This window comes from Oncorhynchus keta, chromosome 6 (assembly GCF_023373465.1).
Source record: "Oncorhynchus keta strain PuntledgeMale-10-30-2019 chromosome 6, Oket_V2, whole genome shotgun sequence".
NCBI lineage: Eukaryota > Metazoa > Chordata > Actinopteri > Salmoniformes > Salmonidae > Oncorhynchus > Oncorhynchus keta.
In genome coordinates this window covers 22,569,887-22,641,975 of record NC_068426.1, presented here as the reverse complement: position 1 = coordinate 22,641,975, position 72,089 = coordinate 22,569,887, and the positions used below count along the sequence as shown (strand labels likewise).

At 44.3% G+C, this 72,089-nt stretch overlaps 1 long non-coding RNA gene across 1 annotated transcript; it reads left to right on the top strand.

Moving 5' to 3' along the window:
- Nucleotides 1-24,245: 24,245 nt before the first annotated feature.
- LOC127930754 (uncharacterized) lies at nt 24,246-50,400 on the top strand. The gene is made up of 4 exons (XR_008139335.1): nt 24,246-26,153; nt 36,405-36,506; nt 46,660-46,833; nt 49,433-50,400. It is a non-coding gene; the product is annotated as an uncharacterized LOC127930754 (long non-coding RNA).
- Nucleotides 50,401-72,089: the final 21,689 nt, after the last annotated feature.

Here is a 72,089-nt window from a genome sequence, read left to right as displayed (position 1 = left end):
ACGCTACCTCTGGGTGTAATTACAGTGTAACAAGTATTGTAATTACTCATTGTAAACTTCTGACCCACTGGGAATGTGATGAAAGAAATAAAAGCTTAAATCAATCATTCTCTCTACTATTATTCTGACATTTCACATTCTTAAAATAAACTGGTGATCCTAACTGACTTAAGACAGGGCATTTTTACAAGGATTAAATGTCAGGAATTATGAAAAACTGGGTTTTTAAATGTATTTGGCTAAGTTGTATGTAAACCTCAGACTTCAACTGTAGTTAAGGCTGCATTTTTTTCTATATGAAAAACATTTGCATAGGCAACAAATTAGGTTAGTTCATTATGGTGATTATAAAGGGCATGCAATTCAGGCTTAAAATTGAATGCAGATTTCGTTTCTGCATTCTTATCAACAACTATACAGGTACATCTGCTAGCAGGCCCGTATACAGACCTTTCAGGGGGCAGGTGCTCAAAATAAAAAACATTCTAAGGTAAGCTGAGGAGAGGAATCACCTAAAAGCTACAGGTAAACAAACACAATATTTAGATCTAAAGGTGACACTCCAGAGGAATGAGGAAAATGTATATGTGTGGCTCAGAGTACTACCAGAGGTTTGAGGAAAATGTATATGTGTGGCTCAGAGTACTACCAGAGGAATGAGGAAAATGTATATGTGTGGCTCAGAGACTACCAGAGGTTTGAGGAAAATGTATATGTGTGGCTCAGAGTACTACCAGAGGTTTGAGGAAAATGTATATGTGTGGCTCAGAGACTACCAGAGGAATGAGGAAAATGTATATGTGTGGCTCAGAGACTACCAGAGGAATGAGGAAAATGTATATGTGTGGCTCAGAGTACTACCAGAGGAATGAGGAAAATGTATATGTGTGGCTCAGAGACTACCAGAGGTTTGAGGAAAATGTATACGTGTGGCTCAGAGTACTACCAGAGGAATGAGGAAAATGTATATGTGTGGCTCAGAGACTACCAGAGGAATGAGGAAAATGTATATGAGGAAAATGTATATGTGTGGCTCAGAGACTACCACAGGAATGAGGAAAATGTATATGTGTGGCTCAGAGACTACCAGAGGAATGAGGAAAATTAAAGTGTGTGGCTCAGAGACTACCAGAGGAAGTTGAGAAAGAATTTCAAGGGTCCTTTAAAAATTCGAAAGAAACTGTCAGACGTGCTATGAAGTAATAAAGTGTAATGGGCCTTATCATGCCATTGTAGACGACAACAGGCTCAAACCTTACTGTGAGGTTGTTTCAGAGCAAGAGGGCACTGGTACGGGACAAGAGACTGAGTTGAGCACTGACTCATTTGTGCCTAGTCAGAAATACAACTCCTCAAGGAAACAGGGTGCTCCGAGGAAAAGCAACCAGTGTTGCCTAGATTACCCTTCAGCAGAAGGGTGGACAGCGATGTGACACTGTGGGCGCCAACGGATGAAAGGGAATGCGACACTGTCACGACTAAATTCTCAGTCGAAGACACAGAGACTCATAACCAGTGTCTGATGTGAGATGGGTCAAGCACCTGAGTCAATTGCAGCAGAAGGTCACATGGGTCGTGGGGTAAGACCCCAAATAACTTAGGATGCCAATTTGCCAATAGGGTTTTGTGTTAAACACTCTCAATGCATTGTACATGTATATGTTACTGTACAACGTCTCAGAGGTTGTGTTTATCCAGGCTATGTAACAGAGTGTGTTTCAGTCTAAGAAGGGGGTCATGTAATGTGTGTGTATATTTCAATATCTCTCAGTCTATCACGCCTATCAAGCAAATTAGTTGCTGTATGTGATGATGCTGGGGCATGCTGGGTCAGTCCGTTTTGAGAGGATCTTTTGTACGTTGGATTGGTGCTGGTGTGCACTACCCTTACAAAAAAACATGAAAAAATGTATTGTGAAAAAAACATGTGGTTTTCGGACGCATCAAATCAAATGTTCTTTGTCACATGCTTCGTCAACAACAGGTGCTTACTTATCGGCCCTTCCCAACAATGCAAAGGGCAAACATTTAAATAATAGAACAATAATAACATGAGGAATAAATACACAATGAGTAACAATAACTTGGCTATATACAGTACATCACAAAAGTGAGTACACCCCTCACATTTTTGTAAATATTTGAGTATATCTTTTCATGTGACAACACTGAAGAAATGACACTTTGCTACAATGTAAAGTAGTGAGTGTACAGCTTGTAAAACAGTGTAAATTTGTTGTCCCCTCAAAATAACTCAACACACAGACATTAATGTCTAAACCGCTGGCAACAAAAGTGAGTACACCCCTAAGTGAACATGTCCAAATTGGGCCCAATTAGCCATTTTCCCTCCCCGGTGTCATGTTACTCGTTAGTGTTACAAGGTCTCAGGTGTGAATGGGGAACAGGTGTGTTAAATTTGGTGTCATCGCTCTCACACTCCCTCATACTGACTGGTCACTGGAAGTTCAACATGGCACCTCATGGCAAAGAACTCTCTGAGGTTCTGAAAAAAATAATTGTTGCTCTACATAAAGATGTCCTGGGCTATAAGAAGAGTACCAAGACCCTGAAACTGAGCTGCAGCACCGTGGCCAAGACCATAACAGCGGTTTAACTGGACAGGTTCCACTCAGAACAGGCCTTCCCATGGTCGACCAAAGAAGTTGAGTGCACGTGCTCAGCGTCATATCCAGAGGTTGTCTTGGGGAAATAGACGTATGAGTGCTGCCAGCATTGCTGCAGAGGTTGAAGGGGTGGGGGGTCAGCCTGTCAGTGCTCAGACCATACGCCGTACACTGCATCAAATTGATGATGCACAAGAAAGCCTGTAAACAGTTTGCTGAAGACAAGCAGACTAAGGACATGGATTACTGGAACCATGTCCTGTGGTCTGATGAGACCAAGGTAAACTTATTTGGTTCAGATGGTGTCAAGTGTGTGTGGCGGCAAGCAGGTGAGGAGTACAAAGACAAGTGTGTCTTGCCTACAGTCAAGCATGGTGGTGGGAGTGTCATGGTCTGGGGCTGCATGAGTGCTGCCGGCACTGGGGAGCTACAGTTCATTGAGGGAACCGTGAATTCCAACATGTACTGTGACATACTGAAGCAGAGCATGATCCCCTCCCTTCGGAGACTGGGCCGCAGGGCAGTATTCCAACATGATAACGACTCCAAACACACCTCCAAGACGACCACTGCCTTGTTAAAGAAGCTGAGGGTAAAGGTGATGGACTGGCCAAGCATGTCTCCAGACCTAAACCCTATTGAGCATCTGTGGGTCATCCTCAAACGGAAGGTGGAGCAGTGCAAGGTATCTAACACCCACCAGCTCCGTGATGTCGTCATGGAGGAGTGGAAGAGGACTCCAGTGGCAACCTGTGAAGCTCTGGTAAACTCCATGCCCAAGAGGGTTAAGGCAGTGCTGGAAAATGATGGTGGCCACACAAAATATTGACACTTTGGGCCCAATTTGGACATTTTCACTTAGGGGTGTACTCACTTTTGTTGCCAGCGGTTTAGACATTAATGGCTGTGTGTTGAGTTATTTTGAGGGGACAACAAATTTACACTGTTATACAAGCTGTACACTCACAACTTTACATAGTAGCAAAGTGTCATTTCTTCAGTGTTGTCACATGAAAAGATATACTCAAATATTTACAAAAATGTGAGGTACCAGTACTGAGTCGATATGTAGGGGTACGAGATAATTGAGGTAGATATGTACATATAGGTACTGTAGGGATACAGTGACTAGGCAACAGGATACATATTAAACAGTAGCCGCAGCGAATGTGATGAGTCAAAAGAGGTCAATGCAGACAGTCCGGGTAGCTATTGGTTAACTATTTAACTAACTATTTAGCAGTCTTATGGCTTGGGGATCAAATCAAATCAAAATCAAATCAAATTTTAATTGTCACATACACATGGTTAGCAGATGTTAATGCGAGTGTAGCGAAATGCTTGTGCTTCTAGTTCCGACAATGCAGTAATAACCAACAAGTAATCTATCTAACAATTCCAAAACTACTACCTTATAGACACAAATGTAAGGGGATAAAGAATATGTACATAAAGATATATGAATGAGTGATGGTACAGAGCGGCATGGGCAAGATACAGTAGATGGTATCGAGTACAGTATATACATATGAGATGAGTATGTAAACAAAGTGGCATAGTTAAAGTGGCTAGTGATACATGTATTACATAAAGATGCAGTAGATGATATAGAGTACAGTATATACGTATACATCTGAGATGAATAATATAGGGTATGTCAACATTATATTAGGTAGCATTGTTTAAAGTGGCTAGTGATATATTTTACTTCATTTCCCATCAATTCCCATTATTACGAAGAAGCTGTTCAGGGTCCTATCTGTACCGCTTGCCTTGCGGCAGCAGAGAGAACAATCTATGACTTCCTCTGACACCGCCTGGTATGGTAGAAAGCACGGCCCCAGTGATGTATTGGGTCGTATACGCACTACCCTATGTATGCAGCCAGTCAAGATGCTGTCAATGGTGCAGCTGTAGAACTTTTTTAGGATCTGAGGGCCCATTCTGAATCTTTTCAGCCTCCTGAGGTGCGAAGAGACTTTGTTGGGCCTGCTTCACGACTGTGTTGGTGTGTGGACCATGATAATTCCTTAGTGATGAGGAACATGAAGCTCTCGACCCGCATCACGACGGCCCCATCGATGTGGATGGGGGTGTGCTTGGCCCTCCGTTTCCTGTAGCCCACGATCAGCTCCTTTGTCTTGCTGACATTCAGGTAGAGGTTTTTGTCCTGGCACCACACCACCTCACTGACCTCCTCCCTATCGGCTGCCTCATTGTCGCCGGTGATCAGGCCAACCATTGTTGTGATGTCAGCAAACTTAATGATGGTGCTGTAGTTGTGTGCGGCCACACAGTCATGGGTGAACAGGAAGTACAGGAGGGGACTAAGCGTTGAGGGTCAGAGTGGTGGATGTGTTGTTGCCAACCTTCACCACCTGGGGGAGGCCCGTCAGGAAGTCCCGGATCCAGTTGCAGAGGGAGGTGTTCAGTCCCAGGGTCCTAAGCTTGGTGATGTACCATACCATTCAACCTCTGAATGGCACACATACACAAACCATGTTTCAATTGTCTCAAGACTTAAAAATCTTTCTTTAACCTGTCTCCTCCCCTTCATCTACACTGATTAAAGTGGATTTAACTGTCAATATACAGTCCATATATGGACAGTATGTGGACAATATATGGACAATATATGGACAGTATATGGACAGTATGTGGACAGTATGTGGACAATATATGGACAGTATATGGACAGTATGTGGACAATATGTGGACAATATATGGACAATATATGGATAGTATGTGGACAGTATGTGGACAGTATGTGGACAATATATGGACAATATATGGACAGTATATGGACAGTATGTGGACAGTATATGGACAGTATGTGGACAATATATGGACAGTATGTGGACAGTATATGGACAGTATATGGACAGTATATGGACAGTATGTGGACAGTATGTGGACAATATATGGACAATATATGGACAGTATGTGGACAGTATGTGGACAGTATATGGACAGTATATGGACAGTATGTGGACAGTATATGGACAGTATATGGACAGTATGTGGACAGTATGTGGACAGTATATGGACAGTATGTGGACAGTATGTGGACAGTATGTGGACAGTATATGGACAGTATATGGACAGTATGTGGACAGTATGTGGACAGTATGTGGACAGTATGTGGACAGTATATGGACAGTATATGGACAGTATGTGGACAGTATGTGGACAGTATGTGGACAGTATATGGACAGTATGTGGACAGTATATGGACAGTATATGGACAGTATGTGGACAGTATGTGGACAGTATGTGGACAGTATATGGACAGTATGTGGACAGTATGTGGACAGTATGTGGACAGTATGTGGACAGTATATGGACAGTATGTGGACAGTATGTGGACAGTATATGGACAGTATGTGGACAGTGTGGACATATGGACAGTATGTGGACAGCATATGGATAGAAAAGGTGTGAGCCAATATATACATAAGAAGTGAGTAAAACAGTATGTAAGCATTATTCAATTTAAAAATGTAAACATTATTTAAATATTATTAAAAGTGTTTAAATCAGTCGTCCTTAATTAAGGACTAGATTCAATCAGACCAAGCATTAACCGGTGACAGCAGACACCCACACAGCGGAAGTTTTGACTGTGTAGGAGGTTAGAGCCATCAAATCAGTGAGCAACTGTTCTTGAGATCATTGTCAGGAAGCCACACCCACCACAACTTGCATCAGAAGTTCTGATTGGGAAGGTACAGGCAATATAGAAATAATCACGCTCAAATTGAAAACTCATCAAACAAAATAATTAGTATTTATATTATACTAATCAAAGTGTAGATTACATCTCACATTCCAGTGTTCGAACTTGTAACAAGGCTGCATTTCTGTTCATGCGACTCCATGAAGCCAATGGAAATGTCTGCTTTATGATTGGCATCTTACATTCAAACAGTGAATCCTGAGCTAGGATAACTTTTTAAAACATGACATTATTTGGCTTGCTCTAAAAAGATTTCCCTAAAAGCAAAGCCACTTCTGGATTGGACAGCTCTAATGCAGTCCCAGATCAGACAACGCAAAACAACTGATATGTGAATGTCGGCTAAAGCGATCTGATTGAACAAAGGCCTAAAACATTAACATAGTGTTTTCCTCGCTACATTTTCAGTAAAAAGCTGAAGGATGGGGCTTGAGAAATGCAACTACTATCAAATCCATACACTATGCTATGGATGCAAAGACTGATCATCAATTATATACAAATTATAGTTTAATCTTTGTTTTTCGGCTATACATTGTTTGTTTACATTTACTTTGTTTACAAACATTGAAGTAGTACAAGCTTATATTTTGGGTTCTGATGTGGTATGACAGTTGAATTAAACTTATGAGGCATTTATACGTTATATTCTTCAAGAATTAATGGGTACATATCATTAATTTATAAGTCCAAAAATGGATGTAGCAGCTAAGGCGAGGGTTCACAAACCTTTTTGGCTCACGACCCCATTTTGATATCTGAAAATTCTCGTGACCCCAACCATGTGAAAAATATGTATGTAATAAACGGCCAATTGTAACTTTTTTTTATCAGGGCTATGGCAGTCAACTTCAAAACGTTCTAACAGTATTTTTGATTGTATTCTCAACTCACTATCACGTACGTTTAATGTGGGGCTATGACAGTCAATTGCAAATTGGTCTGAGATAATTAGTCTTTTCTCACCAACACTAATGAGATGTGTGCTGGATGCATGTCACGTCAGAGCTTCTCAAAGTCAGCGGGTGTGGTTGATAGTGCTCCCCTCATTTCTCCGGTTACATCCAACCTATATTTGTTTTTAATGCAGACGTGAAAGGTCGCAGTTGCAAATGAGAACTTGTTCTCAACTAGCCTACCTGGTGAACTAAAGGTGAAATACATTTTAAAAACTGAATCAGTGTACAATGAGTTTTAATGCTTGGAGGGAGGCAGCCCAGTATCCCCTTTGAGTCAGAAACCAAAACTCCTGCATAGTGACTCATGAATGCTTCGGTCGTGTGTCAGCTCAATCAGATCTTCGATTTCCGTTACCAGCATGTCAACCGAGACAGCCAGGATCACAGTCAAACGGATTTAACTGATTCGGTCACTCATCTGTAGAGTGTTCTTATATTTCCCCTGCATGCTTGCGTTCAGTTCGTTCGGTATCCCAAATACTGTATGTCTGTTACTTAAGGAGGCACATTTTCTTTTCATTACACAGAAAGTCAACAAAGTCTGTTTTTTAAATCCATTGTGAATGACAACAGTTCCTCTCTCAATTTGAAAAATCTTTCCAACACTCCCCCTCGATAACCACCAAGCCTTGGTATGTAATAGAACATTGTCATGCTCTGATCCCATATCTCTACATAGTTTTGCAAACAGGAGTGGGCAAAGTAGTTTACAATCAAAGTTACCTGCTGCATATCTCACAATTCTGGCTCAGCTCTTTTGCCACCAGATGCTCTCGGTGTATCCATTCTAGCTCAGTGGATGTAACATGAAATGCCTCCATATGGCAGAGGGAGACACATTCATAACTAGAGTGCAGAGGCCTCTGCCCGCAGTCCTGTGATGGATGGAGCCCCATCTGTGCAAAGGTCCACCATTCCATCCCTTGGAATCTGTTTATCGTCAATATAGCTGAACATCCCCTTTTCCGTTTCATGCTTGGGAATTGTGAGAGAGAACAACATGCCCTTGTGAATAACACCCCCCAACATGTAGCGAACAAAAGTCAATGCATCTCGGCCCTCACAGCTAACATCCATTTTGAGCCCATAAGGTGGGGAGTTTTTAAGTCGTTCAGTCAGAGTTTCCTCTTGATTTCTAACTATAGCATCAATTCTTAGTTGCACAGTTATCGGACAAAGGTATCGATGTGAGTTTGTTCTGTGCCTCTGCCTCCCCACACATTGTTTCAACATATTCATTGTTGCCGGTGATATCAATGTCTCTGCAAAAGTGTGTGGTTTCATAGCATGTGAAAAGGTAGTGTTAACATGCAAACTCTAAATGTAATAAATGTGAAATAGCTGTTTTCACGTGTGAAATTCAAGTTCAACATGTGAAAACAGCTATTTCACATTTGAAAATGTGATATTCACATGTGAAACTGCAAATTTGACATATATTTTTTTGCAAGGGTATGTTCATCCAAATAAATGACAACTTGATTATTTAAATGGGAAACAAGGCAACCGTAAACATACAAGGCAACCGTAAACATGTCGTCGCCCACAAATGATGCAGCGCCCCCCAGTGCTGTCTGAGATACCGCGTGTGACTAACAGGCTGACTACACCACTTGCGTCGCGTGCGCGAGCGTTGCAAAATACATTTTGAAATCTATATTATTCAATTATTGCACTCACACTGCTCGCGAGCGCCAATGAGCGTCTGCGTTGCCAAGGGCTAAAATAGAAGTCAGTTCTATTTGTGATGCAGATCGCGTTGCGAGTACTGCCTCTCCCATCTCCTCATTGGTTTTTAGAAGCAGGTACCCACGTGCCATTTCCTCATTGGTTATACACGTGGGTGACTGAAAGACGAACAAGGTCAGTGGCGGTAATGCACCTAATTAATGAAAGTTGACAATCGCAATATAAAGTCCAGAGAAGAAAAGGCCTGGAAGGAGGAGAGATGACCAGAAACGATTCGGTTGACCATTTTATGTGTGGATTAATTGGCGGAGTAGAGGACCTTGTGCATTTCAGGTAAAATAACAACTCAATGTTTATATCCCAGGACAAATTAGCTAGCAACAGCAAGCTATCTAAATGGGACAAATTAGCTAGCAAGTGCAAATGTTTAATGATTTTTGGCCTGTCCCCAAATTAATGTAATAGGTTCAGAGTTTGTTTTGATATTTTAACCTGCGTGTCGTGATCGCATTTGGTGTGGGGGGACAAAATAAATGTATGCACGATGGCGCACGCACGCAGCCAGTTTGGGTTCCGTGTAACGTACAAACAGATGGAGGCAGATCCACAGTCCCCTCCCCGATTTCATCTCGGGGGACAATAATCTTCATGCTGGACTGTTTATACTAGTTAAAGACATGCTCCGTAACTTTAGTGACTCCTAATTATTTTTGTAACATCCCGCTTTGGGCTGAATGTGTAAATGAGTAGCTCATACATTTTCCTCCATGTGGGCCAGCCCCCTAGCAATTTGAGTTCTAGCCAATGAGCTTCAGCCCCTCGCCATTTGATTGACAGCTAGCAAGATCCTCACACAGCAGAGCGAGAGGAGGAACACTCTTTTCGCGCCACTTCGATACAGCTAAGACCGGAAGTGGCTTTTTCGTGGCAGGTTAAGGGAATTTAAGCAGCAGGTTTGGATAATTAACATAGCAGATTAGGAGACTGAGGTTAAGGTTAGGAAAAGAGTTACAGTTAGCGAAAAATGCTGTCTTAACCTGCTACGAAAATCACTTCTGGCCGTAGCTGTATCAAAGTGCTGTGAAAAGAGTATGTCCCGAGCGAGAGCAATGATGTGGTGCACATATTTGACTGATGTAGTATTCACTTTTCTGGGACTACTTTCGGCTCGTGAGCTCTAGTTTCAAGCCTACTGGATAAAAAGCATACAAAAGTACAGAAGAATCTCCATAACAAACTAGCTGTAAGTGTGAGTTTCGGTGGCTGTACAGTCTCGTTACAATACCAAATGAATGTACCGGATTTCTGTAACAACACACTCACTCACTCATCATCACAAATGGTTAGCAAGCTAGTTACAGTGCCTCCTAAACATATTGACATCAGAAAAGACATTGTAAATACATTTGATTGATTGATTATGCTAGGGACAATAAAATGCCTCTTTACAGTATTGTCACACAACACAATGCTTCAGATATCTCAAGTTCTGAGGGAGCATGCAATTGGCATGCAGGCTGCAGGAATGTCCACCAGAGCTGTTGCCAGAGAATTGAATGTTCATTTTTCTACCATGAGCTGCCTCCAACAACGTTTTAGAACATTTAGCAGGACATTCAACCGGCCTCAAAACCACAGACTGCGTGTAACCACGCCAGCTCAGGACCTCCACATCCTGCTTCTTCACTCGGCGGTATCGTCTGAATAAAGCACTTTTTGTGGGAGAAGAACTCATTCTGATTGGCTGGGCCTGGCTCCCCAGTGGGTGGACCCCTGAATTTAGGACCTAATTTATTTATTTCAATTGACTGATATCCTTATATGAACTGTAACTCAGTAAGATATTTGAAAATGTTGCATGTCCCGTATATATTTATTTTGTTCAGTATATATGGGTAGCTACACACACTCGACCGATGACGCAGTCTAATCGGGTGCACGGAGGGCAAAAGGCGCAACAGGTGCATTTATTTTGGCATCGTCTAGATGTAAAACAACTATGGAATGATATTCACAGTTTTATAATAGTTAATATTCTTGATGACTTTAGTTTTTTTTTAATGGGAGAATGTGTTTCTCCCCCTAGCATATGTTATCATTGTCTATTTGTGTATTTCTTGTAAGTAAACAGACTATTCTACATTATTATTTTTTTTTTATAAAAAAAGGGGGACGCAACAGGATGTGAGGTCTGTAGCCTGCAGCGCAAATTAACAGAGGCAACCAACTGACCGGGTGGCGATTTGACGAAGTAACGACGATTTGCGGCAGAAAGTGGATTCCGAACAACAATTAATTTTATATATATATATGTAAAACATTTTTTTGGGGGGACCCAAAAGCCCACATCGTAAGGTAAGCAGAGCTCATATTTGCACGTGCCTGTTTTCTATAGGTGATAAGCATCATAAAGCGAAAGTGAAAATAGTGTTCTGTATGATATAGACAAGTTTGTAACTTTTGATGGCAAGACTAAGTTACCATTTCAGACAGATAAAGGTTGTATACACATTCTGAGAGAGGACGTCAACGAATGTTTGGGATATTCTTAAAATGTTTGTTCGGTGTTGCTTAGAGTGCGATATGAATTCGTTATGAATAGTCTATAATCACGCAAAAGTATTTTTCCGGCGCGTAAGCCATGCGCCATGATTAGTAATTAGTAATCAGTTCGTAATTTTAAATATAAAACACCTACAGTATGCCCCTCTATTCAAATACGTTTCTCTTCAACTGTCATTGTAAGATACCTGCCTTACGTGTAGCCTGGGTATCAGTCTGGGCTATCATTTCACTGCTTGCCATTCCTTGTAATGCCACATGTTTGGCATATGACACGGAGTACAAGGAGTGGAACCTAAGCATAAACATAAACAGACCTGGTTTGCAGGCTACCTTATATGTATATTTATGTGATTCTGCAACTACGGGCACTTATGTCCTTATATCATAATAATAAAAATAATACACAACTGTGAGGACTGACGCTGGAGATGAGAAGCAGGTACGGGGAGTCAACATTTCATTTGGAACAGACAAAGAACAGGGCAGGAACAGCGTCAGCGCCGGCAAACATAAGGACATAGGACAATTAATGCAGCAGCTGGAGCCCTCGAGCGGGAGCAGGCGTGACACATAACAAAAACAACAACAACAACACAATATTTTAGTTCAGTGTTTATTATGATTTTAGTGGCAAAGCAGAATATAAAAATGTAAACTCCAAGCAGAGCCTCAAGTCCAATGGGTATATGAATGTGTTGATGTTCTCTGTATCACTAGCCAGAATAATTTTGCAGTGCAAGGAAGGGTGAAGTCTGAATCCCCAAAATATTAATTATACAGATGATTAACAAAATATGCACACAACAGTATTCATAACTTGTTTTTTGTTGAGAATGAAAATAACTGTTTTCATACCGGTTTTCATACACATACCATGTCCATAATGTAGAGGCCTATGGGATATTCATTGAGATAAGGGAGGAGGATGGTACATGTGATCTGTAAAACACACCAATACCAATTGCCATATCTTTGTATGCCTCCTTGTCTGTATACCTGCAGACACAGACACAAAAGTCATCTGCACCCAATACAGCCAGCCTTCAACATATTCGTATAGCCTACATAGTCTCTTACCTCTTTGTTGATTGATATCCATTGAATTGTGTCCATTTTGTTTTAGAAAGATTTTCACAAAAATGAAAAGATAGATGGTATCATCATAAAACAATATAAATGTAGTTCATATAAGGGACAAATCTTACCTTAACTGATTTTTTTTTTAAAGATCTCCTCAATTTAAGTGCCTTACCTGCTGTCCTTTCAAATTCAAACCCAAGTGTTTCAGGTGGGCAACTAAGGAGGTTCCTCGATAAACCCCACCTATTATGGGGTTCTTGGAAGAACTGTTTGGGGGGCATTTTCAGTGCCAAGAACCCTCGTTGAACCCCAACTTTTTAGAGCGTATGTTTTTCTATGATAAAACATGAATAATTACTACTAGACAATTAAATGAAATCAATATTCATTGTGAGTATGCCCTTTGTATTGTTTTTACACAAAATATACCTGTCCTTTGGTAGTGGTGTCATTTCCACCACTGAGGGCAAATTCCTCATTAATATCCATTTTTTCAAGAGAATGTTATTTAGTTACCATGGAAACATGTTGTGACACTGAAGCATGTGGCTGCAGCAGACAGTTGTTCCAGATGTGATGTGCAGAAGCTATTAAGGTTGTCTTGTGTCGAAGGAGAGGAGGACCAAAATGCAGCGTGGTTATCTTCATACATCTTTAATAATGACGATACGTTTATTGTTTTGTATTGTAACGTGAAAAACCTAAACAGCCCTATCTGGTGCAAACAAACACAGAGACAGGAACAATCACCCACAAAACACTCAAAGAATATGGCTGCCTAAATATGGTTCCCAATCAGAGACAACGATAAACACCTGCCTCTGATTGAGAACCACTCTAGGCAACCATAGACTTACCTAGACAACTCTACTATACCACAATCACATAACCTACAAAAACCCCAAGACAAAACACACCACATAAATAACCCATGTCACACCTCTGGCCTGACCAAAATAAAGAAAACACAAAATACTAAGACCAGGGCCCCACTGGACAGAACCCCCTGAGGGTGCGGACCAGGGGTAGCTCGGGACAGGGGGTCAGGCAGGTGGGCGTCTGTCCACGGTGGCGGCTCTGGAGCGGGATCCTGGCGTGGACCCCACTCCAACAAAGTCTTAGTCCGCTTATTACGCATCCTTAGATATGCGACCCTCACCATGCCAACCTTGGCCTAGTAACCCTAACCAAGGGCCCCACTGGACTGAGAGGCAGCTCGGGACTGAGGGTAGCTCCATGCAGACTGAGGGTAGCTCCATGGGACTGGGGTAGTTCAGGCAGACTGGCGGATCCTGGCTGAATGGCTGCTCCATGCAGACTGGCGGCTCTGGCTGCTCCATGCAGACTGGCGGCTCTGGCTGCTCCATGCAGACTGGCGGGCTGCAGACTGGCAGCTCTGGCATGCAGACTGGCGGCTCTGGCAGCTCCATGCAGACTGGCGGCTCTGGCAGACTGGCGGCTCTGGCTCCATGCAGACTGGCGGCTCTGGCAGCTCCATGCAGACTGGCGGCTCTGGCAGCTCCATGCAGACTGGCGGCTCTGGCAGCTCCTGCAGACTGGCAGGACTGGCGGCTCTGGCAGCTCCTTGCAGACTGGCGGCTCCTTGCAGACTGGCAGCTCCTTTCAGACTGGCAGCTCTGGCAGCTCCTTGCAGACTGGCAGCTCTGGCAGCTCCTTGCAGACTGGCGGCTCTGGCAGCTCCTTGCAGACTGGCGGCTCTGGCAGCTCCTTGCAGACTGGCGGCTCTGGCAGCTCCTTGCAGACTGGCGGCTCCTTGCAGACTGGCAGCTCTGGCAGCTCCTTGCAGACTGGCAGCTCCTTGCAGACTGGCATCTCTGGCAGCTCCTTGCAGACTGGCAGCTCCTTGCAGACTGACAGCTCCTTGCAGACTGACAGCTCCTTGCAGACTGACAGCCTGGCAGCGCTGGACAGGCGGGAGACTCCGGCAGCGCTGATCAGGCGGGAGACTCCGGCAGCGCTGATCAGGAGGAAGGCTCTGGCAGCGCTGGACAGGCGAGGCGCACTGTAGGCCTGATGCGTGGTGCTGGCACTGGTGGTACTGGGCCGAGGACACGCACAGGAAGCCTGGTGCGGGGAGCTGCCACCGGAGGGCTGGAGGTGGTACTGGATAGACCGGACCGTGGAGGCGCACTGGAGCTCTTGAGCCCCGAGCCTGCCCAATCTTACCTGGTTGAATGCTCCCGGTCGCCCTGCCAGTGCGGCGAGGTGGAATAGCCCGCACTGGGCTATGCAGGCGAACCGGGGGACACCTTGCGCAAGGCTGGTGCCATGTAAGCCGGCCCAAGGAGACGCACTGGAGACCAGATGCGTAGAGCCGGCTTCATGACACTTGGCTCGATGCCCACTCTAGCCCGGCTGATACGAGGAGCTGGTATGTACCGCACCGGGCTATGCCCCCGCACTGGAGACACCGTGTGCTCCACAGCATAACACGGTGCCTGCCCGGTCTCTCTAGCCCCCCGGTAAGCACAGGAAGTTGGCGCAGGTCTCCTACCTGGCGTCGCCATACCCCCAAGAAATTGGGGGCTGACTCTCGGGCTTCCATCCGCGTCGCCGTGCTGCCTCCTCATATCAGCGCCTCTGCGCCTTCGCCGCCTCCAGCGGCGATATTCTCCTGGCTGAGCCCAGAGTCCTTTACCATCCAAGATTTCCTCCCATGTCCAGAAATCAGGATTTCGCTGCTCCTGCTCCCGCTGCCTGTCACCACGCCGCTTGGTCCTGTTGTGGTGGGTGATTCTGTTACGGTTTTCTTCCGTCAAAGGAGAGGACAAAAATGCAGCGTGGTTATCTTCATACATCTTTAATAAAGATGATACAATACAAAACAATAAACGTACTGTGAAAAACCTAAACAGCCTTATCTGGTGCAAACAAACACAGAGACAGGAACAATCACCCACGAAACACTCAAAGAATATGGCTGCCTAAATATGGTTCCCAATCAGAGACAACGATAAACACCTGCCTCTGATTGAGAACCACTCTAGGCAACCATAGACTTTCCTAGACTACTATACTATAAAACAATCCCATAACCTACAAAAACCCCAAGACAAAACACACCACATAAATAACCCATGTCACACCCTGGCCTGACCAAAATAATAAAGAAAACACGAAATACTAAGACCAGGGTGTGACAGAAGCTGAAGTAAAATCTTGGTAAATATTGCTTGTGTAGAGAATATTTTTATTGTCAGTCATTTCCAAACAGGCTATAATTTCTTTAATTTGTGGTAGAATAGAAAATAAATGTATATATTTTATGTTTTTAGTGTAAACTATATGCTAGATGTAATACTAGCCAAGGCATGCTAAGCAGCCTGTCATTTTTCTCCAAAACTTGTAGAAACATAATTTCCATCGCAGTCATTTTTATCACAAAGTTACCTGTGTTGAAAATGACAGAACGTGGTGGAAATGACAAAAATCCATGATATTATAATGCTATATTCTAATGCTCCAAGGTGTGCGTGCACAAGTTGCAAACTTAAGTATTATTTTTCTTTGTTTTTAGAAGATGTCACATAAGCAGCACAGAGGTCACAGACAGAAAGAAAATGAAATAAATGATCCTATACGATACCAGGAACATCTGCAAAAAGACAGGGAGAAATACTAGAAGAAAAAAGAGAAGGGAGAAGTGAAATCTATCTCTGAGCTTACAAAGCCAGAACAAAGAAACAAGAGAAGACAATGGAAATGCAACCAAAACAGACTTTAAATAGAACAGTTGCAATGGAGATCTACCTATCAGGCAACACACCACCTCAGTCACCAGATGACTTGCAGCCAGAACATGAGATCTACCTATCAGGCAACACACCACCTCAGTCACCAGATGACTTGCAGCCAGAACATGAGATCTACCTATCAGGCAACACACCACCTCAGTCACCAGATGACTTGCAGCCAGAACATGAGGCCACATACCTGCCCCTAACTCACCTGCCCCAGATGCACGCGTTGATACCCCTTCCTCATCATCTGCAACAGGAATGAGAGGTTTGGAAGAGGTCGCTCAAAAACATACAGAGATCTTTGCATGACAAATGTCAAACTTGATGAAACTTTACGGGAAGCTGAGAAATACCAAAAAAGGTATGATCAACTGATGAAGAAAATAGAGAGACAAGATTCCCAAAAGACAAAACAGCAAATGAAGGGAACTCTGAAGAACGTGACAAGGATTTTTATTCTTTCAAAATGCCATCATTGCAGAGTTAAAGCAAAAGTAATCAAAAAATGCTCAGTGCCAAGGACAAACAAATGGCTTCAAAAATGCTGAGGCAACATCCTGAGAAAGTATGGCCTGGTCAAAGCCGCAAACAGAGTATTAGGATTTTCAGGTAAAAGCAATGAGGGCAAATGAAAACAGGCCAACAAGTCTTCAATACTCCACAGGAAAAAGCAGTGGAACAGAGTTAGCACAGCCACAGAAGAGAAAATCTCTAGACTCTATGAACGTGATGACAACAGCAGAGCAACAACAGGGAAAGAGGACACACTAACAAAAAAAGCAGAAGAGCTCCTTGACAATTCAGAACCTTTATCAGAAGTTTAAGAGGGAATATTCGGAGATTAAAATGTCATACTTTTAATTCTGAAAAATATGTCCTTTTTGGGTTGTCAATCCAACAGTCCAGGATAGGGACACATGTCTCTGCAAAACCCACGCCAACCCCCAGTTCCTGGCGGACAAACTCCAGTATCACAAAGTGATCAGCTGCAGGTGCAATGAGAACCTTATTGAGTCTTTGTGCTGTGAGGACCTGAAGAAAGAGTGAATGCACAGAGCGTTCCCTTTGCCAAACAAAATAGCTGAAATATCTGACTCTGATGCTGGTGAGCAGACATGATGGTTTGAGTGGGGGGAAAAAAACTTGAGGCGAGAGAGGAAAAATAAAGAGGGAAACATGGAGAACTTCACTGTGCATTTGACAGCAAAAGAGAAGGTGTGTGTCACACTGCAGATTCTACTGGAGGTTTTCTCCAAAGGATTGAAAGAGAAGCTGGGGAAACACGTGTACAACATTTGACACCAATACTCCAAAACTGAGAGAATTAAAAGAGATTCTGCAGAAAGAGGAGATCATAGTGCATATTGATTTTGCAGAGAACAATCTGTGTAAATACCCCAGTGAAATCCAGGCAGCACACTTTGGTGATTCTCACAAACAGGTGACCCGTCACACCTGTGTTGGATGTACCACAAATGATACAGTTTCACTTTTGTTCCCTGAGCTCTTCTATGACCCCTCTGCTATCTGCGCCCATCTCTCAAAAACACTGGCCTACTTCCTTGAGCTCTGCCCATTGGCTACTTTTGGAATCTTACTTAGTCTTATATTGATTACATGTTGAACAATGGTTGCTGTTCAAAATATTTGCAATAAAAACACATTTTCCTGTGTTTTTTTTCTCACACAGATGTCATTTCCACCCTGCCCATTTTTTTGAGGTTAATTAGTATATTATGTGTAATTGACATTGATTGATTTGTTTTAGTTAGGGGAATCATATGGTTGTTATCATAATCTCACAAAAAGGTTGGGTGGAAATATAATATTTTTCATGATAAATGAATGTTTTCTGCTGTCACAAAGGCAAGTTTATACATTCAGGCGTCGTGTTGATTTATTAATATAGGAAAACATTCAAAATCACTTAAAATAATATTCAAATACAAGTTCATGTAATTAATTGTATTATATTTCATCTTCAACTCAAATTGATGTTTAATGACGTGATGTAAATTATATTTGTCTATGGCTGTCTGAGAAAAATGCTAAAAATATATACATTCCCTGAATAGGACAATTGCAGCCATTATCAGATATTATTTCTGGACAAATCAAAGATGTACTGGTAAAATGGTGTTTCAATAAGCTTTCATTTCTGAATGCTTGCAGGGCCAAAGAGCCCGAAGTTGCAGAATCACCCATTTACATTCTAAACCACATTGTGGACTGGAGCTCGAATAGCCAGCCCAAAATAGAGCACTTACACAATGTCCTGACCCACAATGTAATCTGTAGAGACAAATGCTATACCGTCTCTCTGGTTGTTGGTCATAATCAGTAAGATATATTATTTGTAGAGCAAATCAGATTTTCTTTCTGCTTGATAAGTGTCTCAAACTGTAAATGCTGTATCCCCGTCTGTATTCATTGATCATTTCCTTTTCCGCAATAAGTTACAATGTACTTACAAGAGTAACCCTAATCCTAACCTCAGCCCCAAACCTTAACCTTAACCCTCTTTTACAAAGGTCCACAGAGTAAGTACAGTGTAACTGTAAAGTTGCCTCCTCTTCTTCCGAAGAAGAGAGGCGAAACGGATCAGAGGACCAATACGCGGCGTGGTAATTTTCCATGGTACTTTTTTAATGCTTTAAGGTACACATGAACAAACTAACAAAACAGGAAATGTGAAAACTCAAATTACAGTCCTATCTGGCACACACGGAGACAGGAAACAATCACCCACAAACACACAGTGAAACCCAGGCTACTAAGTATGATTCTCAATCAGAGACAACTACTGACACCTGCCTCTGATTGAGAACCATACTAGGCCGAAACATAGAAATTCCCAAAACCTAGACAAACAAACATAGACTGCCCACCCAACTCACGCCCTGACCATACTAACTAAACACAAAACACAGAAAATAAAGGTCAGAACGTGACAGTACCCCCAAAGGTGCGGACTCCCGGCCGCAAAACCTTGACCTATAGGGGAGGGTCTGGGTGGGCGTCTGTCCGCGGTGGCGGTTCTGGCGCGGGACGCGGACCCCACTTCACCCTTGTCTTTGTCCGCCTCATTTTCCGCCTCCGTGGCTTTCTCACCATGGCAACCCCTCTAAATGACCCCACTGGACAGAGGGCAGCTCGGGACAGAGGGGCAGGGGCTCTGGACAGAGGGACAGGGGCTCTGGACAGAGGACAGGGGCTCTGGACAGAGGGACAGGGGCTCTGGCGCCTCTGGGCTGAGGGGCTCTGGCGCCTCTGGGCTGAGGGGCTCTGGCGCCTCTGGGCTGAGGGGCTCTGGCGCCTCTGGGCTGAGGGGCTCTGGCGCCTCTGGGCTGAGGGGCTCTGGCGCCTCTGGGCTGAGGGCTCCGGCAGCGGCGCCGGACAGGCGGGACGCTCCGGCAGCGGCGCCGGACAGGCGGGACGCTCCGGCAGCAGCGCCGGACAGGCGGGAGGCTCCGGCAGCGGCGCCGGACAGGCGGGAGGCTCCGGCAGCGCGCCGGACAGGCGGGAGGCTCCGGCAGCGGCGCTGACAGGCGGGAGGCTCCGGCAGCGGCGCCGGACAGGCGGGAGGCTCCCGGACAGGCGGGAGGCTCCCGGCAGCGGCGCCGGGACAGGCGGGAGGCTCCGGCAGCGGCGCCGGACATCCGGCAGCGGCGCCGGACAGGCGGGATGCTCCGGCAGCGGCGCCGGACAGGCGGGAGGCTCCGGCAGCAGCGCCGGACAGGCGGGAGGCTCCGGCAGCGGCGCCGGACAGGCGGGAGCACCTGCAGAGAGGAGACAGAGAGACAGCCTGGTGCGTGGAGCTGCTACAGGAGGCAGCGGCGCCGGACAGGCGGGACGCTCCAGCAGCGGCGCCGGACAGGCGGGAGGCTCCGGCAGCGCCGGACAGGCGGGAGGCTCCGGCAGCGGCGCCGGACAGGCGGGAGGCTCCGGCAGTGGCGCCGGACAGGCGGGAGGCTCCGGCAGCGGCGCCGGACAGGCGGGAGGCTCCGGACAGGCGGGAGGCTCCGGCAGCGGCGCCGGACAGGCGGGAGGCTCCGGCAGCAGCGCCGGACAGCGGGAGGCTCCGGCAGCGGCGCCGGACAGGCGAGAGGCTCCGGCAGCGGCGCCGGACAGGCGGGAGCACCTGCAGGGAGGAGACTGAGAGACAGCCTGGTGCGTGGGGCTGCCACAGGAACTACCAGGCTGGGGAGACTTTCAGGAGGCTTGGTGTTAGGAGGAGCCTGAAAGACCGGGCTGTGGGGGAGCACTGGAGCTCTGGTGCGCAACCTTGGCACCACTTCCCCAGGCTGGACAACTACTCGAGCCCGGACCCTCAAAAGTGCAGGCACAGGTTGAACCGGGCTGTGGGTAAGCACGGGAGATCTAGTGCTTACTACACGCACCTCTCCCCTAGGCTCCACTCCCACAGTTGCCCGGTACGAGCGGAGCGCAGGCAGAGGACGCACTGCACCTCCCAGCGCCCGGAGACACAGCACGCAGAGCCGGCGCAGGATAACCTGGACCCAGACTGCGTACCGGCGACCAGACCCGCTGAGCAGGCACCATACGCCCTGGCTCAATGCCCACACTCGCATGGCACTCTCGGGGCTGCCCTATAGCGCACCGGGCTATGGACACGCACTGGCGACACCGTGCGCTCAACCGCATAACACGGTGCCTGACCAGTAATGCGCTGCTCATAATAAGCACGAGGAGTGAGCTCAGGTCTGCTACCTGGCTTAGTACCACCCCTCGTGTGCCCCCAAAAAAAAATTTGGGGCTGCCTCTCGTACCTGTCGCACTGCCGTGCTGGCTCCTCATATTGCCGCCGATCAGCTTTCGCTGCCTCCAGCTCTGCTTTGGGGCTGCGATTTTCCCCAGCCCGTGCCCAGGGTCCCTCTTCGTTCCATATCTGCTCCCATGTCCAGGAGTCCTGTGATGGTGGCCTCTGTTGTTGATGCTGCTGCTGCTGTCGTCGCTGTCCTTTACCACGCCGCTTGGTCCGATTGTGGTGGGTGATTCTGTAACGAGTTGCCTCCTCTTCTTCCGAAGAAGAGAGGCGAAACGGATCAGAGGACCAATACGCGGCGTGGTAATTTTCCATGGTACTTTTTTAATGCTTTAAGGTACACATGAACAAACTAACAAAACAGGAAATGTGAAAACTCAAATTACAGTCCTATCTGGTGCACACACGGAGACAGGAAACAATCACCCACAAAACACACAGTGAAACCCAGGCCACCTAAGTATGATTCTCAATCAGAGACAACTAATGACACCTGCCTCTGATTGAGAACCATACTAGGCCGAAACATAGAAATTCCCAAAACCTAGACAAACAAACATAGACTGCCCACCCAACTCACGCCCTGACCATACTAACTAAACACAAAACACAGAAAATAAAGGTCAGAACGTGACAGTAACACTGAGTAGTTACAATAGTACCATTTATACCACACCGTCTGGAATACAGGAACAATTACACATTTTTCTCACCTATTCTAATATTCTGTGTCTAGTGATTGACCTACAATGGCATCTCGTTCAGAATCGGGTCTGCTGCTGAAAACTCTGAAGAAGCTGGGCAAATCTGATCTGAAGACTTTTCGTTGGCACCTGATCATGGGTGATGTGTTGGATGGCTTCTGCTCCATCCCAAAGGCCGAGTTGGAGTTTGCTGACAGGGAGGACACTGTGGATAAAATGGTGGACACTTACATGGCAAAGGGTGCTGTGGAGATCACACTGGCGATTCTGAAGGAGATGCGACAAGTACATCTTGCCATGGAGTTAAATGATGAGTACACAGGTAATACATCAGGTTTGAAGATATATGTATTCCCTGTCTAAAAACAGGTTCAAAGCTGTACATTATGATAGGAAGGGCATATCCATTGGATCTGATTCTAAAACTGCACTTATGTTCTTTTCTGGCAGAACAATGTAAACCATTATGAAGGAGAAATGCAGTTAAATGTTATTCTCTCTCTCTCTCTCTCTCTCTCTCTCTCTCTCTCTCTCTCTCTCTCTCTCTCTCTCTCTCTCTCTCTCTCTCTCTCTCTCTTTCTCTCTCTCTCTTTCTCTCTCTTCTCTCTCTCTCTCTCTCTCTCTCTCTCTCTCTCTCTCTCTCTCTCTCTCTCTCTCTCTCTCTCTCTCTCTCTCTCTCTTTCTCTCTCTCTCTCTCTCTCTCTCTCTCTCTCTTTCTCTCTTTCTTTCTTTCTCTCTCTCTCTCTCTCTCTTCTCTCTCTCTCTCTCTTCTCTCTCTCTAGCTCGAGGTCAAGGCCAAGTTGGGGAAGCAGGTGCAGGGAGGGGATCTTCTGCTGTCCAACCCATCACAATCTCAGCTCAGAATGGGGCCGTTGTCTTTTCTCCCATAATGACTGGTAACACTGTTGGTGGATCAATCCAGTTCCCTACAGGTAATGATGGGCAATATAAAATACACAATCATCACAAATGATTTCAAACAAAATAATCCACTGATAATTGCACACATATAAGATATGAATTCAAATAGTGTTCAATTAAAAATAAATAGATCTCACTCAATCATCTTAATCGCAGCAGCTGGCACATAGGAGAGCACAAATGATCTCCACTTAATTTATCTGCATGAATTGATATACCTTCTCTGTTCTTGCAGGCTCTGCAGCATTCCAAAATCCCAGGCCCTGAAAGAAGAAGAGCCATTTCTGATGTCAGACCTGGAGGGATTAACCACCTCCTAATACACTGCCATATCCATAATTGGCTACTTCATTCAGTTATAAATGTTTAATAAATCATGCAAATTATCATAGTTTTCTACATAATTGTATTAGATTTTTTTTTTAATATAATAATTTTACAACATGAATTAAAAAATACATTCCAATGAAATTGGCTTATGTGTCATATCATGTCTCTATTGAACAAGGTTTGTTTTTTTACCTTTACCTTTATGTTCTTGTTTGTGGCACTGAAGGGATGTAGAGGAAGTGTGGATTCAGTTCCGGCCATTAGTATGAGCCCGTCCTCCCCAAATTAAGGTGCCACTGGCCACCTGTGGTTTCCACAGAGGCAGGGCAACTCTCAGGTAAGAGACCTCTAACCCCTTTAAAGTTTGTGAGCAGGCCCTCTTATAAAATCTCAACCCTTTTTAAGAAGCAAATAAAGGATTATCTTTGGTGACATTACAATCCCACTCTGCATATAATTGACCCCCATTTCACATCACTGTCAGTGATTAAGAGCCAGTGCCCTGATTCAGCCACAAGATGGCAGTCTTGTCCGCAATGTTGAGCCTGGCAGTAGGAAGGGCTGCAGTATCAGCAAGTTCAGAGCTGGGAGGTTACTTGTTGAATATTGAGATGATTTACTTTGTGACCTTTGAGTGATGACCTCTCCTGGTCAATATAACTGGCCATATTGATTGCCATGGGGGACATTTAGGGCCCGTTCCATCATAGACGTGGGAGGAGCAGGCAGAGAGACTTGGCACCCCTTCAAAATGGGATGAAGACCCACGTACTCAATATCCGTTCACCACACCACATGCACATGGTGTAGTGAATGGTGTAGTGAATGGTGTAGTGACGTCCTAACCTGGCACTTTAGTGAACCCACTGTTCTACCATACCTGTCAACGACTACATGGAGATGACATTTCATGGGACAGGCTATTGAGAATAGTATAGCTGTTATCATCAATAGGCTACTGCAGGCGTGAGACTGTAGTCAGCTGTTTGCTCTCAACCTGATGATAACCTAGTGACAGACGGGCGACCTGCAGCTTCTGCTTTCTGCCTGTGTGGGAAGATGCAAGACTGTTTAATACGAGCGAGAGGGCAGGCAGGAGGGGGAAAAGGGAGGTAGGGAGTGAAAGAGAAGGGAGAAGGGGGGATGAGAGAAAGCGAGTCCTCATTAATGTTTTATTTATTTATGTTAGAGGCATAGAGAGGAGAGCGCTGATAGGCAGCTACTCCCCTGGCAGCAACAGGAGCAGAGAGGATCCTGGGAGACTTGCAACAATAATATAAATCTTATGGACATGTGGGGAAAGTATCAATGGAAATGTCTGTTATAAATTATGGTGATTGTCGGAAACTCTTCAAGCTTCCAAACTCTTCAAGCTTCCAAACTCTTCAAGCTATATTCCCGGTGAAGGCATAATGCTCTGGGGGCGGACGGTGAAGTCGCTTATCAGCCCGCTCATGGGTAATCACTTTAACGTGCGTGTCGCCTGCAAGTCACTCTCCACTTTCTGCCTGTTTATTAGCAAGTCTGTGGCGCCACACAACTGACAACTAAATGCTGCTTCAAAAATGGGTTTTGTGGACTAGGTAAAAATAAAATGGGATTTGAAATGGCTTTTCTGTGCTGTCATCCTCGTTATTTGTCAGATATCCTGTCTAATGATGGTTAATAATAGAGGCACAGCATGCTAGGAGTACTGCTCACCATCCACAGCCCCTGCAAACTACCTCCATTACTCTAATATGTGGAGGTACTATTTGTAGTGGTACACACACTGGACAGTTTCCACTCTCAGTCAATGTTGTGCTAGGTCAGCTCAGTACCCTCCAGTTCTATAGTCCCTCCATTTACATTGCCTTCACATGCAGTAGTGATTTTATAGATGTGATCTTAATATTGCATTCTGCGTGATGGATTTTCTGTCTGTGACAGGTAAACCAGTACTGTAAGGTCCCACTGGGTACAGACATCAGTTCAACGTCTTTTTTTGATTTACATTTGGTTGAAATGTCAACTAACCTAAATGTGAAATCAACAAAACATTTCACCATGACATTGGATATAGATTAAAGTGTGAAAAAAGACAGCATTCATTTACATTGATTACTTTTCGCAAATCCAATCAGTTTTCCACATTTTTTTGTTGTTGATGTTGAAGTGACGTGGAAACAACGTTGATTCAACCAGTTTTTGCCTAGTGGGGTGTGTGTGAGAGTGAAGCGTGACTGTGTGTGCGCTTATTTGTTCAACAGCGTGTGTGTTTCTGAGTAATGTACAGTACGTGGGAGTACGCCTGTGTGTGTATGATATAATGTGTGTGTGTGAGAGAGAGAGCGAGGGAGCACATGTGAATTCATGCCCCTCAACACTCACACAGTTGTTTCTTTCATTGTGCAAAGCTTGCGTCACAACCCATATACAAGCCTCTCACTTCTCTCTCTGCCATGGCCACAGGCTAGAGCAGAGTTACAGTTGAAGCCTTTTAATTATGCTCGTCAGTGTGTGCTAGCCGGGATCAGGCCTGCCTGCCTGTGGGTACATTAATCACATTGCTCTCAACTGACTCCAGACCAGTCCTATCTTGTGTAGAAAGATAGCTTTACATACGACAAGTGGGGAGACAGGTATATCTTCCATATCAAAATATTGCTTTTGGCACTTGGGTGCACAGAACACAACCTCTTTGTCTCTGTCCCAGACCTGGTATTCAGGTGTAAAGTGGTGTTTTTAGAGGTAATAATTATATAGTATCTGATTCTCTAAGAAGTTAAATAATATGTTAAGAGGAAGCTTGCCACTGATTAGAATTTCTTCCCAGCATGAATTTGTAATGTAGTTCATGTCTTTCCTTTCTATGTGATTGTTATGGAAAACCACTGGAGGGGAGCAACGGAGACCAATCTACCACAACATGTATGTCCTCATAGGTTCTCATACTGTGTTGCTGGGAGTCGACCCCGGGGGAAAGTCCGTCACACGACACCCATGTTTGACTTAGGTATGGAGTAGACCCACTCTCTTATGCCCTCTAGTCCCCCCTTTTCTCTCTCTTGCTCTCTCGCTAGCTCTCTCTCTCTCTCTGTCTATATATCGTTTTCTCTATCTTTCCTGTCTCTCTCTCTCTCTCTCTCTCTGTCTTTTACTCCCTCTATCTATCTCTATACATACAGTTGAAGTCTGAAGTTTACATACACCTTAGCCAAATACATTTAAACTCAGTTTTTCACAATTCCTGACATTTAATCCTTGTAAAAATGCCCTGTCTTAGGTCAGTTAGGATCACCACTTTATTTTAAGAATGTGAAATGTCAGAATAATAGTAGAGAGAATGATTTATTTCAGATTTTATTTGTTTCATCACATTCCCAGGAGTAAGATGTGTACATACACTCAATTAGTATTTGGTAGCATTGCCATTCAATTGTTTAACTTTGGTCAAATGTTTTGGGTAGCCTTCCACAAGCTTTCCACAATAAATTGAGTGAATTTTGCCCCATTCCTCCTGACAGAGCTGGTGTAACTGAGTCAGGTTTGTAGGCCTCCTTGCTCGCACACGCTTTTTCAGTTCACACATTTTCTATAGGACTGAGGTCAGGGCTTTGTGATGGCCACTCCAATACCTTGACTTTGTTGTCCTTATGCATTTTGCCACAATTTTGGAAGTATGCTTGGGATCATTGTCCATTTGGAAGACCCATTTGCGACCAAGCTTTAACTTCGTGACTGTTGTCTTGAGATGTTGCTACAATATAGCCACATAATTTTCCATCCTCATGATGACATCTATTTTGTGAAGTGCACCAGACCCTCCTGCAGCAAAGCACCCCCACAACATGAGGTTGCCACCCCCGTGCTTCACGGTTGAGATGGTGTTCTTCAGCTTGCAAGCCTCACCCTTTTTCCTCTAAACATAATGATGGTCATTATGGCCAAACAGTTCTATTTTTGTTTCATCCGACCAGAGGACATTTCTCCAACAAGTACAATCTTTGTCCCAATGTGCAGTTGCAAACCGTAGTCTGGCTTTTTTATGCCGGTTTTGGAGCAGTGACTTCTTCCTTGCTGAGCGGCCTTTCAGGTTATGTCGATATAGGACTTGTTTTACTGTGGATATAGATACTTTTGTACCTGTTTCCTCCAGCATCTTCATCTTGTTGTTCTGGGATTGATTTGCACTTTTCACACCAAAGTACGATCATCTCTGGGAGACAGAACGCGTCTCCTTCCTGAGCGGTATTTTTATTTTTATTTTTTTATTTTACCTTTATTTAACTAGGCAAGTCAGTTAAGAACAAATTCTTATTTTCAATGACGGCCTAGGAACAGTGGGTTAACTGCCTGTTCAGGGGCAGAACGACAGATTTGTACCTTGTCAGCTCAAGTGTTTGAACTTGCAACCTTCCGGTTGCTTCCGGTTGCTAGTCCAATGTTCTAACCATTAGGCTACCCTACCGCCACGTATGATGGCTGCCTGATCCCATGGTGTTTATACTTGCGTACTATTGTTTGTACAGATTAACGTGGTACCTTTGAGCGTTTGAAAATTGCTCTCAAGGATGAACCAGACTTGTGGAGGTCTACAATTCTTTTTCTGAGGTCTTGGTTAATTTCTTTTGATTTTCCCATGATGTCAAGGAAAGAGGCACTGAGTTTGAAGGTAGGCCTTGAAATACATCCACAGGTACACCTCCAATTGACTCAAATGATGTCATGGTTTCAGAAGCTTCTGAAACCATGACATAATTTTCTGGAATTTTCCAAGCTTTTTAAAGGCACAGTCAACTTCATGTATGTGAACTTCTGACCCACTGGAATTGAGATTAGAATGAATTATTCGTGAAATAATCTGTCTGTAAACATTTGTTGGAAAAATTGTGTCATGCACAAAGTAGATGTCCTAACCAACTTGCCAAAACAAGTTTTAATGACTCCAACTTAAGTGTATGTAAACTTCTGACTTCAACTGTATATTCTCTCTCACTCTCTCGATTCTATTCAGTTTCAATTCAAGGGGTTTTATTGGCATGGGAAACATATGTTTACATTGCCAAAGCAAGTGAAATGGATAAACAATAGTGACAACATAAATGCTCATATAAACAGTAAATATTACACTCACAAGTTCCAACAGAATAAAGACATTTCAAATGTCATATTATGTCTATATACTGTGTTGTAACGATGTGCAAATAGTACCAAAATGCACAATGGTGTTTGTTCTTCACTGGTTGCCCTTTTCTTGTGGCAACTCTCTGTCTTTCTCTCTCTCCCTCTCATGTATAGATGATATGTGCCTTGAGTGTATAGATGTCTGGGTCATTCAAGCGCTCCAGAATGTGTCCCCCTCACATGGCATTACTGTATATAGAGACTATACAGTCTGTGCAGTCTTCTGGGCTTTCCCCCGAGACTACCACTTTACTAAAATCCCTGGATTGCAAACCGTAGTCTGGCGCCGACAGAGATGGCCGCCTCGCTTCACGTTCCTAGGAAACTATGCAGTTTTTTGTTTTTTTACGTGTTATTTCTTACATTGGTACCCCAGGTCATCTTAGGTTTCATTACATACAGTCGAGAAGAACTACTGAATATAAGATCAGCGTCAACTCACCATCAGTACGACCAAGAATATGTTTTTCGCGACGCGGATCCTGTGTTCTGCCTTTCAAACAGGACAGCGGAATGGATCCCATGCTGCGACCCCAAAAAACGACTCTGAAAAAGAGGGAAACGAGGCGGTCTTCTGGTCAGACTCCGGAGACGGGAACACCGTGCACCACTCCCTAGCATTCTTCTTGCCAATGTCCAGTCTCTTGACAACAAGGTTGATGAAATCCGAGCAAGGGTAGCATTCCAGAGGGACATCAGAGACTGTAACGTTCTTTGCTTCACGGAAACATGGCTCACTGGAGAGACGCTATCCGAAGCGGTGCAGCCAACGGGTTTCTCCACGCATTGCGCCGACAGAAACAGACATCTTTCTGGTAAGAGAGGGGCGGGGGGCGTATGCCTTATGGCTAACGAGACATGGTGTGATGAAAGAAACATACAGGAACTCAAATCCTTCTGTTCACCTGATTTAGAATTCCTCACAATCAAATGTAGACCGCATTACCTACCAAGAGAATTCTCTTCGATTATAATCACAGCCGTATATACCCCCCCAAGCAGACACATCGATAGCTCTGAACGAACTTTATTTGACTCTTTGCAAACTGGAAACCATTTATCCGGAGGCTGCATTCATTGTTGCTGGGGATTTAAACAAGGCTAATCTGAAAACAAGACTCCCTAAATATTATCAGCATATCGATTGCGCAACCAGGGGTGGAAAAACCTTGGATCATTGTTACTCTAACTTCCGCGACACATATAGGACCTGCCCCGCCCCCCTTTTGGAAAAGCTGACCACGACTCCATTTTGCTGATCCCTGCCTACAGACAGAAACTAAAACAAGAGGCTCCCACGCCGAGGTCTGTCCAACGCTGGTCCGACCAAGCTGACTCCACACTCCAAGACTGCTTCCATCACGTGGACTGGGATATGGTTCGTATTGCGTCAGATAACAATATTGACGAATACGCTGATTCGGTGTGCGAGTTCATTAGAACGTGCGTTGAAGATGTCGTTCCCATAGCAACGATTAAAACATTCCCAAACCAGAAACCGTGCATTGATAACAGCATTTGCGTGAAACTAAAAGCGCGAACCACTGCTTTTAATCAGGGCAAGGTGTCTGGTAACATGACCGAATACAAACAGTGCAGCTATTCCCTCCGCAAGGCTATCAAACAAGCTAAGCGTCAGTACAGAGACAAAGTAGAATCTCAATTCAACGGCTCAGACACAAGAGGCATGTGGCAGGGTCTACAGTCAATCACGGACCACAAGAAGAAATCCAGCCCAGTCACGGATCAGGATGTCTTTCTCCCAGGCAGACTAAATAACTTTTTTGCCCGCTTCGAGGACAATACAGTGCCACTGACACGGCCTGCAACGAAAACATGCGGTCTCTCCTTCACTGCAGCCGAGGTGAGTAAGACATTTACACGTGTTAACCCTCGCAAGGCTGCAGGCCCAGACGGCATCCCCAGCCGCACCCTCAGAGCATGCGCAGACCAGCTGGCCGGTGTGTTTACGGACATATTCAATCAATCCCTATACCAGTCTGCTGTTCCCACATGCTTCAAGAGGGCCACCATTGTTCCTGTTCCCAAGAAAGCTAAGGTAACTGAGCTAAACGACTACCGCCCCGTAGCACTCACTTCCGTCATCATGAAGTGCTTTGAGAGACTAGTCAAGGACCATATCACCTCCACCCTACCTGACACCCTAGACCCACTCCAATTTGCTTACCGCCCAAATAGGTCCACAGACAATGCAATCTCAACCACACTGCACACTGCCCTAACCCATCTGGACAAGAGGAATACCTATGTGAGAATGCTGTTCATCGACTACAGCTCGGCATTTAACACCATAGTACCCTCCAAACTCGTCATCAAGCTCGAGACCCTGGGTCTCGACCCCGCCCTGTGCAACTGGGTACTGGACTTCCTGACGGGCCGCCCCCAGGTGGTGAGGGTAGGCAACAACATCTCCTCCCCGCTGATCCTCAACACTGAGGCCCCACAAGGGTGCGTTCTGAGCCCTCTCCTGTACTCCCTGTTCACCCACGACTGCATGGCCACGCACGCCTCCAACTCAATCATCAAGTTTGCGGACGACACAACAGTGGTAGGCTTGATTACCAACAACGACGAGACGGCCTACAAGGAGGAGGTAAGGGCCCTCGGAGTGTGGTGTCAGGAAAATAACCTCACACTCAACGTCAACAAAACTAAGGAGATGATTGTGAACTTCAGGAAACAGCAGAGGGAACACCCCCCTATCCACATCGATGGAACAGTAGTGGAGAGGGTAGCAAGTTTTAAGTTCCTCGGCATACACATCACAGACAAACTGAATTGGTCCACTCACACAGACAGCATCGTGAAGAAGGCGCAGCAGCGCCTCTTCAACCTCAGGAGGCTGAAGAAATTTGGCTTGTCACCAAAAGCACTCACAAACTTCTACAGATGCACAATCGAGAGCATCCTGGCGGGCTGTATCACCGCCTGGTACGGCAACTGCTCCGCCCTCAACCGTAAGGCTCTCCAGAGGGTAGTGAGGTCTGCACAACGCATCACCGGGGGCAAACTACCTGCCCTCCAGGACACCTACACCACCCAATGTTACAGGAAGGCCATAAAGATCATCAAGGACAACAACCACCCGAGCCACTGCCTGTTCACCCCGCTATCATCCAGAAGGCGAGGTCAGTACAGGTGCATCAAAGCTGAGACCGAGAGACTGAAAAACAGCTTCTATCTCAAGGCCATCAGACTGTTAAACAGCCCCCACTAACATTGAGTGGCTGCTGCCAACACACTGACACTGACACTGACTCAACTCCAGCCACTTTAATAATGGGAATTGATGGGAAATTATGTAAATATATCACTAGCCACTTTAAACAATGCTACCTTATATAATGTTACTTACCCTACATTATTCATCTCATATGCATACGTATATACTGTACTCTATATCATCGACTGCATCCTTATGTAATACATGTATCACTAGCCACTTTAACTATGCCACTTTGTTTACATACTCATCTCATATGTATATACTGTACTCGATACCATCTACTGTATCTTGCCTATGGTGCTCTGTACCATCACTCATTCATATATCCTTATGTACATATTCTTTATCCCCTTACACTGACAGTAGTTTTGGAATTGTTAGTTAGATTACTTGTTGGTTATTACTGCATTGTCGGAACTAGAAGCACAAGCATTTCGCTACACTCGCATTAACATCTGCTAACCATGTGTATGTGACAAATAACATTGGATTTGACTTGATTTGATTTGATTTGGACCTGCTCAAAGAGACAAACATCATTTGAAGAGCTAAAACGTTTTTTTACATACAGCTCCTCGGGGAAAAAAACAAAATGAAAAAACAAATACTATTTCAAATACATTTAAACACCTGAACATGCAAGCACAACTGCTATTATATTTAACAACTTTAGATACCTTTCAATAAATAAACCCATTTGATGTGTTGATAAGCGCACGTTCATTTATTGCTTTCAATCATGTGTCTTCATCAATGGTCATCATGGTAAATAGTTTGAGAGATTTCCTCTCCATACTTAGCAGCACCATCATGGGCATTCATATCCAGCATAACCTTTACATAACAAAACACTATCTGTCAGTTTGTTGCCAGGTCCACGAATCAATTGGATATGTTTGTGAATGAGGAGTTTACACAGAATGGAAGCCATTGTGTGTTAGCATGCCGCAAGTATGGCAGCATCCCTCTCTGTATCATTTTCTGTGTCTGGCTCTATCTTCCTCTATCTTCCTCTATCTTCTGATTGATGCTCCAGTGGAAAAAGGTCAGTGAGAATACTACTCTAATTGGCATTCCACTTTTTAAGGATAGCTATGGAAAACACATGTTGGGTGTCTATCACCAATCCCTTGGTCTCCAGGACCTGTGTGGTGACACACTGCTTGCAAGCCTGGCAGGTCCCATGGCTGAAGGTTGTGTTTACTGCTGCACTCAGTCCAGATTTAGTTAGCGCTTTTTCACCTCTGCCATATCAACAACGGAGCCTGACGTGTGAGAAAATAAAATAAAGACTTGGCATCTGTGTTACAATTTCAGCCACAGATGAAAGGAGAATGCATTGTACTGAATCAAATGTGTTTTATTTTAACGTCTAATCACACAATACGAGTTTTAACATGAAGCAGGGATAGGATGTTTTTCAGTATCTATGCAATACTATCAATGGTATGTCAGGGACTTGTGTGTTTGAGAGACATACTAATGCTGTAACATAATGCAAATACCAGACATATACTTGAGGCAGGCAGGCAGGCTCCCTCCCCAAAGTCAACTCCTGCATGTTGACTTTTCTGTGAAGCCCAGAACATGAATATGCTCTATAACATTTATAGCATTAAGTATGCCGTTATAAATTATGAAAATGTAAGGAAATGTACATGTCCTAGACATCTATGAAGTCCCTTTTCAAAAGTGCCGTTGATACAATCTCTGCGATAAACAGTCTTGTGCACCCCTCCCACCCCTGCCCCAACTGTTGATGAATGGGCCGCTGACAGGTGGTTACATGACTCAGCGCAGCCTCTCCCACAGTGTTATCTGCACCAGTGGAACTGGTTGTCATCCATCATCCCTCTGGTTGAATGGCAAGACCCGGTCCTTACTAGGCTGGGAGGCCCATCATCACTGCTCCTGGAGTAAGGACAGTCCAATAGCACCAAGACCGAGAACCAGCAGCTCTGCAGTAAGACGGGACACGGTCCCCCAAGAACAATAACGGAGATCAGCCTGTTGATCTGTTATTATGGGTGGTTGTCGCCTTCTTCCTCACAGATATTCTCATAGAGCTTATGAAGTGTGTTAGCATCTTATGGTCCTTGCTGCTCTCTCATGGTGATCACAGGGAGCACTGACAAAACCCTCTCTCTGGAATAGGGAATATGTTTACAGATGTAGACTTGTTACAAGGTCTTGATTTTCTCTTCTTTATTCCTTGACACACTGGTCCTCAATGATTTCTCAACACGTGTGAGAAGAAGAAACAGGACTCAGCAATACGGCGTATTCCTTGTTTGTATTGAGTACCAGGGAACTCTGAGTTCACATTGACTGGCAACAGAAAACAGACTCGGAGGAGCTCAAATCAATGACATTACTACAAACGCAGAAGAGAATTGGCTTTTGTGCTCAGCGGCTAGGCAGTCAGTCCCAAACCCACAGTTCCATTTGAATTGTTCGAATGAAATGGAATCCGTTCAAACCAGTCCTTTGTGATTATTCCCAGTCCGTCAGTGAGTTTTTCTGCTCTGTTTGCCCATGCGACAGCCAAGAAATCTAGGATGGATAGATAGCCTCTTTTCTCCTGCTGGCTCCATGGCTTTTGGAGAAAATGCATAAGTCTTTGTATGTTTGAATGTTCCAGTTTCAAAGGACATTTTTTAGGACTTCTCTCAGCTTGGCTCCCAGATCACAGGCTGGATGAAATATGTATGTTTGATAGAATAATAATCAAATGCGATATTGATTATGTTTTGCAAGCCCTGATTCAATACTTGTGTTTTGTTTATCTGGTCCTGAAAAATGACCCGATGGTTGCTCAATTCAACGACTGTATTTGATGAGAAGCATGTTTAACTGCGAGTCCCACCAGCTGGTCTCCTTACACAATGTTTATTTTATGAAAAAAATCAATGTATGGTTTCCTAGGTTACGGAGAGTGGTTGCATCGACACTGGTTGCATTACTTCATTTGGTAACATAAAGGCTGGCTTATGTAAAAGCTCTGGGTCCAGCAAGGCCACAGCTCTCCTTAGTGCCCCCCCCCCCCCACCTTATCCAAGCCCCTCTGGTACAATCCGACTGCTTAGATGTCATGCTGTGGATACATTTCTGGTAATATTCCTTTAGCAGTGCATGCAGTATAGTCACAGTATAGTCATTTGAATCACTCTCAGTGATCATGATTTAATCCCTCCTCTGTTGCTCGGAAGTTGACACACGACACTGCCAGTCACACTTAAGACCTGTCACACTTAGTCAAAACTTTGTCAAAGGGGCTGTCCTCTCTCTCAGCCTAACCCAACCACTGCTCTCTCTCTCTTTCAACCTAACCCACCCGCTGCTCTCTCTCTCTCAGCCTAACCCACCCGCTGCTCTCTCTCTCTCAGCCTAACCCAACCGCTGCTCTCTCTCTCTCTCTCTCTCTCAGCCTAACCCAACCGCTGCTCTCTCTCTCTCTCTCTCAGCCTAACCCACCCTCTGCTCACTCTCTCTCTCAGCCTAACCCAACCGCTGCTCTCTCTCTCTCTCAGCCAAACCCAACCGCTGCTCTCTCTCAGCCTAACCCACCCGCTGCTCTCTCTCTCTTAGCCTAACCCATCCGCTGCTCTCTCTCTCTCTCTCAGCCTAACCCACCCGTTGCTCTCTCTCTCTCTCAGCCTAACCCAACCGCTGCTCTCTCTCTCTCTCTCTCTCTCTCTCAGCCTAACCCACCCTCTGCTCACTCTCTCTCTCAGCCTAACCCAACCGCTGCTCTCTCTCTCTCAGCCTAACCCACCCGCTGCTCTCTCTCTCTCAGCCTAACCCACCCGCTGCTCTCTCTCTCTCTCAGCCTAACCCACCCGTTGCTCTCTCTCTCTCTCTCTCTCTCTCTCTCTCTCTCTCTCTCTCTCTCTCTCTCTCTCTCTCTCTCTCTCTCTCTCTCAGCATAACCCACCCGCTGCTCTCTCTCGCTCTCTCTCGCTCTCTCTCTCCCTCTCTCTCTCAGCCTAACCCACCCGCTGCTCTCTCTCTCTCTCTCTCTCTCTCTCTCTCTCTCTCTCTCTCTCTCTCTCTCTCTCTCAGCCTAACCCACCCGCTGCTCTGTCTGTCTGTCTGTCTGTCTGTCTGTCTGTCTGTCTGTCTGTCTGTCTGTCTGTCTGTCTGTCTGTCTGTCTGTCTGTCTGTCTGTCTGTCTGTCTGTCTGTCAGTTGCTATATATATATATGTCTGTCTGTCTGCCTCTCTTTCTATATTTATCTATCTATATATCTGTCTGTCTGTCTGCCTCTCGCACTACATTTATCTATCTATATATCTGTCTGTCTGTCTGCCTCTCTCTCTCTCTCTCTCTCTCTCTCTCTCTCTCTCTCTCTCTCTCTCTCTCTCTCTCACACACACACACACACACACACACACACACACACACACACACACACACACACACACACACACACACACACACACACACACACACACACACACACACACACACACGCACGCACACACACACACACACACCAACCTTTTCTTTCCTCTCATACTGCCTCTCTACCCCATTTTCTTTTCTGTGTTTAAGAAGAAAACAATTGGCTCTATAATGATAGATGTAATCACATTGTAAAAACTGTCTTTCAGAATTATGTACCTTAATCATTGGTAATAGCATGAAACTGTTGCATTGTTTCCCTAAGCCTTGCACACTTAGCTTCGTGGTGACCTTTCTATTCCAGTTTCTCCTTGAGTACATGAACAAGGTATTCTTCACAACACCAGAGGAGGTGAGAGAGCTCAGATCAAAGATGAGTAAGGAGCAGTGTTTCAGTATGATAATCTAGCCTTGTGCTCCTGTGGCAGGGAGATCAAAGGAAGACGAATGAAGCCGTGCAATAGCCCCAGACTGATTCTGCACTAGATGGAGTCGACCGCAATGAACAGCATTCAGCCTTAAGACTGCAAGTGAGAAACCCATTGATTACACCACTAGAATACTACTATTGACTACTTGAATGAATAAATAAATGATGTACTGACTGCAAACAGAATTTGTACCTATAATACACACTGGCACATACATGCACACACACTGAAACAAGGCACATACACACTGATGTATTGATTAATATGCGCACATACACACTAATGTATTGATTAATATGCGCACATACACACGGATGTATTGATTAATATGCAAACATACACACGGATGTTTTGATTAATATGCGCACATACACACGGATGTATTGATTAATATGTGCACATACACACTGATGTATTGATTAATATGCGCACATACACACTGATGTATTGATTAATATGCGCACATACACACTGATACATTTATTAACATGCACACATACACACTGATACATTTATTTATATGCACACATACACACTGATACATTTATTTATATGCACACATACACACTGATACATTTATTAACATGCACACATACACACTGATACATTTATTTATATGCACACATACACACTGATACATTTATTTATATGCACACATACACACTGATACATTTATTAACATGCACACATACACACTGATACATTTATTTATATGCACACATACACACTGATACATTTATTTATATGCACACATACACACTGATACATTTATTAACATGCACACATACACACTGATACATTTATTAATATACACACATACACACTGATACATTTATTAACATGCACACATACACACTGATACATTTATTTATATGCACACATACACACTGATACATTTATTTATATGCACACATACACACTGATACATTTATTAACATGCACACATACACACTGATACATTTATTAACATGCACACATACACACTGATACATTTATTAACATGCACACATACACACTGATACATTTATTTATATGCACACATACACACTGATACATTTATTTATATGCACACATACACACTGATACATTTATTAACATGCACACATACACACTGATACATTTATTAACATGCACACATACACACTGATACATTTATTTATATGCACACATACACACTGATACATTTATTTATATGCACACATACACACTGATACATTTATTAACATGCACACATACACACTGATACATTTATTTATATGCACACATACACACTGATACATTTATTTATATGCACACATACACACTGATACATTTATTAACATGCACACATACACACTGATACATTTATTTATATGCACACATACACACTGATACATTTATTTATATGCACACATACACACTGATACATTTATTAACATGCACACATACACACTGATACATTTATTAATATACACACATACACACTGATACATTTATTAACATGCACACATACACACTGATACATTTATTTATATGCACACATACACACTGATACATTTATTTATATGCACACATACACACTGATACATTTATTAACATGCACACATACACACTGATACATTTATTAATATACACACATACACACTGATACATTTATTAACATGCACACATACACACTGATACATGTATTTATATGCACACATACACACTGATACATTTATTAACATGCACACATACACACTGATACATTTATTTATATGCACACATACACACTGATACATTTATTAACATGCACACATACACACTGATACATTTATTTATATGCACACATACACACTGATACATTTATTTATATGCACACATACACACTGATACATTTATTAACATGCACACATACACACTGATACATTTATTTATATGCACACATACACACTGATACATTTATTAACATGCACACATACACACTGATACATTTATTTATATGCACACATACACACTGATACATTTATTTATATGCACACATACACACTGATACATTTATTTATATGCACACATACACACTGATACATTTATTAATATGCACACATACACACTGATACATTTATTAATATGCACACATACACACTGATACATTTATTTATATGCACACATACACACTGATACATTTATTTATATGCACACATACACACTGATACATTTATTAATATGCACACATACACACTGATACATTTATTTATATGCACACATACACACTGATACATTTATTAACATGCACACATACACACTGATACATTTATTTATATGCACACATACACACTGATACATTTATTAATATACACACATGCACAATGATACATTTATTAATATGCACACATACACACTGATACATTTATGAATATACACACATGCACAATGATACATTTATTAATATACACACATGCACAATGATACATTTATTAATATGCACACATGCACAATGATACATTTATTAATATGCACACATACACACTGATACTGTCATGCCCTGACCATAGAGAGCCATTGTTTCTCTATGGTATAGTAGGTCAGGGCGTGAATAGGGGGTGATCTAGTATTTCTATGTCTATGTTGTGTTCTAGTTTCTTTTCTATGTTGGTGTTTTGTATGATTGCCAATTAGAGGCAGCTGGTAATCGTTCTCTCTAATTGGGGATCATATTTAAGTCGTTATTTTCCCACCTGTTTTTGTGGGATCTTGTTTATGTTTAGTTGCCTGTTAGCACTTCATTGACTTCACGTTTCGTTCTTTCTTTATAATTTTTTGTGCGTTTCATTAAATAAATATGCGGAGCCAACTCCTCGTGCTTACCGAGGGGAGCGTGTAACTGGTCAGGCACCTTGTTATGCAGAGATGTGCAAGGTGTCTCCAGTGCGCATCCAGCCAGGACGGGTTGTGTCAGCTTTACACTCCAGGCCACCAGTGCGCCTCCAGGGTCCAGTACTCTGTACCCTGTTCCTGCTCCTCACACTCGCCCTGAGGTGCATGTCCCCAGCCCGGTACCACCAGTGCCGGCATCACGCACCAGGCCTATAGTGCGCCTCGCCAGTCCAGAGCGTCCGGCAACAGTACCCAGTCCAGAAAGTCTGACTACAGTACCCAGCCCAGAGCGTCCGGCTACAGTACCCAGTCCAGACCGTCCGGCAACAGTACCCAGTCCAGAGCGTCCGGCTACAGTACCCAGTCCAGAGCGTCCGGCAACAGTACCCAGTCCAGAGCGTCCGGCAACAGTACCCAGTCCAGAGCGTCCGGCAACAGTACCCAGTCCAGAGCGTCCGGCTACAGTACCCAGTCCAGAGCGTCCGGCAACAGTACCCAGTCCAGAGCGTCCGGCAACAGTACCCAGTCCAGAGCATCCGGCTACAGTACCCAGTCCAGAGCGTCCGGCAACAGTACCCAGTCCAGAGTGTCCGGCTACAGTACCCAGTCCAGAGCGTCCGGCAACAGTCTACAGACCGGAACCTCCTACGACGGGCCGCAGACTGGAACCTCCGGTAACGGGTCACAGTCCGGAACCTACCAGGACGGGTCACAGTCCGGAACCTACCACGACGGGTCACAATCCGGAACCTACAACGACGGGTCACAGTCCGGAACCTACCACGACGGGTCACATTCCGGAACCTACCACGACGGGTCACAGTCCGGAACCTACCACGACGGGTCACAGTCCGGAACCTACCACGACGGGTCACAGTCCGGAACCTACAACGACGGGTCACAGTCCGGAACCTACCACGACGGGTCACAGTCCGGAACCTACCACGACGGGTCACAGTCCGGAACCTACAACGACGGGTCACAGTCCGGAACCTACCACGACGGGTCACAGTCCGGAACCTACCACGACGGGTCACAGTCCGGAACCTACCACGACGTGTCACAGTCCGGAACCTACCACGACGGGTCACATTCCGGAACCTACAACGACGGATCACAGTCCAGATCCTCCAGAGTCTCCCTCCAGTCCGGATCCGCCAGAGTCTCCCTCCAGTCCGGATCCGCCAGAGTCTCCTTCCAGTCTGGATCACATACACACTGATGCATGTATGTAAGCATGTGTAATGGATGTCACGCTGCTTGCTAAGCAAGTACCACTTCCTCCTTCCTCGGCTCAAACTGAGGCTTGAACCCAGGACCTCTGCCTTGCAAGTACACCTGACCACCCTCCCGAAGCATCTCACAAATGTACAATTTGGCGGCATAAGTAGTTACACTTCAGGCAGAGGAGTAAGTTTAGCACATTCATCCCCTAAACCTACTACACAATGACCCCAGCATTGAGCTGACCACAACTGCAGATCCGAGTCACTAATGTAAACGCTGTGAAATGGCTAGCTAGTTAGCATTTCAATCAGTGACATCACTCGCTCTGAGACCTTGAGGTAGTTGTTTCCCGTGTTCTGCAAGAGCTGTGGCATTTGTGGAGCAATGGGTAACGTTGCTTCGAGAGTGATTTTTGGCGATGTGTTCAAGCCCAGGTTGAGGCATCAGATTAATATTGTTAATACTGACAAGCACCACTATAACGGAAATAGCACTGCTTGCTTAGGGGGATAGGCGTAAATAATCATAACAATTATGGATATTAAACATTTAGGTACATACAAGTGTCTTATATCAGTTGAAAGCTTAAATTATAGTTAATGTAACTGCACTTTCCGATTTACAGTAGGTATTACAGTGAAAACATGCCATTTGTGATTGTTTGAGGACGGCTCCCCACATCAAAATATTTTTTCCACCGGCACAGGTTTCATAAATTCACAAATAGCGATTAAATATTAACTTACTTTTTGAAAATCTTCCTCTGATTTCTCATCCAAAGAGTCCCAGCTTGTAGTGTCATTTTGTTAGTTAAAATCCTTCTTTATATCCCCAAAATTCTGTTTAGTTGGCGCCATCGATTTGAGTAATCCATTCGTTCAACATGCAGAGAAAGGAATTTTAGCAGTTGCGTCTTGTCTTCATGGGGCGAGCAAACACAAATGTCCAGTCCCTGTACTAAAACTGTTATTTCTTATTTGTCTTTCAAGTTACAAACCTGAAACCTTGAACAAAGACTGCTGCCACCCAGTGGACGCCATGGGAATTGCAACCTGGGAACTAGAATTGAGTATGCCCCTATACTTTACATTGTAAGAGCATGGGCTCTCTCTCCCGTTGTTTTTTATTTGGATTTTCTCCTACCATATCTATTGTGTTATAGTCTCCTACATTATTTGAACATTTCACAAACTTCAAAGTGTTTTCTTTTCAATGGTACCAATTATATGCATATCCTGGCTTCAGGGCCTGAACTACAGGCAGTTTACTTTGGGCACGTCAGTCAGGCGGAAATTGATAATAAAGGACCCTAGCCCTAAGAAGTTAGCAAGTACCACTTCCTCCTGCGTCAGCTCTACCTGAGGCTCGAACCAAAGACCTCTGCCTTGCTAGCACACGTGCCTTGCTAGCACACCAAAAAGTCAACAATTTAGCAGCGTAAGTGGTGATACTTCAGGCTGAGCAGTAAGTTTCACACATCCCCATGTGCTACACATTCACATTCACATTATGTAATCATAATGCACTACCCTACTTTTTTATGTTACCTTATCATACCATATGGCACAATTATGATCTGTCATTTTACTATAATCTTGTTCAGTTATTTTATTTCACTGTGTTTGTGTGGTGACAGTTTTTTTTAATCCACTCTTATCTGATGAAACTAGAACTTACTGGAGAACGGGCCTTGTCAGAAGTGCAAACTCATAGCTCGTTATTCATCTGACGATACTGTATTTCATTAGACGTGCTCTATATGAGAGCAGCAGAAATTGATCATTTACTGGGCTGAAGGGGGATAAATCCTGTTACTGATAAGTAAGAGTAAGATCTACGAATGTTTATTCAATAATGTAAATTCGGCAAAAAAAGAAACGTCCTCTCACTGTCAACTGCGTTTATTTTCAGCAAACTTAACATGTGTAAATATTTGTATGAACATAACAAGATTCAACAACTGAGACATAAATTGAACAAGTTCCACAGATATGTGACGAACAGAAATGGAATAATGTGTACCTGAACAAAGAGGGGGTCAAAAAAAGTAACAGTCAGTTTCTGGTGTGGCCACCAGCTGCATTAAGTACTGCAGTGCATCTCCTCCTCATGGACTGCACCAGATTTGCCCGTTCTTGCTGTGAGATGTCACCCCACTCTTCCACCAAGGCACCTGCAAGTTTCCAGACATTTCTGGGGGGACTGGCCCTATCCCTCACCCTCCGATCCAACAGGTCCCAGACGTGCTCAATGGGATTGAGATCCGGGCTCTTCGCTGGCCATGGCAGAACACTGGCATTCCTGTCTTGCAGGAAATTACGCACAGAACGAGCAGTATGGCTGGTGGCATTGTCATGGTGGAGGGTCATGTCAGGATGAGCCTGCAGGAAGGGTACCACATGAGGGAGGAGGATGTCTTCCCTGTAACGCACAGCGTTGAGATTGCCTGCAATGACAACAAGCTCAGTCCGATGATGCTGTGACACACCGCCTCAGACCATGACGGACCCTTCACCTCCAAATCGATCCCGCTCCAGAGTACAGGCCTTGGTGTAACACTCATTCCTTCGACGATAAACGCGAATCCGACCATCACCCCTGATGAGACTAAACCGCGACTCGTCAGTGAAGAGCACTTTTTGCCAGTCCTGTCTGTTGCAGCGACGGTGGGTTTGTGCCCATAGGCAACGTAGTTGCCTGGTGAGGACCCGCCTTACAACAGTCCTTACAAGCCCTCAGTCCAGCCTCTCTCAGCCTATTGCGGACAGTCTGAGCACTGATGGAGCGATTGTATGTTCTTGGTGTAACTGGGGCAGTTGTTGTTGCCATCCTGTACCTGTCCCGCAGGTGTGATGTTCGGATGTACCAATCCTGTGCAGGTGTTGTTACACAGGGTCTGCCGCTGCGAGGACAATCAGCTGTCCATCCTGTCTCCCTATAGCGTCTCATGGTATGGACATTGCAATTTATTGCCCTGGCCACATCTGCAGTCCTCATGCCTCCTTGCAGCATGCATAAGGCACATTCACACAGATAAGGAGGGATCCTGGGCATATTTATTGTGGTATTTGTCAGAGTCAGTAGACAGGCCTCTTTAGTGTCCTAAGTTTTCATAACTGTGACCTTAATTGCCTACCGTCTGTAAGCTGTTAGTGTCTTAAGGACCGTTCCACAGGTGCATGTTCATTAATTGTTTGTGGTTCATTGAACAAGCATGGGAAACCGTGTTTAAACCCTTTACAATGAAGATCTGTGAAGTTATTTGGATTTTTATGAATTATCATTGAAAGACAGGGTCCTGAAAAAGGGATGTTTCTTTTTTTGCTGAGTATATGGTCTTGGAGAGGATACACTGGCCATTGTTCAACTAAACAGTTCCATATGTCTGGAAAAATAGCAAAGGGGATTCATTGTTCTGTTCATGTATGACTTGTATTGCAGATGGCTGAGGGCCTTGAACATTCATATGGCACTGGTGCTGCTGACGTTTATTTGCGTTAGGCTCAGTTAACACCACATCTTGAATTTAAGAGGCACTTATGTCTTACACACACCTGAAGGATTCTTTGTTAGTTCAGTTTGGATGAAAAATGTGCTTGTAGGAGGGAAGGACACTTTTATGGACAGGGTCATTTGTATCTGCCTTTTGATTCATTTGGGAACTGAACAACCTTCTTTGAAACATTCACTTCAATACACTGTTCAATAAACAGTGTATTCACCATAGATCAGTTACAGTTATCAGTTACAGATGTATTCGACAAAGCTGATCTCACACATGCACAAGACTTTGTTGAGACTTTTGTGGAAGTAGTACGCAAGCAGCCTGGGTAATAACAGTGTATTACATCAATGTAAGAGGCACATGAAGCAGACTTCATTTTTAAAAGCGGCCATTTTGTCCACCCAGTGATGTTACATATTGTAGCCCACAAGGCAGCTTAATGGAGCTGGAGCTGAACACCATCTGTTCCTTCAGGCCCCTTGCCCACTCCTTCACTCAGCCAAGCCTGGAGTAAACAAGCCATGAAGCTCTTCAAAACGTCTTGAGGTGTCAGTGGGGATTTGGCTTTTCATCTTGTTTCATCTTCACAGACACTGCTCAGACGAACACTGTTCCGTTTCACGAGGCCACTAACTGACCTTGTTACCTAGACTGCACACTAATATGCACACTAATATTGACGATCAAAAACGCTGGATGTCCATCATCTCCGTGTTCCCTAGCCCAAAGTCATAACTTGAGAGAGGAAAATACAATAGCTTTTGATAGACCGATGGTCATTTTGACCTGCCACATCTAATTGGGATTGTAGGATACAAGACGGAGACTGTTTCAATATGGAGGCGGACATCACCACAACACTGAGACTGTTGTTCAATAGGGTATTCAGTTTGTCTGGATAATAACAATCTGTCCCATCATAGAGCCAAGCCTCTCTCATTGTCCTCCGTGCCTGGAGCAGAGCAGACATAGAGGGGAGGCAGGAGGAGGCAGGACCCAGCAGCTGGGTCTGGTTTGGCTCTGGCTCACTCCACTCTACTATGGGTCTGAGTCTACGCTCAGGCAGGGTTCCTCGGCAGCCTGTGGGGTTAAACAGAGGTGGCAGGCGTCCAACCGCTTTGGAGGGGGGAGGGTTCAAGTTTAGGTTCCATGACCCCAGAATGATAAGGTGAGGGGTCGTAGAGATGTCAGGAAGCCATTGTTTTCAGAAATGCAGATTATTTGGTTATTTAAGCTGACCGGGCTGTGCAGGCAGGGCCCCCCTTACTGCACTGAAAGGCCTGTAGACCATCATCCTATTAACCACATCTGTGCTGGCCAGAAGTGCACATCTACTGCGAGAGAGGGGGAGAGCAATGTGGGGGGGTGTGAGGGGAAGTGCTATTGAGAAAGGGTGTTAAGGCGATTCAATGCCAGCGGGAGCGGAAAATATTTTGGGTATGTCAGATTGTTATGGCAATTCTCACATAGAAACGTCATTGGTAGGAAGGGTGTTTGAAATGCTTTTATCAGTTGTATCACACTTTTTTTGTTTGTTATCCTGATAGTGGCCATTTTAGGTGCTTTTTAGACCTATGCATGCCGCGATCACACCGACAGCATCATAGCATTTTGGTACACCAGAAGTACATTATTTTCCAATAGAACGCTGTGTTTGCCTTGCAGCATTGCGTTGCAGAGACAGTTGCGGTGCATTCGTTAGATTTATCGAACATATGCATCAAACTGTGTCTGTAGACTGCTTGACGGAAGGTGAATGTAAACTTTTGTTGCACACATGTCCAGATGATGCTGTGTACCATTTTGCCCAATGATGCTGTCGGTGTGATCAAAGCGTAAGACCCTATGATCCGTGAACCGTACATGAAACAGACAACATATCGATGTCATTATACTCCTTATAGTGTGCTCTAACAAAAGGATTATGTCTAGATTCTAAAAAAATAACGTTTACATTAAGTTAATTAACATTTTAAACATATTACTATGAATATCTCAAAACTTCAATTTTTATTTACTGCATTATTAGACATACTGTTAGGAACAATATACTCTTAAGCCATATACATTTCCCAGAGTGGCTCTCTGATACTTTTAATGATATGACACATTTTATGCCTAGAAATTGACATTATTGGTCATTAACCAATCACAGCCCTTTTGGATTGCGCAGCCCTTTAGGATTCCCTTGAATCCATTTACCATTCACCCCTATTACAGGGGCTGAGTCACTGGCTTACTGGTGCTCTTTCATGCCGTCCCTAGGAGGGGTGCGTCATTTGAGTGGGTTGAGTCACTGATTGTCCTGTCTGGGTTGGCGCCCCCCCCCTTGGGTTGTGCCGTGGCGGAGATCTTTGTGGGCTATACTCGGCCTTGTCTCAGGATGGTATGTTGGTGGTTGAAGATATCCCTCTAGTGGTGTGGGGGCTGTGCTTTGGCAAAGTGGGTGGGGTTATATCCTTCCTGTTTGGCCCTGTCCGGGGGTTTCATCGGATGGGGCCACAGTGTCTCTTGACCCCTTCTGTCTCAACCTCCAGTATTTATGCTGCAGTAGTTTATGTGTCGGGGGGATAGGGTCAGTTTGTTATATCTGGATTACTTCTCCTGTCTTATCCGGTGTCCTGTGTGAATTTAAGTATGCTCTCTCTAATTCTCTCTTTCTCTCTTTCTTTCTCTCTCTCGGAGGACCTGAGCCATAGGACCATGCCCCAGGACTACCTGGCATGATGACTTCTTGCTGTCCCCAGTCCACCTGGCTGTGCTGCTGCTCCAGTTTCAACTGTTCTGCCTGCGGCTATGGAATCCTGACCTGTTCACTGGACGTGCTACCTGTCCCAGACCTATTATTTGACCATGCTGGTAATTTATGAACATTTGAACATCTTGGCCATGTTCTGTTATCATTTCCACCCGGCACAGCCAGAAGAGGACTGGCCACCCCTCATAGCTTGGTTCCTCTCTAGGCTTCTTCCTAGGTTTTGGCCTTTCTAGGGAGTTTTTCCTAGCCAACGTGCTTCAACACCTGCATTGCTTGCTGTTTGGGGTTTTAGACTGGGTTTCTGTACAGCACTTTGAGATATCAGCTGATGTAAGAAGGGCTATATAAATACATTTGATTTGATTTGTGTTGGTAAACGTAAAATTCTACTTCAGAATTAGCAGAGAGCCCACGCTGGAAATGTGATGTATCTGTAGTGTATATTGTTCCACACAATACGCCTTAAAATTAACCAAATAAAAAAGGTAAAAAGCATGTCAAACATTCTTCCTCACAATTAAGTTTCTATGTGAGAATTGCCATAACAATCCGAGATACAAAAAAGATGTTTCCTCTCCCGCTGCCGTGGAATTAAATTAAATGAATTTGTATTGGTAACATACACATATTTAGCAGATGTTATTGTGGGTTTTGCGAAATGCTTGTTTTCCTAGCTCCAACAGTGCAGTAGTATCTAACAGTGCAGTAGCATCTAAAAACGATTCACAACAATACACACAAATCTAAAAGTAAAATAATGGAATTAAGAAATATAAAAATATTACATTGAGCAATGTCAGAGTGGCATTGACGAAAATACAGTAGAATAGAATACAGTATATACAGTACATATGGGATGAGTAAAGCAGTATTTAAACATTATTTAAACATGATTAAAGTGACTAAAGTGTTCCATTATTAAAGTGGCTAGTAATTGCAAGTTACTGGAATCACCTGTAACCAACACTCAGAGAAATCGCCGTTTTTGTGAATTATAAATAGGCGACGACAGGGCTGTTCTGACAACCAAGATTTTTCCTTTATTATCTCATTTTTTCGGACAAAATATATTTAGCTGTTTTGTAAACCAAGACAAACTGAAGTTTGCTGCTTTCTTCTCCATTAGTTTGGTGCTGGGTTTGACCATGTAAACAGACTCCTGACGAGGGAGCGCGGTGTAAATGAAACTCGTACAGTGAGCTTTAAAACGACACCAGAGAAAACTGCATGTGTTGTTTCAGTTTATAATATGCTGCTTCCTGTTATGAAAGAAGCGATTCAGGGTATTTCTTCCAGGCGTGAGGCACTAATAGGAATCCATTATCTCCACTAATGAGCAGTTTAAGAGGCTCTAGCCTCTCCCTGACCTCATGTCTCAAGTTCACATCTATCCATTGGCCAGGAATGTGACTAGTTGTCTTCTTATAGTAAAACAAGACTTTTACATGATCTGCTCTAAAGGCTGAAGTAATGGTTGGTGTTCATTGGATGCCAGATGTACATTCATTTACACTTCGCTTCATTTTTATCAGATGTATTTTTATCGTGGTGTATTCTTATGGTTGAACTATTATTATCAATCTGCACATGCCTAAATCAAATTTTAAAAAGATGATCCACTAACTCCACATCTCCCCATTCTCAAACGTACCTGTCTGCCCAAACCTTGGGACACACCAACAGTCAGTGTCTAATCAACATAATGATCTCTGCGTGATTTACCTGCGACGGCTCACCTTCCTCTGTTTGATCTTGCAGTGGAAACAGACTCATTAGCACCACAAAGTGCCAACATCTAAAAATCCAACCCAGAATAAAAGATGAAGTGCTTTTTAAAAAAATAAATATTTAAAATGGCTTCAAATCAAACATGGAGCTGGTGGAAATGAAAGGCAGAGCAGACAGGGGGGTCTGATGAAACCAATTTGAAAGCTGTGATGCCACACCGTCGAACTAGAACAAACAACGTGAATAAACACATCTACAAAAGCTCCCAGTTATCAAAGAGTGGAGGGCTCCCTGAGGATCCATCAGCAGCCCCTCTGGATGGTGGACCAACTGCCAACCCAACCTCTACCTGCCACCCTTCCTTTCAGGCAGTGGTGTAAAGTACTTCAGTAAAAAAATAATGTACCTGTACTTTACTTTACAATTGATGTTTTTGGCAACTTTTCCTTTTCCTTCACTACATTCCTACAGAAAAGAATGTACTTTTACTCCATACTCCATACATTTTCCCTGACACCCAAAAGTACTCGTTACTCTTTGAATGCTTAGCGGGACAGGAAATGGTCCAATTCACACACTTATCAAGAGAACATCCGTGGTCATCCCTACCTCCTTTGATCTGGCGGACTTGCTAAACACAAATGCTTCATTCGTAAATGATGTCTGTGTGTTGGAGAGTGCCCCTGGCTATCCGTAAATAAATCAATGAAACAAGAAAATGGTGCCGTTTGGTTTTCTTAATATAAGGATTTTTTCATTATTTTGAAAAAATGTATACTTTTACTTTTGATACTTAAGTATATTTCAGCAATTACATTTCATTTTCATACTTAAGTAAATTTAAATCCAGATACTTTTAGTATTTTACACAATTATTATTTTACTGGGTGACTTTCACTTTTACTTGAGTCATTTTCTATTAAGGCATCTTTACTTTTGACAATTGTGTACTTTTTCCACCTCTGCTTTCAGGCAGCAGTGTGCTGGGCTTTGCAACAACGACGACCACTACTGGTCCAGACGCCACACACAGAACTGAATGACAGGGACTCATTTGCACATAACAGGCAAGAAGTGGAAATACGTTCGGTATACAGCACATTTGACTTCTGTTATTTTTCTCCAAGTGTTACAAATTGTTATAACTTTTTCCCTTATTGTGATGAGACAGGTATCTTGTTGGAAACATTTGTAATGCTATATAATATACCTTTATTTAACTAGGCAAGTCACTAAGGAACACATTTTTATTTTCAAAGACGGCCTAGGAACAGTGGGTTAACTGCCTGTTCAGGGGCAGAACGACAGATTTGTACCTTGTCAGCTCAGGGATGTGAACTTGAAACCTTTCGGTTACTAGTCCACTAGGCTACCCTGCCACCAATTATATAATGCTATATAATGATATGTAATGCTATATAATGCTATAGAATGATATGTCCTCTCAAGTATATAATATCGCACATTTATGTACTATGAGACAAAAAAAACACTTGTGTAAGAACTGTGTATATGAGATGAAACCTAAATGAAAGTGGACTTGGAAAAACTTCTTGTACATAGGAAAGACCAGCGTCCTTTTCTTGAGCTTCTAACCTTTTGAATAGTTGATTGGTCAAACCTGACCAGTGGGAGAGATGTGTTTTTATTTATTTTATTAACCAATACTGAATTTGAAAAGCAGTTTATATTAAAAGGAAGTGCCATTTATGTAATGCTATATAATGCTATATAATGATATGTAATGCTATATAATGATATGTAATGCTATATAATGCTATATAATGCTATATAATGCTATATAATGATATGTAATGCTATATAATGATATGTAATGCCATATAATGATATGTAATGCTATATAATGATATGTAATGCTATATAATGATATGTAATGCTATATAATGATATGTAATGCTATATAATGCTATATAATGATATGTAATAATAATAATAATAATAATATATGCCATTTAGCAGACGCTTTTATCCAAAGCGACTTACAGTCATGTGTGCATACATTCTACGTATGGGTGGTCCCGGGATCGAACCCACTACCCTGGCGTTACAAGCGCCATGCTCTACCAACTGAGCTACAGGACCATATAATGCTATTTAATGCTATATAATATTTATAAACACCCATGTCTAAAGTGTTGGCCAAGCACTTAAATAACTTTGAACAAAAGAGAAGATTTTTGTCATACTCATCGATCTTTCTCTACAACACTCGTTTTCTCATAACTATTATGAACATGAAATGATATCCAAATGCTTACATAAATAAATCAAATAAATAAATAATAAAAGCATTTCTCTTTCTCTTCTGATATGACTGGAGGTCTGTAGGACCCTTGAGAGGTGCTTGCCATAGCCTTTTCCCCTCTACCAATGTGATCCATTACAGTGTGTGGCATTACCCTCACCCTCACCCTTACCCTCACACTCATGTATGAAGTGTCTAAGTGCTTAACGTGGTCTCAGGGCAATTATTTTGTACGTAAATCTGTGACACTCCATTTAGTATGATATGTTAGGTTGCATTATGAATGGAATAGCAGTCAAACAATAGCATACGAATTAAAGAACATATAGTATCATATGTCTTATCTGGTCTTACAGTAGCATACGCGTGGCGATGCGGTCTGAGGTACTGCAACTCTGTGCTTGAGGTGTCACTACAGACATCCTGGTTCAATTCTAGGCTGTATCACAACCGGATGTGATTGGTTGTCCCATAGCGTGGCACACAATTGGCCCAGCGTCATCTGTCTTTGGCCGGTGTAGGCCATCATTGTAAATAAGAATTTGTTCTTAACTGACTTGCCTAGTTAGATAAAGGTTACATTTAAAAAAGTCAGTTATTATGCATCTTGGAGGACGTATAGTATCATACGTCTTTCTCCGAGACCAGATTTCTTGTTGCGTAGTAACAACGAAGGAGAATTACGGGGAGAATTTACTTTGCTGGTCAGGTGAACTAACGACAAAAGTTAGGATCATTTATGTGAAAGGTTAGGGGAACTAAAACAACAAAGTTTAGGGGAATTTACATATAGGGTTAGGTGAAGAATTGGGTTAAGTTTAAAATAAGGGTTAGCTAAAATGCTACAGTTGTCCCTGACGCAACTCGAACACGCAACCTTTGGGTTGCTAGACGCCCACGAATCCTCCTGGACCAACCTGCCTACTTTCGTGTCTGTCTAAAGTAATTAGACCATTAGTAGGTATCATACATCCTCTTGGAGGTGCTCAGAAATAAGTAAAGTATGTTTCGTATGTCTCAGAGGCCAGGCTGAAGTGCTATGAGCCAATGTCATCCTTCACAAAAATATATATATTTTAGTCCACTGGAAAATTCTGCAGATAAAGGGTCAACAACGTGTCAGAGAGGATGACAGATAATATAAATAATACTCTATTCATAGGAAATGTAAGAAACAATATCCAGCGCACTGTTTTTTGTAGCAGGGTGTTCCTACATGCCTACTCTCTGTCAGAGGAGTAATTGATGAGGTGTTGCGAAACTTCTGCCTGTGAGAGCTTCTTCCTAAAGAGTTGGGGCAAGAGGACAGAGCAGAGGTCAATTACTGCAGTTCTGAATGTAGAATTCAGCTAAGATCCACATGCATACTCTGTCGCATGCACGCACATACACGTAGAGAGTTCACTTTATAGAGATCATCATGCAGCATTGCAGTTCCAGCTTTGTAGTGTTGTTTATACTCTCCAGCTTCTGTATACGCTGTTGACAGAGCTCTTTTATCTGTTTAGACTACATTCTTCCCACTGGGCACAGACACCAATTCAATCTCTATTCCACGTTGGTTCCACGTCATTTCATGACGTCGATTCAACCAGTGTGTGCCCAGTGGGTTGGGCCCTGCTCTGCCGGCACTATTGAAAATGACATCTTCGCATTTGAAGAGGATTATAAATATAAAAAGAAACATGCTTTGTCTCCACAATACACAGGCCAATTGTAAACGGCTCCGTTACCGAAACAAGACATTCCTTCATCTGACTTCACAGCATGACTGATGAGATCAGCGGGCTAGCTAGTGTTAGAGTCTCAACTGTGGCACATGTAGGTGGATGCAGACATAAACCCAGGCTCTGTGGTGTTGCATGCTCCTTCTAATTATCCAATCTCTCTCTCTCTCTCTCTCTCTCTTTCTCTCTCTCTCTTTCTCCCCCCTCTCTCTCTAGCACACCTGCTGTATCGACAACTGACATTTACTCCTGAGGTGCTGACCTGTTACACCCTCTACAACCACTGTGATTGTTATTTCACCCCGTTGGTCATCTATGAACGTTTGAACATCCTGAAGAACGATCTGGCCTTAACTGCCATGTACTCTTGTAATCCACCTGGCACTGCCAGAAGAGGACTGATCACCCCTCAGAGCCTGGTTCCTAGGTTCTTCCTAGGTTCCTGCCTTTCTAGAGAGTTTTTCCTAGCCACCCTGCTTCTACATCTGCATTGCTTGCTGTTTGGGGTTTTAGGCTGGGTTTCTGTATAAGCACATTGTGACATCTGCTGATGTAGAAAGGGCTTTATAAATACATTTAATTGAATTTGATTTGATACCCTGCTTGTGATTTCATCTCCTCAAGGGCACTCGTTATGCTGAGTGAGGGGCCAATGTCACCTCCATCCTCAGCACAGAAAAGGCAACATTTAGAGAGAGGGCTGTGCCTGTATTTTTATGTGGTTGTTGGGGTTGCATGAGGTGGGGGGGTGGTTGAAAAGAAATGACAAAATAACTTCATCAAAGCCAGATGGGTCGATCGCTGTAGCAAGAGGGTGTGTGTGTTTTCAGGGGAGGTTGGCTGAGTAGGCAGCCGCTGTTGTGCTGTTGTGTTCTTGTACTCCTTAGGACCCAGGGGAATCTCTGTCTTTCTGACATCTCTCTCTCTCTCTCTCTCTCTCTCTCTCTCTCTCTCTCTCTCTCTCTCTCTCTCTCTCTCTCTCTCTCTCTCTCTCTTTCTCTCTCTCTCTCTCTCTCCTTATTACTCTCTCTCCCTCTCTCTCTCTCTCTCTCTCTCTCTCTCTCTCTCTCTCTCTCCCTCTCTCTCTCTCTCTCTCTCTCTCTCCCTCTCTCTCTCTCTCTCCCTCTCTCTCTCTCTCTCTCTCTCTCTCCCTCTCTCTCTCTCTCTCTCTCTCTCTCTCTCTCTCTCTCTCTCTCTCTCTCTCCCTCTCTCTCTCTCTCTCTCTCTCTCTCTCTCTCTCTCTCTCTCTCTCTCTCTCTCTCTCTCTCTCTCTCTCTCTCTCTCTCTCTCTCTCTCTCTCTCTCTCTCTCTCTCTCTCTCTCTCTCTCTCTCTCTCTCTCTCTCTCTCTCTCTCTCTCTCTCTCTCTCTCTCTCTCTCTCTCTCTCTCTCTCTCTCTCTCTCTCTCTCTCTCTCTCTCTCTCTCTCTCTCTCTCCCTCTCTCTCTCTCTCTCTCTCTCTCTCTCTCTCCCTCTCTCTCTCTCTCTCTCTCTCTCTCTCTCTCTCTCTCTCTCTCTCTCTCTCTCTCTCTCCCTCTCTCTCTCTCTCTCTCTCTCTCTCTCTCTCTCTCTCTCTCCCTCTCTCTCTCTCTCTCTCTCTCTCTCCCTCTCTCTCTCTCTCTCTCTCTCTCTCTCTCTCTCTCTCTCTCTCTCTCCTCTCTCTCTCTCTCTCTCTCTCTCTCTCTCTCTCTCTCTCTCTCCTTATTACTCTCCTATGTTCTTTGATCTGCTCTGCTCCTCTGTTTGGCACCAGCTGTTTGCCTCCTCCTGTGAGAAGATCCCTGCGCATGCTGGAAAAATTACAGAATTAAGGCTGCAGGATAAACACAGCAACAAAGACCAAACAGGCTGGCGGTCCATGAGATAGTTCTTCATCTGTTTTGAAAAAAGATAAACAGTCGGCAGAATAGAAAAAAGGAAGAGGTCTGTTCAAGGAAATTAAACATTGGGACATTAAATCCAGAAAGACTTTAAATCCAGTTGATGTATCTTTTATTAAAGCATCACAATAGGGCTTAAATACACCTTGCATATATTCCTGTGGTATATATTCTGTATTATTGCTCCATGTTTCTGCATGCCCTATTCAATCAAAATCAGTTAACTTAAAACACCATTGTCACACACACACCTACACACATGCACATGACAGACGTGTGGCTCAGTTGGTAGAGCATGGCGCTTGCCACGCCAGGGTAATGGGTTTGATTCCCACAGGGGAGCAGCACGGGAAAGAGTACAGAAATGTATCAACTCACTACTGTAAGACGCTCTGGATAAGAACGTCTGCTAAATTGAAAATATCCATTTTTATGTGAGATCACATACAGTGGAAGAGGAGACGAGGAGAGATTTGGCACCTGTGTGATTTGTTAGCTCCTGAGGTGTTTTTCTCCCTCTATCTATCCCTCACCCTCTCTTCTTCTCCTGAGCACTCAGCTTCTCATAGCAGCACCATGACAGGAAGGAGGTTTTTCTTGGCAGCGTCTCCTCGTCTCTCTCAGCAAAACAGGCTTCAGTCCTCTGCACTGGCCAGCTAGCACAAGCCTGTCAGAGGCCCAACTCTCTCCCTCTCTCCCTCTGTCCCCCTTCTCATTCTCTCTCAATATCACTGTCAATATGTCTCTCTTGTCAACTTTTATACTTCCTCTTTGCTCACACTTTCATTACCGTTCGTTCAGCTTCACTCAATTCTCATTCCGTCTATCCAGGTCCGTGTTCCTCCCCATCATCATACTGTAGCATCAGAATCGCTACACGGTCACTTTCTGTGGGAGCGTTCTGCACTTTAAAAAAAAAATTGCAAGTCACCAGATTCACAAAGAAGCTACTCTTTCATTTCCTGTTTTCCTTCTCTTACTCTGTCTCTCTATCTGTGACTGTAGTGGTGTGTCCTCTCTCTCTCCCCCCCCACTGCTCTGCTCTGTGCTGGAGTGGACCTAAGCCTTCAGAGAGGCTCCTGTCCTGCCTGACTCACAGAGAGATGGCTGGGAGGGTGTTTGGAAAACAGCTAACTGGTGACAGATTAAGAGATTTGGGAGGTAAGCGTCCCACAGAGGAAGTGCCCCCAGTCATGGATATGCTGTCATTGCCGTTATTCATAAATATATAAGGGATTGAATCAGCTAAATTAGCGAAAGTTCTACCCCATTTTACAAAGCAAGCGTTTGTCCAACATCACCCCTCCCTAAACCTGGGAAACTATGCTATTTATAGAATTTTTTTGCCTGACCAAGTCCAAACTAGGTTGTAACAGGGGCTGATGGATGATTTGAACATAAACAGTAAAACCTGCAGATGATGTACACTACTTGACTAAGATTAAGACATTTTAAATAGTCTGAGGTCCGGGTATCCGGTTGGACGTAAAATAAAGTGCAAAATTAATTACGTGGAAATGGTTTAATGCTGAACTCCTACATAAACAGAAATTACTCCTATATAAACAGAAATGACTCCTACATAAACAGAAATGACTCCTACATAAACAGAAATGACTCCTACATAAACAGAACTGTCTCCTATATAAACAGAAATGACTCCTACATAAACAGAAATGTCTCCTATATAAACAGAAATGACTCCTATATAAACAGAAATGACTCCTATATAAACAGAAATGACTCCTATATAAACAGAAATGACTCCTACATAAACAGAAATGACTCCTATATAAACAGAAATGACTCCTATATAAACAGAAGTGACTCCTATATAAACAGAAAGGACTCCTATATAAACAGAAATGTCTCCTACATAAACAGAAATGACTCCTATATAAACAGAAATGACAAAGAGAGATGAGAGAATCAACATGAAACTAAAGCCTGTCTAGGCCTACATAACAGATGTAAACATGTATGTGGGGGAGGAGATTTAAGAACATGAGCTGAGACCATTTGGAGAACCATTTGTAGTTCATTACAGATATAGTATCTTAATTTGACCAGTTTCTCACAGCAGGATAATAGTCCTGCAGCAACGGGAAATGTGGATTATTCCGTGGATTATAGTGAATGGACATTTTTGTAGGGGTTCGTGTTAGGGCAAATTCAGTTTGACATTTTAGTGGAAAATACAAACTTTAGAAGCCTTTCTGTACCTAGAATACAGTACAAGTTTGCATTTCCTGCAACAATAGGGGGATCAAATGAAGATCCTACAACTGTATCTTCATTAAGAGTTGATGTTCAGTAGACTCACTGTGATGGGCCTGTTGGAAAATGAAAGTTTCACAGCACTTTGGAAGATGTTACATTTTAATCTGGAAAGGTCTAGACTTCTAGTTCCACTACTGGAATGCCCTGACTGAGCCCCTAGAGAGAGAACATCGGTGCCGGGTGTCCGGACCAAGGCACAGCGTGATCGGAGTTCCACATCTTTATTAAACGTGAAACTTCTCAACAAAAACAATAAACAAGCAACGAAACGTGAAGTAACGTAGTGCAACAAGCACATACACAAACAATATCCCACAAATGCAGGTGGGAACAGGGACACCTTAAGTATGATCCCCAATTAGAGACAACGATAATCAGCTGCCTCTAATTGGGAACCATACTCAATCCCAAACATAGAAATCAATCGACAGAACACCGCCTAGTCACGCCCTGACCTACAACATCATAGACAACCAAGGGCTCTTTATGGTCAGGGTGTGACAGTACCCCCCCCCAAAAAAAGGTGCGGACTCTGGCCGTAAAACCTGAAACCAAATGGGGAGGGTAGGGGGGGTGACTTGCGTCGGTGTCGGTTCCGGAGCGGGTCGTAGCCCCCGCCCCGACCCCGGATCCGGCCATGGCTGGACTGGGCATCGGCGCAGAGGAATGCTCTGGCCTTGGAGCGGTACTGGATGCCGTGCCTGGACTGGGCACCGGCGCAGAGGAATGCTCCGGCCATGGAGCTGGACTGGACGCCGTGCCTGGACTGGACACCGGCGCAGAGGAAGGCTCCGGCCATGGAGCTGGACTGGACGCCGTGCCTGGACTGGGCACCGGCGCAGAGGAAGGCTCCTGCCATGGAGCTGGACTGGACGCCGTGCCTGGACTGAGCACCGGCGCAGAGGAAGGCTCCTGCCATGGAGCTGGACTGGACACTGTGCCTGGACTGGGCACCGGCGCAGACGAAGGCTCCTGCCATGGAGTGGGACTGGACGCTGTGCCTAGACAGGACACCGGCGCAGAGGAAGGCTCCTGCCATGTAGCAGGACTGGACGTCGTGCCTGGACGCCGTGCCTGGAATGGGAACTGGCACAGAGGAAGGCTCCTGCAATGGAGCGGGACTGGACACTGTGCCTGGACTGGGCACCTGCACAGAGGAAGGCTCTGGCCTTGGAGCGGGACTGGACACCATGCCTGGACTGGGCACCGGCGCAGAGGAAGACTCCTGCCATGGAGCGGGACTGGATGCCGTGCCTGGACTGGGCATCGGCGCAGGTTGCACCAGACTGATGACACGCTCCTCAGGTCGAGTGCGTGGAGCCGGCACAGGACGCTCCAGGCTGGGGAGGCGCACTGGAGGCCTGGTGCGTGGAGCCGGCACATGTGTCACCGGACTGATGGCACGCTCCTCAGGGTGAGTGCGGGGAGCCGGGACAGGATGTACCGGGCTGGGGAGGCGCACTGGAGGCCTGGTGCGTGGAGCTGGCACAGGTGGCACCGGACTGGTGACACGAACTTCAGGGTGAGTGCGGGGAGCTGGCACTGGACGTACCGGGCTGGGGAGGCGCACTGGAGGCCTGGTGCGTGGAGCCAGCACAGATGGCACCGGACTGATCTACGCTCCTCAGGGCGAGTGCGGGGAGCCGGCACAGGACTTCCGGGCTGGGGAGGTGAACTGGAGGCCAGATGCGTGAAGCTGGTACAGATTTCATCAGACTGCTGACAGGCTCTTCAGGTCGAATGTTGTGCAGAACACACCTGACCAATATCTCTCTCCTCTCTCTCTCCCACTTCCAGATTTCCCAATTCCTGGTTGGATTTGTCTCAGGTTTTCGCCTGCCATATAAGTTATTTTATACTCACAGACATCATTCAAACAGTTTTAGAAACTTCAGAGTGTGTTCTATCCAATACTAATAATAATATGCATATATTAGCATCTGGGACAGAGTAGGAAGCGGTTCACTCTGGGCAAGCTATTCATCCAAAAGTGAAAATGCTGCCTCCATTCCCAAAAAGGTTCAAGTCATTTTAGCTCTAAATACATATCACATTGCATCCTAAAGCGATGAATAATTGTATATGTTTTTAATGGATTACATATTTCACAAAAGTCATCGCTGTTTCAAGTTTCCAGGTGTTTCTGAGTGCTTGATGAGCGATAGGACTGCAACTCCTAAATGGATAAAAGCATATAAAAGAAGGTGTCTCTGATATAGAGGAAACTAGATCAAACAAATGTTGTTTAGAATAAAAATACGGGAAAATGTCGGATAGAAAAGGAAGAGTCGTAGATGTTTAATTTTTACATTGGGAGGGAAATCAGACTTGGCGTTGTTCAGGTTTTCTTCTAAAAAGACCTAACTGACAAACATTTTGATTTGATTTATTAGGATCCCCATTAGCCAATGGCGACAGCTAGTCTTACTGACATCCTACCAGTGGAGGCTGCTGAGGGGAAGAAGGCTTGTCATAATATCTGGAACGGCGCAAATGGAATGGCATCAAACAAATGGTAACCATGTGTGTGGTGTATTTGATACCATTCCACCTATTCAGCTCTAGCCATTACCACAAGCCCGTCCTCCCCAATTAAGGTGCCACCAACCTCCTGTGGTTCCAACACATATAACGAAAAAGACATTACAGACAAAACACTTTACAATTTACCTACATTGTAGACCGTAGATGTTGTATTGGATAATTCGTTCTTCCTCCCACAAAGGTACTGAGCCATTTATCGTCCAACTGTCTGGTACATTGGTTATATTTACTAACTATATATATCCCTGCTCTTATATTTAATGGTTATAACAAACAGGAAATCACTCAGCTTTTAAGTATAATAGTAGGTAATGATTACACAGGATGCAGACACTGTTGAATACCTAGGCTAAATGGCACATCGTCTGAAGTCAGAGCGAGACAGAAGCTGAGTCAGAGAGCCGTAGAAAATGTGGTTGGTCCCAGTGAAAATATGAACTGACCTCTCTATCTGGGATTGAGGAGTAGTGCCCTGCTTTCCACCTTGAGTTATAAGCATGCACCACCTGTATCAACCATCCTTGAATACCTAAGAATACCCTCCTTACCATGAGGCAACATACAGATGCTGGATCTTAACTTGATCCCTCTTTTGTCGCAGAGAATTTTCCTGCTGCATCAGGATATTCATATGAGCTTCATGAGTCCCTGAAAAAGAGCAGTTCTCTTTCTCTCCATGTGGGGGTAGTCGAGTCATTGGGATCAGGGCTTGCTATCAAAATAATATTCTCTCTCATTTGCTCAAATGCTAGGCCTAGATCCCATTACTGCAACATTCAAATGTATTTGAAATGCAGCCGTACAAATCAACAACTGTCGTTTTAGCTTAATAACACAGGATAGTTATTGGTTACCACTAGATTACAACATACAAGTGTCAAGGGTATGCTAAGATAAAAATGTAGTTTAATTGTGGCCTGGGACGGTCTGACGGTTAGGGTAGCTGCTTTCAGCGTGCACATATAGTCCTACTGTGTCAGAGTATGTTCACTTCTGGCCCACCCCTCCCAGGCACAAATAACTCAACCACCTTGATTTATTTACACATTTCAAATACGGACAGTCCAGGGATATTTTACCCCGATCTTGATAAGAAATGGCCATACCAGACATTTTTGGATAACATAACTAGGAAACGAATAGAATACTACCAATATGCTACACCAACATTAGTTTCCATTCGTACAAAGTGTTGGGTAAATTGCCACAGTAAGTGGCAGAGCGTGGCAAATGTTTATTAAGCCTTTGCAGAAGGCAGGAATCGTAATCACAGGCAGACAATGGTCAAACACAGGTAGGTAGTCAAAAACAAACAGAAAGAACTGAACTAAATAGGGAGCCCAGGTGAGAAACGAATACAGGTGAAATCAATGAACAAAAATGAAAGACAGGGCTACGTTCAAGAACACAAAGAAACAGGGCTACGTTCAAGAACACAAAGAAACAGGGCTACGTTCCAGAACACAAAGAAACAGGGCTACGTTCCATAACACAAAGAAACAGGGCTACGTTCAAGAACACAAAGAAACAGGGCTACGTTCAAGAACACAAAGAAACAGGGCTACGTTCCAGAACACAAAGAAACAGGGCTACGTTCAAGAACACAAAGAAACAGGGCTACGTTCAAGAACACAAAGAAACAGGGCTACGTTCCAGAACACAAAGAAACAGGGCTACGTTCCAGAACACAAAGAAACAGGGCTACGTTCCAGAACACAAAGAAACAGGGCTACGTTCCAGAACACAAAGAAACAGGGCTACGTTCCAGAACACAAAGAAACAGGGCTACATTCCAGAACACAAAGAAACAGGGCTACGTTCAAGAACACAAAGAAAAAGAACACCAGGTTGATTAAGAAAAGAAAAGCAGAACTTTACAGTAGGTTTGCCATGGTAAACAATTAAATACTTTATTTCTATTCCATGGAATGCTTGTCAAATAGCTCAATTGCCCATAGTCTGTTCAAAAAGGAATACATTGTTCAGATTACCAACTAGAGGGCGAACATATCTTGAAATATTTTGCGAGCACGACTAAGGTAACACCTTTTAGGGAGCGGTAATGAGGTGACCGATAATGGTTGCAATTGAGATCAGCTATGCAGGTGAATTTAGTGCATATTGATGGTTTAATGAGACATCAGCTAGCAATAATTTAGTGGCGTTAGCCCGTTCATTGTAACAGAACGAGATGTGTGAAAACCCATAATATAGGCTACAGATTGTGTGTCTCTCTGGCTGAGTTGATAAGTTGATTTGGGCCAGCAGTTGATTGACAGATGTAGGCCTACTGTAGAACGATCAACTTTCCTCCAGTATGGATGCTCGTCCACGTTGTATATTTAACATAGTTCTGGTCTCTGGTGTGGATTGAAGCTGTGAAGATGTCTATGCATTTGAGCCTATCCTTGGATGATTTCATTGAACTTATAAATGTTTCTTTGACATGTCAAATATCAGACTATTCAAGAATAGAAAAAATACGGACGATACATAGGGCGTCATTTTTTGTTGGTTGTTACCTTCCCCAAACCAACGCCCTAAACTTAACCACTTGGAATGAATGCCTACGCTGTTTCCTTTGAGTTGTTTCTATTTGAACCCTGTCACCATACTGAATCAACCTTGCAACCACGCGGAATTAATGCGTAAATAATAGACCGTCATCCGAGAGTCAAAGGGCAGTGGGCCAGATTCAAACCCATGCTGACTCTGTCATATAGGGGACCGGGGTCAGTGGCTATAACCGCTGGACGACACAGGCACTGAGAAATACATTCATTTATTCTGCCTATTGCTTGCCTTTAGCATAGTATAATACCACGATTGATCGAACATTTTTACCTAACGAGAAATACATCTTCCCCCTACAAATGTGTCAATTTATTATAATTCACATAAGAATTAACACGAGACGCACTATAGCCTGCATGTAACCTATAAAGTGGTCAAATTAAGAGCCAACATCTGTAAGTTCGAACTATTTACTCCCATTGCACCAGGCAGCATACAGATACAGTATAACCTGTTCTCTCTCTACTAGTCTACCTGTTTCTCAGTCTGCTATGTGTGAACATTTTGATGGCATGCAGATCTAACCTGACAGCCATGATGGAGGCCTTCATGTCTTATCTTTAGGCAGTCTGGGCTGGGGTGCCATTACCAGCCTGTCCTTGGGAGCCAGACATTCATCTTCTCTAAGAGGCATGACATGGCCAAGTGAAGGTGTTGATGTAATGGATGAGGCTGGCTGCATGGCATCACAAGGTAAGGCTGTACATGCCTGTCCCTGTCTGTCACATAGCACACATGGTGACGTGGCCTCTGCTGAGACAAGACATGAGACAGGCCTCAGAGATGTCCTGAGAGGGTAACCTGAAGGTGACCTAACGGCCTCTAGACATGCTGAGGTAGCATGACCTACCTAGCTTTAAGAAAGGGTTCAATTGACTGTTGCTGGTAGAATTGTGGCAGTGAATCTGGCTGTGGAAGAGAGCAACTCGCTAATTCTTCTTTACCTGCTTCATATTGTATGCTGATGCTCGGGACTCAAGGTCCAGTATTTTTTTTATAATTGCACAGGGAGAGTAGGCATTGATGGGCGAAAAATCCCTCTGAAGAAAATCCAATCCTATTTTGCTGTGATGCATAGGAAAGTAGATGTTAGTCACAGTCTAGCTGGGTTTGATCAGTCCATTCGTCTCATTGCCCCCTCTCTGGAGGAGCTTAGAGGAGCCAAACTTTCTCAACACACTACCCAGACCCACCCAGCCACCCAGAACCAGACCCAGCCAGACAGACCCACCCAGCCACCCAGACACAGCCAGACAGACAGACCCACCCAGCCACCCAGACCCAGCCAGACAGACAGACCCACCCAGCTACCCAGACCCAGCCAGCCAGCCAGACAGACACACCCAGCCACCCAGACCCAGACCCAGCCAGACAGACCTACCCAGCCACCCAGACCCAGACAGACAGACCCACCCAGCCACCCAGACCCAGCCAGACAGACAGACCCACTCAGCCACCCAGACAGACCCACCCAGCCACCCAGAACCAGCCAGACATACAGACCCACCCAACCACCCAAACCCAGACAGACAGACAGACAGACAGACAGACCCACCCAGCCACCCAGACCCAGACAGACAGACCCACCCAGCCACCCAGACCCAGACAGACAGAACCAGACAGACAGATAGCCCTGCAGCTAGAATTGCATAGCAACAGCCAACCATCTGGACCAGGAGGAGGTCCTTGTCCCAGCCAAACAACGTGGAAATGCATTTATTTGGCTTAACCTAAAGTAGCAGGCATAGGAAGATGTCTGAGCGGAGTCACGACCTCCGTTTTTCAGCGGACCGAAATGATGTGTCCAAGTAGGTTGGAAGAAGCTCATATCATCAAGGACAAGCAGGCTGCAGGACACACATGTATCCAATTCCCTCCTTCTCTGTCTCTGACGTTGAGGATGGACAGGCAGCCTGACACGTGCTCTGGTGGACGGGTGTTTGTCTGCAGCATAGGGCCAGACGCTGCCTTGTCTGCTTCTCTGATGGAGTCAAAGCCCAGAGCTGATTTAATTGAAGTGGGCAGAGTGAGGACAGAACGATCCACCCCCACCCCCTAACCACCACTACATTCCTTCCTCCTGCCTGGCAATAGAGAGATGTAGAGTGAGTCCACTAATGGTACACCAGCTGGATGGAGTCTCCATCAAACTACAGTTAATTATTCAGCTTCCAGAGGGTTCTCCCCAAATGATTTAAAAGCCTGCTAAGGCAGTGGGAGGAGAAGGAGGAGGAGAGGAAGACGGGTCCTCCAGTGAAGTAGTCAATGTTTTCTTTAAGAGTTCCACCAACCTCCATCAGTCCCGTAGCATGGAATATTAATTACTCATCAAGTCTGACCTGACCTAAAAAAACTATATAATGAATCGAAGTGGACAATTGAAATTAGGCTTGCTCAGCTTTTGCTCTAATCTGCCAGTTTATAAATATCACCACAGTGCTGGTGAAAGCGTCCTATAGAGTTCAAAGCTGCGATACCGCACAGTCTAATGTGAAATATGTCCGCGACTCAACAGCAGACAATTAAACGAGGTTGTTAAATATGTAATAATGGGCCTCCGGACAACTATGAATTGAGTTTTACAGATGAGAGACCAGATATCCCTGGACAATTCGGAGCAATGTGAAAGATGGAAACCTAGTTGATAATGAGGAATGTAAAGCCCAGTTCCGTCATGTAGTTGAAGACAGGGTGGATTTAGCAGTCCTTCTGGGTAGGTGTCCTGGCAGGGTTGACTGATTGAAATTCCATGTCCGTATACATAACACTCAATCCGTGTCCACTCAGCAAAGAGGGAATAAATCAGCTCGTCCCGGCCATCCCTCAACAGGCCCCCAAAAGCCTTTAACAACAAGCCCTAGCTGCCTGCAGAGCCGAAGCCCTGATTGTTTTGAGTGAAAACAGATGTGGTTTCTTCACATCGCTGTAGCCTCAGCCTCTGCCTCACTGGTGGAACGGAGCAGGCCTAGCTCTGTAACAAGGCCCGCCATGTTGTCTTCCTCAAACATCCGGCCGCTGGATGAGCCCAGCTGACCCCTTGCCCCATCTCCTCCACATTGCAAAAAAATAAACAATTACAAACAAGACGAAAACAGACTGTTTCTTCCCACAGCCCTCGTGAAGAAGACAAGAGAGTCTGGGTGAGCACATTCATGCCCGATGCAATGATGAAATAAAACACCAGCACCATGCCCTTATGTGCGCCAAAACGCCTGCCATGTTTATTACATCTGACCATCTGGGTTTTACACGTGCATGTCTGCTGGACACAGCTCCACACAGCTGCCATGCAGTCACATACAGGTCAGAGGTCACAGTGTCAGCCAGTGGGTTATTAGAGGCAATCAACTTAAACATCTATGACACACAATGGTTAAACGCACCGAGCAGAGCAAGGTAGTTTACCTCTCATTTGGAAATGTGGGAAATATAAATGACCCTCTCTTTTTTTCCCCAGTTTAATCACTGCTCATTTATTTCCTGTTAACTGTAAAAAGGGCCTCATGGGGAGACAAATGCCTTTGCAGCGAGGGAACAAACCAACAGTGTCTCCCGCAGGGTCCTCATTGACTGATATTTTTCAGTGAATTGTTTAAACAGTCTCAAATGTCCCCCCTCAAATGCTCCCCTCCCTCGTTGCACATATGGTGTGTGTCCTGCGGGGCCCCTGAATGCTGGTCAGGTTCCCCTGCGGCCCAGAGGCTTTAATCAAAGCAGGACGGGAGGGCCTAGAACGGACCCTCACACCGCCCTGCTGCCTATCCTGTGACAGACATGCAAGGGAGTCCAACCCTGCCCTTGAGCGCCGAGCCTGGATCGCTTTTCCCCAGTCAGGCTATTTCCTTTCTCTGTCTCTGTCTCTCTCTCTGTCTCTTTCTGTGTGTGTCTCTCTCTCTCTCTCTCTGTATCTCGCTCTCTGACTCAGCCATTGGGCATCACTAACAGTTTGGTCTCACCCAGCTCAATGTTTGCCGGCTGAGTCAGGAAGGAAATATTTACCAAGAGCTAGTGTGAAGAGGTCACGACCTCCAGGTCAGACTGAAGGTGAGGAAGTGGGTGGGGTCATGTATGGAAGTGTTTATGCACATCACTCATAGGAGGCCACAGGGTATATACTTTTAGAGGCTATCACACACATTTTCTTACATTATTCTAGTAATGTTTTATTTCTTGCTATATTAGTGTCCATTGTGATATTGTGCATAATGTTTATTTGCCCTATGAAACATTTGGTTTGAAATCAACCAATCTTTGAGTGGAGTTGCATGTACCTATTAGCTTATTACGGAGGAAATACTACGGGATGAAAGTAATACAGTCTTACATTTAAGCATTGGTGGTATTTTCCTAGTATTTTCAAATTCCAAGTAAAACTTCTGTATTTGCTGCTAGTACTGACCTTAGAGAGCCTTTTTATTTTTCTATTTGGTTAGGTCAGGGTGTGATTTGGGTGGCCACACTGCACCTTGGTCCGGTCATTCTACCACTAACGACAGACGTAACAGAAAATCCCACAAAAAAACGGACCAAGCAGCGTGGCCAGGAGGAGTGGACATGGGAGGACATTCTGGCCGGAAGGGATCGCCTCCTGTGGGAACAGGTGGAAGCAGCGAGGGAGGCACGGCGACGAGACCAGGAGTCATCCAGCGACATTCCGCAGTCCGGAGTCTCCAGCGACGGTCCGCAGTCCGGAGCCTCCAGCAGCGGTCCGCAGTCCGGAGCCTCCAGCAGGGGTTCCCAGTCCAGAGCCTCCCGCGATGATCCACGGTCCGGTTCCTCCGGCGATGATCCACGGTCCGGAGTCTCCGGCGACGAACTACGGTCCGGTTCCACGGAAGCGGAGGGATCAGCGTGCGGAGCGGGGGCTAACTACCGAACCGGAGCCGCCACCGGGGAGAGATGCCCACCCGGACCCTCCCCTATAGAGTCAGGTTTTGCGGCCGGAGTCCGCACCTTTGGGGCGGGGGGGGCACTGTCACGCCCTGACCTTAGAGCCTTTTTATTTCTCTATTTGGTTAGGTCAGGGTGTGATTTGGGTGGGCATTCTATGTTTTCTGTGTCTTTGATTTTGTCCGAGTGTGGTTCCCAATCAGAAGCAGCTGTCTATGGTTGATTGGGGATCATACTTAGGCAGCACTTTTTCCGACATTTAGGTTGTGGGATCTTGTCTTTGTTTGTTGCATGTGTTGCACTCCGAAGCTTTACCTTCGTTGTGTTGTTGTATTTTGGTGGAACATTTAATAAAGAAAATGTACGCCTACCACGCTGCACCTTGGTCCGGTCATTCTACCACTAACGACAGACGTAACACACTCAGACTCTGCTGCCATAGCAGCGGATGCTATTTTAACATGGCCATGGAATTATTAATTACAGATAACATTGCTGGATCAACAGAAGAACTCGAGTACAGCATATGGGTCCATTACTGGGATGATTAAGCTTTTTGAAAATGGAAAACATTTCTCTGGGTTATACAAGCATGAGGTTGGCATGACCTCGAGAGAAATCTATTTTTCAAGTCACTACAGTGTACCAAAATTAAGAGAAGAAAGAAGACATATTTGTTGAATGAAGAAAAAAATGACCAACTATACAACTTTTTAAAGAAATTAAAGTTGAACTTTATGGTAGTATAAGACAGGGTTTCCTAAACTCGGTCCTGGGCATTTGTGAAGTTGTTTTGACTTAACTAATCCAAGTTCCCATTTGCAATATTGACTTTGGCAGATGCACAATTGGGGTTTCATAGTCTCCTTTGGTCCACAGTGCTGCTGAATCATTTGTCATTGGCCGTCACATTATGGGATTTCAGAATCATCTGGGAATTAACAGGATTGTGTGTGTGTGTGTGTGTGTGTGTGTGTGTGTGTGTGTGTGTTTGTGTGTGTGTGTGTGTGTGTGTGTGTGTGTGTGTGTGTGTGTGTGTGTGTGTGTGTGTGTGTGTGTGTGTGTGTGTGTGTGTGTGTGTGTGTGTGTGTGTGTGTGTGTGTGTATGTGTGTGTGTGAGATGTAGGTGTGTTGATGAACTGATGCTCTATCAGGGTACTGTAGTCACAGCCAAACTGATGCTCTACCAGTGATAATGCATTCACAGCCAAGCCATCCTTCCCTCCCTTCTCAGGCCAAGACAAGGTGATTGAGTTAATTGCGTAATTTGTGGATTGAAATATTACACAGGGTATGTTCTGCACTATGGTCCCTTTTGAGTGCTTTTCCAACTTGATGGTTTGCTGCTAAATGAAATCAACCAATCTTTGAGTGGAGTTGCATGTACCTATTAGCTTGTTACATAGGAAATACTAAGGTATGAAAGTAGTACAGTTTTACATTTAAGTGTTGGTGGTATTTTCCTAGTATTTTCATATTCCAAGTAAAACTTCTGTATTTGCTGCTAGTACTGAAATGTTCAGTGTTCCTGGATGACCCACTCGGTCACGCCCTGACTTTAGAGAGCCTTTTATTTCTCTATTTGGTTAAGTCAGGGTGTGATTTGGGTGGGCATTCTATGTTTTCTGTTTCTGTGATTTTGTCCGAGTGTGGTTCCCAATCAGAGGCAGCTGTCTATGGTTGTCTCTGATTGGGGATCATACTTAGGCAGCCCTTTCCCCATTTAGGTTGTGGGATCTTGTCTTTGTTTGTTGCATGTGTTGCACTCCGAAGCTTTTCGTTCATTGTGTTGTTTATTGTTTTTTTAGGTGGAACATTTCATTTAAAAAATGTACGCCTACCACGCTGCACCTTGGTCCGGTCATTCTACCACTAACGACAGACGTAACACACTCAGACTCTGCTGCCATAGCAGCGGATGCTATTTTAACATGGCCATGGAATTACTAATTACAGATAACATTGCTGGATCAACAGAAGAACTCGAGTACAGCATATGGGTCCATTACTGGGATGATTAAGCTTTTTGAAAATGGAAAACATTTATCTGGGTTATACAAGCATGAGGTTGGCATGACCTCGAGAGAAATCTATTTTTCAAGTCACTACAGTGTACCAAAATGAAGAGAAGAAAGAAGACATATTTGTTGAATGAAGAAAAAAATGACCAACTATACAACTTTTTAAAGAAATTAAAGTTGAACTTTATGGTAGTATAAGACAGGGTTTCCTAAACTCGGTCCTGGGCATTTGTGAAGTTGTTTTGACTTAACTAATCCAAGTTACCATTTGCAATATTGACTTTGGCAGATGCACAATTGTGGTTTCATAGTCTCCTTTGGTCCACAGTGCTGCTGCTCCTTCTGCAGTATGATGTATCGCTTAGTTGGTGAATCATTTGTCATTGGCCGTCACATTATGGGATTTCAGAATCATCTGGGAATTAACAGGATTGTGTGTGTGTGTGTGTGTGTGTGTGAGAGATGTAGGTGTGTTGATGAACTGATGCTCTATCAGGGTACTGTAGTCACAGCCAAACTGATGCTCTACCAGTGATAATGCATTCACAGCCAAGCCATCCTTCCCTCCCTTCTCAGGCCAAGACAAGGTGATTGAGTTAATTGCGTAATTTGTGGATTGAAATATTACACAGGGTATGTTCTGCACTATGGTCCCTTTTGAGTGCTTTTCCAACTTGATGGTTTGCTGCTGAATAAAAAATAATAAAAAAAATTCTGCAGCTTGGAGATGTGGCAAGTCTCCAGAGGAATGATAAAACAATGTCTTGTAGATTTGTTTTTCTTTTTTTGACACATATCAAATCAGAGTGTGTGGTCAACTGAACAGTTATGGCGTCCATTAGTATGACATCCTGGGGTTGAATGTTGGCTTGTGAAAGCCAGACTGTGGTGTTAAAGTTAAAAACAACATAAGCAAACAGAGCATAAACCTCTCCTAGCTGTGGCATTGTCCTGGACGGTACCCATGGCATGAGAAAGTCCTGTTGGGGAATTTGGTCGTGCAATGCTCTCTTTTGAGTTTAAGAAAGCCAGGATTTCCTCATTCTGAGAATGGGGAGGCCTTAACAGATTGATCTGCAACAGGGGACAGTCTATTCTTTAGAAAAGGCAGTAGACTACAAAAAAGAGAGAGAGAGAGAGAAGAGTCCCCTAAGCAAGCTGGTCCTGGGGCTCTCTTCGCAAACACAAACAGACCCCACAGAGCCCCAGGACAGCAACACAATTAGACCCAACCAAATCATGAGAAAACAAAAAGATATTTACTTGACACATTAGAAAGGATTATCAAAAAAAAACAGAGCAAACTAGAATGCTATTTGGCCCTAAACAGAGAGTACACAGTGGCAGAATACCTGACCACTGTGACTGACCCAAACATAAGGAAAGCTTTGACTTTGTACAGACTCAGTGATCATAGCCTTGCTATTGAGAGAGGCCGTCATAGGCATACCTGGCTCTCAAGAGAAGACAAACTACAGTTTGTGCACACTGCCCACAAAACGAGGTGGAAACTGAGCTGCACTTCCTAACCTCCTGCCAAATGTATGACCATATTAGAGACACGTATTATTTCCCTAAGATTACACAGAGTTCAAAGAGTTCAAAAACAACCCTGATTTTGATGAAGTCCTATATCTTCTGGGTGAACTACCACAGTGTGCCATCACAGCAGCAATATTTGTGATCTGTTGCCACAAGAAAAGGGCAACCAGTGAAGAACAAACACCATTGTAAATGCAACCCATATGTATGTTTATTTATTTTCCCTTTTGTACTTTAACCATTTGCACATCATTACAACACTGTGTATATACATATGACATTTGTAATGTCTTTATTATTTTGGAACTTCTGTGAGTGTCATGTTTACTGTTCAATTGTATTGTTTATTTCACTTTTGTATATTGTCTACTTCACTTGCTTTGGCAATGTTAACATATGTTTCCCAGGCCAATAAAGCCCCTTGAATTGAATTGAGAGAGAGTGGAGGGGGGTTGTTCTGCTGACCACCCACTGACTGACTGACTGACCTCTCCATCCTGTTTGTCCTTCAATAGCAGCCCATCATGTACCCCTTCTACCTAAACATCCACATGGGTTCTGTCTGTGCCGCTCTCTGTGGTCAGCGTGTTTTTTTTAACGATCTAAGACATGCATGGAAAGAATATCAACAAAAATGTGTTTGAGGGGATTTATGTTTGTATCTGGTGGGTTTCATGGGTGGTTTGGCTAGAAGATAGCCTTTTCAGTTGATATGTATATGTGTTCTATCAACATGTAACAATTTATTATAACCTCAAATACTGATTAATACATGGAGAACTTGTCTACCTGTGAGTGTGATGGAGCAGACATTACCTGAGTATTCATTACATGTCAGACAAGTTTGTTGGTTTCTGGTAAGACGTGAATATACTACACATATACAGGGCATTCGAAAATAATTCAGAACCCTTGACTTTTTCCACATCTTGTTGCGTTACTGCTTTATTCTAAAAATGGATTAAATATTGTTTTTTTCCTCATCAATCTACACACAATATCCCATAATGTCAAAGCAAATGTATTAAACATCAAAGTTTTAAAAAAAATCACATTTACACAAGTATTCAGACCCTTTACTCAGTACTTTGTTGAAGCACCTTTGGCAGCGAGTACAGCCTCTTCTTGGATATGACGCTACAAGCTTGGCACACCTGTACTTGGGGAGTTTCTCCCATTCTTCTCTGAAGATCCTCTCAAAGTCTGTCAGGTTGGATGGGGAGTGTCACTGCACAGCTATTTTCAGGTCCGGGCTCTGGCTGGGCCACTCAAGGACATTCAGAGACTTGTGTGCTTAGGGTTGTTGTCCTGTTGGAAGTTGAACCTTCCTGGTTTCATCAGACCAGAGAATCATGTTTGTCATGGTCTGAGGGTCCTTTAGGTGCCTTTTGGAAAACTCCAAGCCAGCTGTCATGTGCCTTTTACTGAGGAGGTGCTTCCGTCTGGCCACTCTACCATAAAGGCCTGATTGGTGGAGTGCTGCAAAGATGGTTGTGCTTCTGGAAGTTTCTCTCATCTTCACAGAGGAACTCTGGAGCTCTGTCAAAGTGACCACCGGGTTCGTGGTCACCTCCCTGAACAAGGCCCTTCTCCCCCGATTGTTCAGTTTGGCCGGATGGCCAGCTCTAGGAAGAGTCTTGGTGGTTCCAAACTTCTTCCAGGAAACTGTGTTCTTGGGGATCTTCAATGCTGCAGAAATCAAATCAAATCAAATCAAATCAAATTTATTTATATAGCCCTTCGTACATCAGCTGATATCTCAAAGTGCTGTACAGAAACCCAGCCTAAAACCCCAAACAGCAAACAATGCAGGTGTAAATGCACGGTGGCTAGGAAAAACTCCCTAGAAAGGCCAAAACCTAGGAAGAAACCTAGAGAGGAACCGGGCTATGTGGGGTGGCCAGTCCT